Source organism: Rhea americana, unplaced genomic scaffold, assembly GCF_003343005.1.
Source record: "Rhea americana isolate MKP2758 unplaced genomic scaffold, rheAme1 scaffold_15, whole genome shotgun sequence".
NCBI lineage: Eukaryota > Metazoa > Chordata > Aves > Rheiformes > Rheidae > Rhea > Rhea americana.
The window spans coordinates 3,078,829-3,150,251 of NW_028185594.1; the positions used below are offsets into that span (position 1 = coordinate 3,078,829).

Here is a 71,423-nt window from a genome sequence, read left to right on the forward strand (position 1 = left end):
AAGGTGTAGGAGGGACACAGAGTTCTCMCAGTATCACTGTTTTCCCAGGCTCGCCCGAGTCTGTCATTTTGAGAGCTACGTGTTTCAACCCTCAGGAGAACACGAGCCAGAAACCAAAAAGGTTCTGTGCGAGATAATTTACGGCAGGCCGAATACCGTGAATGTACCRTTTGGTCCTGCAATAAATCCCCCCCGGTTAACGCAGCTTCCTAAAGTTACTGATAAAGAGCCCCGTGCTCCCCGAGACACTGAACGACCCGAGGGGACAGCGCGGAGCGCCAGTCCCCGCAGCGGGCACCGGAGCGGCGCGCTGCCGCCGCCGGCTGCTCGTTCACAGCGAGGAGGGGGACACGTGCGGTATGTAAAGGCTCCTCTCCCCGGTAACTGGCCTACCCCACTTAAACCAGTGACAGCTGGTACCTGTCACCCACACGGGGGGGGTGGGAGACCCTGAACCTGTCCTACCGTGCCACACGCCACCCCCAGTAAGTCTGTGTCCTCTCTTAATCCTGGCTTCCTGCCTCCTCTCTCTTCTACAGCAGCTCCAACTTGCCGTCCGTGTTCTCGTGGCTCTGAGTGTTTCAGGCCTTGCTCCCGTGTTCTCATTTCTCATTACCGGTGAGGGCTCCCCTTCAGGTCCTCCAAACAACACGCTCAGTCTTTCTCAGCGCCCCTGTTTACACCTCCAGGTAGCCACTTGCTCCTTCTCTCTTCTTCACGCACCAAACTTGTACCTCTTCTTTATGCTTAGTCTGCATGAGCAGCTCTCTGCCGCAAAGCATTTACTGCTCTGCATATATATATATATACACACACATATGTACATATATACACACTGTACATCTCTGCCCCCACTCTGTTATTTTGTGGAAGGCTCTTAGCATTTAAAAGATCACATAGCTCAGGAAGCTGATCGGCTCTTTAAAGCAACGATCGTTCTATACATGCAGGCCAAATGCAAGGAGCCGCCTTCCGCGCCGCGTACAGCAGAGCGTGAGGGGACCGAGCGCGCGACTACTCCACGCTGGCTCCCGGACCTGRCTCCTGCAGGTCCTTCGGGCCACTCGGCAAGTCCAGAGTAACCACGGTGCCTTGTGCAGCGGGTACGAAGTAGGATCCTCCTGCTCACCACAGCCTCCACCTGCCCGGGGGCAGCCGGGGTTGTTTCTGCAAGGTTGGGAGACCCTTGTCTTTGGGGCGCGCAGCACACCCCGCCACAGCACTTGCAGTCCGGGGCCAGATCTCAGAGCACACACGAGTCTGCAGTCCCTGCCCAGCTTAAAACTGAAGGTGCTTCTGGGCAGAGTCACGCTTTGACTGCACTGGACTTAGCACAAAGCTGGCACTGAGTAAACAGTTACATGAATAACAAAAACTGTTGGTTAGTTATCAGGCCTAGATAACACACGCAGGTTCCACACAGCACTCTCTTCTCCTCCATACATGAAAATACCATAATTCTTGTACTGTGTAGTTTCAGTAATGGATCATTCAGTAATCATTCATTAACTGAAACATGTCTAACAGCAGCACAGCATCTCAGCCCTGCATCTTCAGAAACTCTGAAGATATGATTAAAAAAACCCAAACCCTGAGCAATGTCAGAGTCCGGGAATCCCTTTGTTTTAAATGAAACCAAGGAGTGAGCATTTCAGGGAAACGCTCAGCTCGTTCTGAACGCCTGTTTAAATCAAATACAGATATGCTCTATTCTTTCTGCACAGCCACGCGCCTGCTCAGAGACAGGGGAAGGCACACTGCAACATAAGCATATGCACATCGCCACGTGAAACACCCCCCACCCAGGTCAGCGATCAGTTGGGTATCCCAGGGGATTAGGAGATATTTTAACAATGCTGCAGTTTGTTGGGAGAGAAAGAAGCGGAGGAATTGGAGAAGACATGGGGGATGGAAAAAGGAGAACAGATTTTTCATTATAAGGATGACATTTGCAAATACCATTCCCTTTGGGTGAGGTTACATTTAGGCTAGTCAGCTCAGACAACATTAAAACTGAGATGAGGCTTTATTTCTGAAGTGCTCCGCTTCTGAGGAACCTGAGCCACTCTCAGAGAAGCATGAATTAAGCCTCACAGTAGCAGCATGCATGAAGCAATGATTATTCCCCATTTAGTAGCTGGGGGACAGAAATGCAAAGAGGTCACGTGAGTGGTTCAAGGGTGTACAGGAAGTCTGTGGCACTGCACAGAAATAGACTCCAGACCTCTTGACTCCCAGCTTTGTGTTTTAACCACAAGCTCATCCTTCTTCCCTTAAATATTCAAGAACTTGAAAGCCACACAGCATCAACAAGTCAAAGACCTGAGCGATGCTTACCCTAGATTTTATAAGTATGCACCTAAAATAGTACACACATAGACAGGAAAAGACAATTATCTGCCGCGTTACACRGTAAGTGTAGTATAAATGGCAAATTTTTCCTCCTTGAAGTGCTGCTGGAATAGGACTCCCTGAGTTCATTCTGTTCTCTACTGTGAAAGGATTTTAGGAAACGGAGTGGGGAGAGGACACTGCTAGTACATGTTTCTCGACCTGCACCTTCCTTGCTTCAGTCCGTGAGACATTTACAGGAGGAACAATAAATATGCATGAGTGCTCTGCTCTTGGATGAGGATGAGGCTACAAGGAGAACACTGCAACTAGAGATGAGCTTTTTTATCCCTAGAAAAAGGCTCTCCAGGGTTTAGAAAATGCTGCTGAATTATTACAGAAAGCAACTACAAATAAGCCTGGGAAGATTTTTGTTGATTAGTGTGTTTGAAGGAAGGCAGGGCAGCACAGATCATCTTTGAAATATAATTCTGCAGTGTTGAATAGCAAAGGCTACTGCAAAGAGACACAAATTCCTAAAATCAGAAGAAAAATTGTTTGCATTTTCACTGGTTAATGCTTAAAATCTCTCTTCTGGGTTGAACCCACCAACTTAGAAAATCATACAAAGAAGGCAGTTTTAGATGGGTCTAACCTTCTTTCTTGACTAAGGAAAAAAAATTCCACTCGTTTTCCAGTGTTCAATCCCTGTGCAGGTGTGTGTGACACTGGCTATTTACTCTGGGTCTGAAATGAGTCCCGGTGCAGAGACCGGTATGTCCTCTGCTCTGAGGTACCTTTGAATTGCTACACACAGATGCATCTCCAGCACAGCTGGTCTGGTCTGAAAGCATTAGTCTCAGAAACAGGGAAAGACAGAAAACATTTGCCTCTCCTAAGTGGTCAGTCTTGGGTGAGGATTAGTAACAGTAAACTAAAAGAAGGAGAAAAAGGAGAGACCTCTTTGCTTTTCATTTGTTTTTGTTAGTTTTTAGTTCTAGTATTTAAAGCCTCTGTTTGGATGCTTATGTGTTCTGGGTCCTGACTTGTAGCCTCACAGTGTTACTTTAAAATACACATAACAGATTCCTTCAAGCTGCCCCGCTCCCTTGGTGGGCAGCCTTTCGCACCCACTAACTGAAGCAGCAAATTACACGAGACGACGTCATTTCGTAAGCGGTGCTCGAACTCGGAGAGCTGCAGAAGGCAGCTCCTGTCTGGCAGGTCCCTGGAGCGGGGAGAGCTGCTTCCCGTGCTGGGGTGCGGACAGACCCGTGTTTTGCCTCACCCCAAGGGCAAGGACAGGCGTGAGGGTCCACGCCAGGCGTACGATCTGGACGACAGCCTTCTCCTTCCCCAGGACGCCAGGGAAGCAGTCCCTGCCTTTGCCTGTGTGTCCAGGTGACAAGGGATGGACCCACAGAGGCGAAGGGAGGAGAATCGGCACGAGACCAGCTCCCAGAACAGCCACGGCCATGACCCATCTTCCCAGGGCTGCATTAGCACCCTTCATTAAGCCATTTCTTCTTATTACTACTGCGTTTATTTTGCTTCATTGGGGTTTTCCAGTTGGACAGGAACGCAGTGGTGGCTAAGGATTTGCTGGGGGCTGGGTTAGATTCATTTCCAAATCAGAACTAATTTATGCTAGGCAGACAGGCTACTGAGGGTAATTTATATAAAAAGGAAAATGCACAGCCAGCTATATTCAGATAGCAGCCAACAGACTTAAGACTCAGACATTACTGACTTCTGAAATTTTGGCCTTTTCCCAAAACCCAGTTCTGAGACCACAGTGTGTGTGATTTGAGGGGCGTACCCAAGTTGTGCTTACTCTGTGGGCTATGGTCAGAAAGTAATGCCTGTTGCTACTCATAGTTCATACCTTCAGGCTTGATGCTTTAGTTCAGCAAGCAGACAAACACGTACGCTTGGTCCCTTGCAGTTTAATGGCAACACAAATTACTGGATTTACTACTAAGGTCTTACAGGAAACTGATAAAAGTTATTCATAGAGAGATGTCACCTGCCCAGATAAAATAAATGTTGAGWTGAATCTTTGTACAAAACTCAACACAAACCCGAGACAAACTTTTTGTCACATGTTATCTGTTCTTAATTAGGGGAAATAAAGTACAGTTCAGCTTTTCTAAGCAGTGTGTATTTACCTCTGCCTCACAGATAAAATTATATGGCTCCACTATAGTGGATCAGGGTTTTACAAACCTGAACTGATAGTAAGAGAAACTAAAGGCCTACAAGCAGTGGCCTGCACCCACGGCGTTGAAGGGTGTGCACTTTTCTGCTGTGGGGCTGTGACCCACGTACCCGAAGCGCYGAACACCCAAAGAGACTCTCTTGCTGCACAGGTCTGCACTCACACCAGGTGAACGACGGTATCAGAGGGTGACACATCGATATACTCAGAGCTAGCATCCAATGGCGAGAAAAGGTCACACCGTATCTGATTCAAAACGGGTAGAAAGCAGTACCTTGAAGATCCCCGCTGCACCCAGCAGAAGACAGCCGAGCAAGTAAGTGGAAGACAACAGAATTCAGTCAGCCATTAATTCCTCTGTGAAGTATTGCTGCTGCCTGGTGTCGTCCAAAAAACACAGAGAGCAGAGTGACCACTTCATGTGGGATCCTTATCTTTTGCTTTAGCAACACAATCCCATTCTTTTGAGAGAGATATGATTAATTAACTTAGAAGGTAAAGGCCAGCAAACGACATTTCATTGTGTGTCACACATCCAGCAATCATTTTCATTGCACTAGTCACCCAGAAAAAGCTCTCCCTGAATATCGGGCCCATGGAATAATTGTTTCCAGAAGCTGCAGAATAGCTACACTACATCTACTACCTACAATTACCTTGGTGCATCCTATTACTTGCACTGTAATGATGCCTAGGTGAGGAGGCACACATTGTGGTCCTCTGGCTTGGCCAGCTCTAGATTTAGAAACATCCTTGCCCTGAGGAGCTTCAAAAAATTCAAGAAAACAGAGTGAAAAAGACCACTGCAGCCATGCCTAGAGAGCTGCTGGAGGGGAAGCCRAGGCAGATGGCACCTGCCTGGGCTTCACCTTTCTGGAAGACAGAGAAAGCACCAGAGCCATGAGCCAGGCCCGGTTCCCTGTCTGCTGCCACAAGCCCAACCCGATGCTGCGGCTGCCTGACAGTCACTTACAACCAAGCGACACAGCAGTGTTTTCCTCTGTTACCATGGCATTCTGGAAATGACTCCAAAACACTAGCTAGAAATTAAGTGGGTAAATCTCTTGAAGTTTGGTGGTTTGGATAAACATCTGCAGGGATCTGGATGGACTTGGGTACAGGCTGTCCTTGTTTTAGCACTCCTTTGCAAAAGAAGACACAAAAATTAGGAGAGACGCACCCCTCTTCTAGTAGCATATGCTAAGTCTAGAGGAAAGGATGTGAGGTGAGTGAGATCTACATCAAGAACAGGAGAGAGGGGAGGGGAGGGCTGAAGAAAGCGTCTCATGGGAGGGTATTTTGTACAGTACAGAAAGGTAGAAGGAATTAAGAAAGGGAGAGATGAATGGAGGAGATCAGAGAGAGAGAGGTGCTCTCTACACCACAAAGGAGAACTCCTCTTTCAAGGAGATCAGGATGTATAATATATCMTAGAAGACAACTGCAGTACCCTATGTATCATGTGTGATCATGCAATCTTGGGCATCTTCCCAGTGGGCCTCTTGGAGGACATCTCCACTCTCTAGAGCACTTGCTAACTCTGTGCMTATGGTCTTGCAGAAGATTAGGTTCTCCCAAAAGATATTATCAGCTCCCACAGGAACAGGGACCTCCCGGCAGCAATCTGAATACATTAGCAATCTCCAGTCTGGGCAAAATTTAGGAGTCCATTTAGRAGGCCTCTGAGGGTAGAAAGAAGCAGCATGAACCCTGCTAGAACATTAAATCATAAATAGCTGGAATTARCAGGCTTTCCCAAGGCTACTCTGATCTGTCTTCCTAAAGCTTCCTATCATGCATTACGTGAGAGTTTAAACCAGCCTCATAGGTTGAGACAGACTTTTTTTTCTGACTAAGCACTACATCTAATAAGACATAAACGGCTCAGGGAGCGCCCCCCTTTTCAGCGTAAAGTGCTGGTGGGAAGGAGCACTGGGGCTCGCTGCAGTGGAGGAGCAGCTGGCCAGCCGCTCTCTCGGGTAACAGGGCTGGCCGCAGCRGAGCGAGGCTAACGCGCTGCCAAAACGCCTTTCATCCGCCTGCTCCCATCTTGCGCTGTTGTGCGTATCTCCCAGCCTCAGCTGGGCCTGCAAGCAGAAACAAGCCAAAATACCACGGCAACAGCTGTTTTGCTGGATTTTATGGCACTGCTACCCAAGAGTACTGGAAATTTTCAAATAAGGCTTTTTCCCATAGGAGAAACTTCCAGATGYATGAGCCTGAGTGTGTGTGAACAAGGAACGTTTGGCTAGTAAGCTTTTCCTTTTGATGTCTGCCCCTTGCCATTTCATTATAATAAATACGTAATAACTCAYTGAATACCAGAGTAACTCAAAACCAGTGCGTGACTTGGTGGTAAAGATGTGTATAATTTCAGTGCAGGGCCACCATCAACCTTACTCAGCACACTGTAGCTGTCTTTTCTAGGCTTCCAGCCGTCCTTATTGCTCTCCTCTCACCTCCTTCCAACTGGGYGCTGCTCTTTGGCTACACAGTGCCCCGACCACCACTCGCTGCTCTAGCTCAGGCACTACCAGCGCAGAACCAAGAGGAAGGATGATTTCATTTAACTTTCAGTCCATCCCCCGAGTTTGTGCAATGTGGYGTTTGCCTTTTGCAGGACATCAGTGACTCATGTTTAGCCTATGATCCATGAAACTGTCCCAGACCAGTTTTCTTCCCCCTCACAGAGCCACTGTCTAACGCACCGATCCTCACTGCACGCTTGTGCTGCAGATTGCTCCTGCATAACTGCTGAACCTTGCACCTCACATTTTTGTACAAGACCAGTTCTACAGTTTGTTCAGTTTTCACAATACTAACCCTATTCTCCAACACGCTTGCAGTCCCTCCCAYGCCGGGCTGTGCGGAGGTTTAAAAAGCAGGGTCTCCACAGCATCCGCATGCCTAATGAAAATAACGCAGAGTGCCGGGCCAGGCCAGACCCTCAGGAACTCGGTTTGTCTCTCTGTTGTGGCAGTGAACTACTGAGCACGGCTTCCRATCAGTTTGATACCCACTTTTTAGTAGTTTCACCTGGCCCATATTTCTCTTGCTTGCTTACACAAAACTCTGCCAAAAGCCTTAAGAAAATCAAGATATATGGCATYTACTGCTTCTCCCTGCCAACATGATAAGTATTGCCTCATCATATTATGAAATTAGATGGTTTGACATGGCCTATTCTTCACAAAGACATGTTGTTTTCTTCTAGGTGCTTATTAATAATGTTTTGAATACTTTTTCTACATTTTTCTGGGAACTGAAATTAAGCCGATCTCTCTATAACACCTTGAGCCCTCTTTCTCCCCCTTTTAAAGACACATATCACATTTGCCCTCCTCCTTTTTTTGGTATCTCATGCCTTCTCCTTAATAAAACTACAACTGGTTCTGAAATTACATCAGCTAATAGTCCAATTAACTATCAATTCATCAAGCTGACCCGAAAACACTTGGCTTCTTTATGCCCTTTCTGACCCGTTCTATCCTGGTTCTAGGTGCAGATCCTACCGCCTTGCTGCAGTTGGCACTTGGGCTGGCTGCTTGCCTGCAGCTGACCCCTGAAGCCCCTCCGAGCCAAGAAGGGCGTACCACTGTCTCAGAAACATTTCCGCTCCTTGTTCAGTAATTAGCACTTTCCCTGGGATTTGTTTCACCCTGAGTGTACCCACAGAAATACTTCTTCTTACCCTTTAGGGACTTTGCTTACGTTACCTCATTTTTTTGCCCTTGCTTTTGTGCTTCAATCCTACATGCTAGTGCCGTGGTTKTATGTTCATCCTCAGTAATCTTCTAGTTTCTTAATACATTTCTTCTCCTTCATAACAGCACTTCCCTTACATGTGTGCAGAATGGGATCTTTCCTACCAATTCTCTGAATGCTTTGAAATACGTCTTCTTGAGGTTTGTTCCCCCTCTCCTCCCATTAATGACTGTAAACTCAATCAATGCATGGCAACTTCTATCTATATTCTTGTTTCCTTCCTACCAACCTCTAACCTGAAAATCAGCCTATAACCTGTTGTACACAGAAGATCACTACGACAGAAGAAAAACAGACTGTAAGAGTATAGAAGGCTCTACAGTAGAAAAATACCTTCACCTGACAGTGAGTCATGTTTTGATCAGTGAAATAAACTCTTTGTCATCAGAGCAGGCACCCCAATAAGCAACATATGCTGGGATGTGCAAAGAAGATTATACATTGCATTGGTGTTTATACAAATGCCGGAGAAAGGATGACTTCTCTTACAGCTGACGTGTTAGAGAAAGACTAGCCAGATTCAGCACCAAACTAGCTCTCTGTCAGTCCACCACCAGAATCTGAGACCATGAACTTTAGGGGTTTGCTGCCTTGAAAGCAAACCAAAACAGTCCCAGGCCAGTTGTATAGCTCCCCACAGCTGACTGAAGTGATCACGAGGTGCTTGATGCTTGAAAGCCATGAAGACCCCAGTCAGAGGTTTCTACTTTGTCCAAATGGTCTACAACCAAAACTCATGCTCCTGCTTTTAACTTATCATAGAAAGGATAGAAATCAGCCCTTCTTCACTTGCTGATCAGAAGATGAGAGGAAAGCAGGAAAAAGAAATCAGGTGATATTCACTGTGACGTCTGAAGCTCCTGAGTGTTCAGTTTTCAATGGGAGGCCATGTAAGCTGGGAAGCAGTTGCCCCTCTGAAAAATCAGACCCTAATCGCATTTTTTTAAATGATTTTAATCACAAGATTAGCATTTTACCTGCACAGCAAGGGGAGTTCCAGGCCTCCCTTTTCTTGAGCAATACTGTACAGACGTTTTCTGCCAGACTGCATTAGAGTGCAGATGCCTCTCAGGCTTCCTTATCTGTGTGTGGTATCTGATGCAAGGTGCACAGAGTGCTTCTTGAAAGTTTTCAAAAATTGGCAGCGTCTCCAGCTGCTAAAGTCTCCTGCGCTTCTAGTCCCATCAGGAGAATCAGGGTTTTCATAAATGCTACAGAGACAGATAATGATGTAGTTGATCTTGCTGGGAAACATACTACTGTCTCTCTGGATTTTCATCCACCCATTAAAGTGCATTTACCCAGGTATGAATCACAAATGCCAACTGCCCRCAATGCAGTAAGCACAACTGTATCCTTCTGAATTATATTCCATCTGAACACATCTACCACCTAATAGCAAAGATGTCTTTGAAAATGTACATGACAAACTAGAGAAGGCCTGTGTGTAAGCTTCTCTGGCGAGAGAGCGCACTTAGAAGGCATATGGCCTTTTTGGTTTCAAGAGCCAAACCTAAACATTTTTCAGGTTCTAAAATGTCTGGATTAGAAACTGCTCAAGCCTTTGACATGGGAGATGATACCCCTGGAAACTATTAGCATTCAGCCTGCGTTCACTTTACTTGAACAATACTGGTGCCAATGGAACAACTACAAGTGAAATAACAAATCAACAAGCTAATCTACATCCTTCCAGCATCATTTCCTAAAATGTGATGTAACCACATAAGCATACCACAGCTCATAACTTACATGTCTCACACAAAGCCTGAGCACCTGCAAACTTTAGCACGGGTAGACAGCTAAATTTTGCAGCTTCCTATCTACTCAAGGATGCAGTAAATATGAACAAGCATTGCCTTGCTTTCATGTTCTGTCTGGGACTAGGAGCAGGATAAGCTATGTACTAGAAGGAAAGAAAAAACATTTACAACATTTCTGGCCAGGATGGAATACAGTGGAAAACAAAGTGTCAAGAGAGAGTTTTCGCATGGCCTGCAGTCCAGGCTTACTAGCTTTAACAGGGTGAAATAGCTCAAATAATGCACCAGTGTGAAATCCTGACCCAATGAACTCCTCGGCAAACCTCCCACTGATTTAACTGGGGCCAGGATTTCAGCCTGGCCGAACTGTGCCCAAATGCTGACCCTTTTAAAAGCTAGCAAATGACATGGGCTGTTTTGTACATGTATTTGTACGTTTTCAGACAAACCAGAATGCTTTTGTGCAAGGAGGTATGTGTGGGGTCACTTTGCTATCAGGCGAAGGAGGCTCTGGCAGCCACTGTCCCCACTGCAGCTGAGAGAGGCAAGTCCCTGTGCGCCAAGGGGTGCCCTGCAGWGCAGGCAGACTCGCAGCTATGTAGGATGCTCTGCAGAGCTAAGGATACCGGTGCGAGAGTCCAGGACTCTCTAGATTCACTACTGTTATTCACAGTAAGGTGCAAGAGCTTAAAGGCTGATCCGTGACAGAAGAGGCTCCCCTGCTGTGTAGAACAACAGGGCCTTGCTCTGCTTGGAAGAGAGCAGCGAAGTTCAGGTTTTCTGGAACGCAGATAAAACCAGCCGCAGTGCCTGAGCCCCAGACGGTTTGCGGTCCCCAAGCCCACGCACGGCCACTGCTCTCCCCCACGGGACGAAAACAAATACTCGTTCCTGGCGCGGGCACAGCTGGCATTGGCCCCTTCTGCTCTGAAATCTGCTCTCCKGGCTTAAACTCGTGCCAGCCCCTGACGGCTTCAGCTGGTGAGTTACGCAGCGTACGGGCCCTCGGCCGGCGGCGGCCGCGTGCCGCGCGCCCGGAGCGCAGCTCTTCCCGCTTCCTGCCACTGCCTACCGCCCGGCTGCGGAGCCGATTCGAGCGTCTCCGGCTCTCGACACCTTTGCAGGTTCCCGCCTCTCCGCAATCGATGCTGGCTCAAGTGCTCCGGTATTAGCTTAGGTTCAACACAACACTCCTGTTAAGCGAAGGAAACGAAAGCAAGCCAGCAGAAGCTATCCCCAGCGACGAAGGGAAGAGCCGAGGGCGCTCGCTGAAATATCGAAGCAGTGATGCCAGATAAACCTCTTCACAGAACAGTCAAGTGCAAAGACTGAAAAAGGAGGGTGGCGTTTTTCTCCTAAAACAGGTCAGAAAGAGCTAGACATGCCTTCTCCTTTCCTGTAGTGCAGGACTACTAGAGACTATGCTTTTGCAAATAGTTGCCATAATATAATCAAAGATATTTAATTTCTTTTTACACGATTACCTCCCTCACACTGTTATCCCCTGCAGGCATTCAGAAAAAAGAGGAATCTATTTTTACTAGCTGTATTAGTGCAATGTTATTAATGCAATTTCCCCAGACCCAGAGCTGGATGAATTGTTTATGCTAATAAGTGATCCGTTTAATTTAGTCCATTTTTTCCTATCTGTGGCTCAACCATCAAATTGTCCCAGCTTGCATGTTTGTAGAAGCAATTGTAAACATTCACCAAGCAGATTATACAAACACATTTCAATTGATGAGTTGTTTACAGACCAATGTCTTTGAATATACCCGATTTATTTTTTTCCCTCAAGGGTGTGTGGCTGGTTGCCTAATTCACACATTATGTTCTCTGGCGGAGAAACTGAAACTTAAAACAGGAGGATACTGATGGAAGCACATCRGCTACTGAACAAATAGTGGTGCCCCTGTATGATAAGCTTCCAGTTTGTGTTAAAAACCATTTACAAAATGTTTAGGCCTCACAAATAAACTGCTAAACTAACAGTTTAAATAAATATGACCCCTGGAAACCTGGAGTGAGATCTAATCATGAATAGTCACGAATCACTTCCTTCTAATTCCATCAGCTTCCATTCTGCTGCTTACTAATTTGTCTTTTATCCTGCAGGCTTGCTCTGTGAAAACCCCCACTGGTCAGATATTACATGTAATACGAAACCCATATGCAACTAATTACGGGAATGTGACTAATACTAATGCTAACGGAGGGAAATTTGACTGAATAGGCAAAATACTATACAGAGTATTTGTTTTGTAAACAAGCATTTAAAAAATACTTACAATTATTGGAGGAAGATTCGATTAAAAGATTGTCTTTTTGATATGCCACATGGACACTTGGGAGACTTGTGAGACTATTTTGTAATAAAAAGTGTTTGCAAGTACTATCTTAAGAGGGAGAATTAGGGCTAATGGAATYAAATCTGCTGAAGCCAAAGAAAAATTACCCCAGAAAACTTTAAGTATCCAATGCATAAAAGTAAAAGCTTAGAAATTTAATCATGAACTCCAATTCTACCATAAAACCTTAATAGATTTTGGCTATGAAAAGCTACTTTAATTTTTATAAACTCTCAGCAAAAATCAAGTTTTGACGCTGTTTTTAAAGTGTCCAGGGCCTACCGAGATATTAAAATCAGATTTTATTTTACTATCATCTGAAAGATTATTCAGACAGCTGCAATAGGCATTAGGTAGCAACACATCTCGAGGGTCACAACTTTGTCTGTAGGGAAAGGTGGGATTATTGTGGTCGTATTACTGGAACAGCACCCGTGTGCGCGTGACACAGCAGCAGCGCCAGCGAAAGGCTGCCGCGCCGGCACCCCAACCCCAGCAGCTGCCTGCCGGCTCAGAGACGTTTCCTACGCAGCTCTAGTTCCTCCCTGCTTCTTGTGTGGGTGGGTTTTTGACCCGGCATAGGAGTTTCTTCCTCCTCTTCAAACTGGCAAGGATTCCTTCCCTCTGAAACCACCCAGGTCTTGGTAAGGCTCTATAAACAGCAAATTCCTGCTCAAAGGAACAGTTTAAAGGAACGGTGACGTGTTGAATTAGGGCAGGATTCCTCTTCTAAGAAAAAAAACATTATAAAATAAGTACTTATCACAATTCACACGAGTGAGCAGCTGCTTACCTACTGTGATTTGAGAAAGGACTCCTCCTGCTTTAGGCAGTTTTCACAGTTAACACTCAGGAATTTTGGTTCCTAGTTCCTATGTGGAAATATTTAAATCTCTTCCTAATATATCTATAGTGTTTTCATATTGCAGCCCAGCAAACATTCCCAAAGTGCTATGACTCAGTATTTTTTTTTTTTCAGTAGAAACACAATGAAAGGTCTGTTTCTCATAGTACTTTGGCAGAAAACAACTCTGTGGGCTGATGTTGGCAACACCAGAGTCTAAGAATAGGGCACTTTTCAGGCACAAAGTTGTTGAATTTGGACATAACCTAGGTTTGCCTAGACCTAAAGAAGCCACTGTCATCAGGGAAAGGAGTAATTTGGAAATGCTTACACTACAAGTTAGAGTTTGTTAATGTCTACCAAAATAATTATTTCCTGTGAGGGCTACTCAGAACGAAGTAATTGCAAAGAATATATTGCACTGTGTAGAGCTGGGGCGCCGGGCAGCCCCTCGGACGTTGCCTTAGGGCGGCAGTCACGGCACGCGGCGCTCGAGTCTAGTTTCAATTGTTCAAAAACGTGAGTAATGCTTCCTTCCACGCTTGTGCAAATCGGAAGAACAGTAAATGGATGGTGCTCCACAGTATATGTAATATGCTGATAAGACTACTGCTGTATTTATAAAATGCAACATTCGGATGAGACAGAAGTAACAAAACAACGAGGAAGTAAGAGCTAGGGCTCCCATCATCAGACACATTTTCAAAGGCTTGTAAGCCTAATCCTCTGAGCTGAGCCTAGGCTGTCCTGTCCCGCTGAACCCAATGGAGCAGGAGCGTTTTCTCTAGCTGAGGCTCTACCAAAAGTATAGGCTATGCATATTGTTCTCTACAAATTAATGCGATGCAGATTAATTCCCTTAAAACCCCAGCCACAGCATTCCCTTACTAAGGGAAAAATTTGCCAAGTGACTCACGGCCTGTCTACGCCGTCAGTTTGATTTGTTTCTTATTTCACTCCAGGGCCCTGGTTTCCTGATTATCCACAGTGCTCACGTGCTGCTTTTGGCTTCCCTCTGAAAGAAGTCAAWTATTTCCCTTCAAAAGGAACTGCTGGCACAGCTGGCAGGCTGGCCAACTCCAGGCCGATGATATTGGATGTATACCTCACAGGGTCGGACTCCTGCTCCCTGCAACAGTCTTTCAACACYATCCCAGACCACCACCCTCCCTCGCCTCCACCGGCCCTCGCGCCATGCTGCAGGACCTGTGACACTCCACTGTGCCGTCAAGAAAAGGGAGCACAGCCCCGACGGACTGAAATCTTGTTATTCAGGGTGCTTTGAAACAGAAGACCACACACAACAAGAAATTCTGCCTCAGGGTCACCTGGGCAGCACACAGGAGATCACTACCAAAAATGCTGTATAACATGTACGCAGCCAGCCAGCTCCAGACGGAGCCGTAAGCTCCTGAGATGGCCTTTACCAGGTGTCCTGGTTTTCTCTCTCACATGCTCCACCAAGACCTGTCTCATAATCTGAGGCACCATTTCCAAAGAGAAAGAAGTCAGAAAGGAAACACATGGGTTTGAGATGCTGCAGGCTGGGGAGAGATTTGGCCCCTCACCTTACACAGTGCGGGTGAGTACCTCAAGCCTGGGATCCTGACTTTCCCTTTCCGAGGACATGCTCTGCAGGACATGCAGCAGAGCTCTTCTGAACAGGCACTTGCAAAAATCAGACACTTATGGCCTTGCAGTCGAGAAACAGGAGATATTTAGGGATCTATGCAACTTTTCTGGACAAATCACAGACAATCAGATCTGGAAGGTGCTTTTTTTGCACAAAACTAAATTCTGAATTTGTGAGTTCAAGACCTCTATGCCCTAAGTACTTCRGAAGATGCTGAACCTTATTTAAAATCGCTTGTAGTATTCCTGCTGTGCTCATTGATACTTTTTGTTTTCATCAGGGTAAGAGGTATGTGCTGGGGAAAGAAATTCGCCCTCTTTTGAGAAAGAAGCATTCTGAAGTTGCTCATACTCAAGATGCCATTGCTTTGCTGCCATATCCTTCATGGGTCTACTGGCTATTTTCCAACTTTCCCCGTACCCCTCCTCTTAGGAAGAGCAGAAGATCCCCGGCCTGTCATTCACTGCAGAAACTAAATGGCTAGAGCAGGTCTCACTAGCTGCTTGGCATCTGCTCTAACACAACGGCTGAGAAGAGCTAAGGATTATTTTTCCATGCTGTGTTTGCTCTGTCAGTCCCCAGGGTCAGGTCCTCACTGATGCAAACTGGCACAATTCTGTCAACATCAACAGCAATACACGGGGGTCTCGCTTGCCTTTTCCACCCAAGAGAAATGAGGAGCAGGCAGTGCTGTTAACAGAGACGTTTTGTCACTTGTCAGAACAGAATTAACCTTCCCTCCAACCTTAATCTGAAAACTCTTTTATGTGGGAACATTTAGCATATATGTACTTACCTGCAATGCCTTATTTCAGGTGTTYCCACCTAAACACATGACCTCTAATGAAGCAACAGCCGTAAGTCATATTACAGGCAGGTGGTAGATGCASTTAATCATGTAGCTTTGAGCCATTCCCTCTCTACCCATTAATCCACCTCCTTTGAGACTTGTTCTAACACTCCAAACTAAGAATACGTGCAGCCAGAAGAAATGGTTACYGCTTTGAAACTTGGATGACATTTTAACTTAAAAAGAGCCAGGAATGTACATGTCTGAACTCCTGCCCTCCCCTTCCCCCCCCCCCCCCCAACAAATGCTAATTAACAGCTTCCAGCTATTGGCATTAAAAAATAATCAGCGTGTGAGGGAAATGTTTATTTCCTCAAATAGGGAAGACTTCCCTCAAGCTCTCTCTCAACATTATATGGGTTTGATAGCAGCACTTAGTCCTGGATTAATGACACATTTATGGGCTGCTATCTTGAGAGCTGGAAACAAAAATTTCACATCTTTCCAAAAAAGAAAACTTCCTTTCTGCTGTGACAAGCAATACTAAGCTCTGGCCCTGGAAGTATTCTACACGTCATACTTYAGTGTAACATTTTATGGTACAGAAAACCAACCTAAAATTCTTTCTGAAGGAATATTGATTTTTTCCTCTAACTGTGATGGTTGTACTTGTGTTATAAAGGCATCTGAATTCACAGAAGGAAGGGTCTGAAAAGACTCACAACACAATTAAAATTCATGGGTGCACACAGTAAATGGCAAAGTAGAATGGAGCTTGTCAGAAAGCAGATTAGGTCTTAGAAGCCAGATATCACAGGGCTGTTAGACATTTTTAGCTCTGCCACCAACCTGAGGTATGTCCTTGGGCATGGCTCTTCACCTTGCAGTGACCTCCACTGCCATCTGCAAAAAGRAGATAATCATATGTAACTTTCTCTGTGAAGTGTTTCAGACGACAAGTGCTACATCATAGCTCCGTAGGGTTAGTTTATTGGACAGAGTGGGTGATGAATAACACAGATAACATCCACTGTCTCCCTGGTTAGGAACAACGTGATTATTTGTTGAACACTTCTTATCACCCTGCTTATGCACCTCCACTGCAGCTAGTTAAGAGCACATTCTCCTTGTAATAAAGACTTGAAAGTCTCAACCTTTCATGAAGTATGGATAGCACTATTCATAATAAATTATTACTTGCAGCAGCAATGGAAGAATAAAGATGTTCCAAGCCTTGCAGTTGTGTGAATGAATGCATTTTACTCAAGCCCTTGAACAACATACAAATACAAGGAAAAAGCAGAATAAAGCCTACCCAGATTACTTGGACAAGTCTGTGTTACGATTCTTCATGGTGGGAAAGAGAGAGGAAGCGACAACTGTTATATATATTCTTTATGTGGATTTGCAAGATAGTCAAGGGACTGAAAAGTTAATTGTGTAATGGAAGTTAAATGGGAATCTTAGTGACCTACTGTCTTCCTGTGAGATGGAAGCTGTCAGGAAGAAGTGAGTGATAGCATATTGTTGCAAGTACTCCTCTAGCATGCAAGTACRTTTTTATTTGCTTGAGAACAGAGGTACATGCTAGGAATAATTAGGGCACTATGCAAGTTTCAGTGACTGAAGGAAGATTTCACTTATTTTAAAATTAGGTTCTAAACTATCCACTTTTCTGCTCATAAAATTTTTGGAATCTGTTGGACTTCAGTAGTTGCCTTCTTGATTCAGGATAYGTGGGTCAATACTCCATGATCTTCCTGATTCTTTAGCATAAAGGCAAAGCAGCAGCCTGGTTGGCATTTCTTGGGACTATTTTAAGGATACCCAGATAATTCTTTGAGAAACCATAGTAGATCATATCAGCATTTCTAAAAAATCAAGTCAGTGCTTGCTTTTCTAGAAGTTGCCATGAGATGCTGAGATTGAGTATCTAGATCGTTATTTTATCTACATTCTGTGACAGGTAAAAAATCCCAAGCGCATGWGGTAGATTCTTGGGTACTTTGACAATCCATTTACTAAATGCCCATTTACTTCTCCTGGACTGGGATTTCAGCCATTTTGTGGTGTCAGGAAACCTTCCCCTTCCCAAACATGGCCAAATTACATCTGCAGCTCTTTCAGTTCTCTCGCAGCTCTAGCTCCCCTGAAATGTTAATGCCAGTCTGGATTTCCATTGCTGTGACAGCGAGCACAGCCTGCCTGACAGACTACAGACAGACTCAACAGCTTGAAATCTGAATGGAAAATGGAGTAAGGATAGGAGTGTATGGTGCCTAAATTAATGTTGCAGCATAACACCATCAGGTAATGCTTGAGATATAAAAGGAGCGACACTTGCAGTGTCTGGGAAAATAATGAGAAATTAAGAGCGAGGGCATACCAGGGCATGTGTGTAGGCTTTGTTCCTGCATCAGCTTAGCTGTGGTTTGTCCCACGTGCAAGACTGCTTACTGAAAGCTATGCTATCTTCTTCCCCTAGCCTCACAATAACTTTGACACTAGAGAAAGATCATACATGTGAAGTGACCGAGTCAAGTGTCTAAGTGATAGGAAATGAACTGCAATTTGGAGAAGGAAAGGAGCCATACCCTTGCGAATACAACGATGACTTGTGCCCTTTCAAAACACAAGGAAAACAAGTGCAGATGAGGCAAGAGTTATCTGAAAAAAAAAAAAGCCCTCCTTTACTGCAGCGATCAAAGAGGGAAGCAGGAGGCAAAACAACATGACAAAAGAGTGTGAGACCCTGGAAAGGACAACACTGGGATTGCACAGCAAATAAATTATGCCTGTTTTTCTAGGGCCATAAGTTTATAAATTCTCAGTGGTTTCTCTTGTCTCTCCTCTCTTCCACCAGTCCAGTCGCTGTTTGCAAACCGTGCTGTGGTCTGACCCAGCCACGAGAAGGGCACGCGAGGAGCCACGAGGGGTGGAAGGGAGTAAACGGGCCCAGGCCGAACAGAGGAGAGGCCACGCCGTTTCCTCTTGTTTTCCTCGAAGTGGTAGTTCCTACAGCGGAGTCTCTTCCCACACAGCCGCAGCGACAACGACACGTTTCCCCAAGCAGGTTTCCAGCTAAACAGTGCTCCTTTGCCGAAACGCCACCGAACGGCACGGCGGCAGTGCTCTCCCCCCTTTCGACGCCGCCCAGTCCAGAGCGTATCAYGCTCCGCCAGCCCGGAGAGGGGGGAGAGCGGACTCCCTGCGCCCTTCCAGTCTGTATCCCCAGTACAGGAAAGATCTGCCGTCCAGGATACAGAAGCAAGTTCGATACCCGTTGTGCACACTCAGTTACCCGCGCCAGCAGACGCGACCACAGCGTTTTCTGTCCCCCAAAACAGGGCAGCTCAACAAAAAGATACTGGATTTTGCAACTGTGTGGGGAGCTTCTTACCTCAAGTTAAGGTGGGATCGTTTCACTGATAACTGCAGGAATGTGCATATGACTCAGAAAAGGTTTTAGTATTTTTATCTAGAAACCATAAAAGTGGGCTGGGAGAGAGAGACTCTGACTCTATGTTTCCTTAAGCATGAGAAAAACTCCAAGACTTTCAGGATATCAGGAAATTTCCACCTGCTACAAACCATAGGCATCTTGTTCAAATTCCTAGACGGCAAACAGACACATCAGCTAACGCTGCTCTTAGGTTACACAGATAATTTCTGACAAAACATGCCTTAAAGACCTCAGATGCTCAGGCAAAAGGAAGAACAGCTCATTTCTCTTCAACCCTTTCTACTACAGCCCAGTTTTCCTGGAAGTCTCCCTGGAAAGCACCTCTCTTTTTTTCTCTCAAACAAATCACGGAGTTACATACTAAAGGCACCTCTACAGTTATTTCTATGCTGGTGGCCAAAGTGAATAGTTAATAAGCAGAGTTCTCCACAGTTATAAATGCCATTAACCAGCTTCCACGATCTTGCTGTTTCTAGGGCCGAGGTGACATCAGGTTTGCAGGAAAAGACGGGAGAACATTCTTCCAGTGAGTCAGAGAGAGAAACGTTAAATAAAAAAGACCTCTAGTAAAAGCACTAACTGGGAAGGGCGCTTGCTGCACGCTGCCTTTAGCTAGATAAAAACTGGGTTACAGTTATGTTCATTTACAACTCAGGGTTTTTTTTAAAAAAGAAGGAAGGTATACTAGATCAGCTATTTCTTGCAATGTTTGGTCTGTGTTTAGGTGGCAAGCTGGCGCAGAAAGATGAACAAACCCAGGTCACCGACTGCCAAAAGGCACCGCTCTGGGGACTGGGAAGGCAGGCGAAAGCGAGCCAGCAGGCAGAAACATTTCTGGTTTTACGAGTAGGGAGAGATGGAGCGTCTCGAGCACAAAACTCACAGAAGGGGCCAAGTTAGGCCATCAGGAACTGGAAACTGCTGCTTGTTTCTGCTGGGAAGAGGGTACATTTGTACATGCTCTTGCTGAAGCAGCAGCCCTGCGTCTGTGGTAAAGCCCATTTCTGGCCATCGCAGGYGCAAGGCGCAAAGCCCCAGGCACCAGCGTGCACCCAGCACCACTGGGACAGCACTCCCTGTCTGCAGAGGTGGGCTCCCACTACCTGTCAGACGCTTCCGAGTTTTGCAGAGGCACAGAGGCTTCCTAATACTAGAGTCATAAAAAACCTTGAACTTCCTGTTCAAGCATTGCCATTGCAGCGGTTTCACTCGGCTGCGTACCATGCGCTGCGGAGGGGCGGGGGGGAGGAGGAGGAGGAGGAAGAGAGCAGCGGTGCGAGTGGCCGAGGGYGCAGCCAGGCCTCGCAGTGTGGCTGGTGGTGCGGAGCCCCGCGAGCCTCCGCGGCGCTGGCAGGGGGTGGGGACAAGGCCTGGGGCCCACCATCAGCACCATGCTCCTGGGGATCCTCGTGGTGCTCTGCTTCATCCCGGCCGCTCATGTAACAGGTAACTGGGAAAGACATTGAGCCTTTGCATCCTTTTCCCTCACTTTTGTCATTAGGTGGGAGAACGTCTAGCACAGTTTTAAGTTCATTTTGCACAGCTTATCCTGTGTTGGCATGTAAGGGGAGAGACAGAGCATGCTGGCAGGACTGCACATGGATCAATCTGATGCAGCTAAGAGGCTGGTTTTCTTCCAGCCCTAAGTATTCTTCCAAGACCCAAGAGCTACCTTTATAGCCTGACTTCTCTTTGGATGCATTTGGAAATTGCATGCACTTGTGGAGGAGGTTTTACTCCACATTCCCCCAGACTTCACAAGTTTTGACCAGCCGAGCATCTGTACGGCTACTGCTGCTCCTCCGGGTCTGCACAGTCGTGGTGGCAGCGCCTCTCTCAGGGCCCCCTCTCCTCCACCGCCGCGTCTCCAGCGCGGAGCTCCATCTCCCYGGCAGCCCGGCACGACACCACGGGCTGCGGAGCTGAACCCACCCGCAGGCTCACCGAACTAGCAAATAAAAGGAACAAAAGTAGAGCTGCTCACTGAGCTCAGATATGGGAGGATGGGAATTGCTAAGTGCCCGGTTTTTGCTTTCTTTAGCAACGTGTTAATATTCATCAAATACCCAGCTTTTTTTTCCCTGAAAACCTCTTCAGCAACAAAACTGTCTGTTTGTGATTTGGAAGTCCCGAGGTCTTAGTGAATCTTTCTGAATCTCCAGTTGTTCTGGCGGAGGGTATTTTGTCTTGGTGTTGTTCCCTGCTGACGCAGTGTTAGTATGTTCAGAATTAACACATCTTTCCAAAGGGGCCATCAAAACGCAAGGCAAGGCAACGGCTGATGGGTTTTGCTAGGATAATCTTGAGGCAGACAATTTTTCAATTTGCTGGCCTGTGAACGCTTGTTGTTGGGTCTTCTCCAAACATCCATGCTTTGTATTTCACAGGGAATATACAGAAAGAAACAAAAATCTGTTTTCCAGTGCAAAACTTTTCACACATGGAACATCTTTAGAGAGTTCTTTTCCTAACACAAGAGCTGTAATTGCTTCTATTTTTTCCTTGTTTATGCTTTATTTTTCTTTTCCTTAGTAAAGGCATTGCAATTTGCATGAAACCATGATCTACTTTCCTTTAAGCAATTGTGCACTTTTTCTTCCTTATCCTCTTCCCCATGTTTATAATTTGTGTTTGCAACATCATAATTATTTCCACAGCAGGCAACTGGGTTGACAGAGAAGACACTAACTCCAGGAGAGGATAAGTAGCAGCAGTGGGTGAACAGTTGAAAAAAATTTCCATGAGACATCAGCAGCTTCTAAACAACTCTTCTCAATTGCCAGAAGATAAAATATAGCATGTATTACTCAGACATAGGGGTTATGCCATGATTCGATAGACRTTTATACACTTGTTTTGAATTAAGCACTTGAGTTTCTCCAGTAGCTTCATTGAGACTGCTCAACTGCTTGAAGTTAAGACATAAGTTAGCATGCTTCTTAGGGCTCTCATCTTCCCGTGCCTCTTTTCCACCTTTTTTCGTTTTGGTCCCAAGATAAACGATCCTTAGTATGTGGCAAGCATTAAAGCAGTCCTGCAGGACTTCCTCAWGCCCCAAAGGCCGCAAGTACTCTGTTTTACCAAAGACACCTGACTTTGTCCTGATCTGCTGTTGAGAGACTGCACCGACGAGTGCTGCATATTCACTTTGAATGGTGGAACTGTAAAGCTGGAAGGAGTTTTTAAAAAAATCAGTTTCCTCATTCCTTTTTGCAGTACTGCCAATGTTTATGAAGCTTGCCCTCCCCCCCCTTTTTGTCTAAATAAGTACTTTGCTATGGTCTCTCCCAGAGGCAGCTAGATCGAGTTGCCTAGSCTGTGTATTTTGTGAATTAAGCAATGCAAGTGGGTTCCCACTGCCGCTTACCACAAATGACCTCATCTTTTTACTACCTGCATAACCTTCTGGCTTATGGCTCTGGGYGTTAAATCAACATCTAACACACTAAGGTTACCAGAATGCAGGAGACGCATGAGACAAGGTTAGCTGAGATGACATAATAAATTCTTGTTCAAAAAAAAAAACAAGCAAACAAAACCCTCCGCTTAAAGCGGGTTTCATTAAAGCAAAAGCATCACCTGTGTTTTCTGAAGCACTGTGCTTCCGGCAGCYCTTGCACCGAAGAAGGTGAGGTTAGCAAAGAGCAAGTCTGTCACGCTTAGAAGGGGCACATCTCTTCAGCTGCACATTATGCACCCAGCTGGCTGAGCTGAAACCAAAGGAACTAGGAAAGACCCTTGCACCTTGGGAAGAAAAGTAAATGCAACTGGATAGCACAGACCAGCAGCAGGAAAATGGAAGGGCTTTACGACATAGCTGTGCGTCTTTCTGTTTGCGGGCTAAGGTGCTCCTTCCACGTTCCCCGTAGCCCCCCAGGAACTTAAGCGAGCTCTTGCTCTACTGTGCTTATAGAGACCCCAATTTCGTCCAGCTTTCTTGTTTGGGCAAATAACTTCTTGAAGTCAATTGTCATGGAAAAGAAAAAAAAAAGGAGGAGTACGAAATATTTTTTCACAGAGTATTTTTTCCAATAGCTGATATGATTCATGGAAAGTTTTGGGAAAAATAATCAAAATAGTTATTTTCCATGCTTTGTTGTTTCTGTTTTGCTTTCCTGGAAAAAAGAAAGGAAAAGAATTTCAATGGAGTTTTGCTTGCATCAGGGGTCTATGATTAAATAGTCAGTGTTTTACTGATACTATGTATGGATGGCATTCTTTTCAAGATGCAAAAAAMCTTACATGTGATGATAAGATAGGTCCAACATGACAAGTAAAGCATAAAAAAGCTTAAAAAGCATTTAGAGATAGCATATACCTGTTACTTATAAAACCTAAGATCAAACCTAAGAAAGCTTGCAGCCTGCACACACTGACATCAATGCGTTTACATTTTTAGACTTCCCAGCTCTTTGAGACTGTAGACAATCATTTTTCATAACTGCCTTTTTCTTGGCTGGTTAAGGCCAAGTACCTCCCTACAGACATTTATTATTACGCAGCATGACTGAACACAGCTCAGGAAACAGCAATCACAACCCTATTTAGGGGAAAACATACACTAATGGAAACACATACTACATGTTTCAGAGTTTCACCATTTTAACCAACCCAGTGACATTTACGAGAAAAGCCATCTTTGTGAAGGCAAAAGAAGCTTCAGCTCGCGTTTGCCCAGAAGGTCACCGGCCTCTCGGAGCGCCTGGTGCAAGCCCTCTGCATTCCCCTGCGCTCAGGTCCTACTGCGAATATCCTCCAGTCCTGCCCGGATCACAGAGGAACTGAGGGATGGGTGGCCTTACTGCATTTCCCCCAAGAACTAAGGGACATCTTGGCACGATTGCCTTTCCACAGCTCACAGAAATCCAGGCCTGGAGGAGCAGGAGGACAGCAGGGCCTCGCTGGCACGCTCGTGGGCTCAGCCTGCTTTGCCCTTGCTGCCACTGCAGCCCAAGCGATGCACGGGGTGGCAATTCATTCCTACAAATTACAGGCAAAAGACCTCCCTCAGTCAATTTAGATTCGACATRCTAGAACCACCTTGTGAAAGAGGATTTCGGTGCTTAGCTTAAACCAGTCATGTAGGAAAAGTCTCCATTTAATAATACACAAATGAACTTTTCCCACTCTTTGAAGGCATCCTGCATCTCAGCATCAACATCCAGCCTGCACTGCACGGCAAACACACWGGGCCACAAACCCAAGTGACAGAAATAAGTTGAAGAAATGTTTTTTTTTTTTTTGGATGGGTGCATTAGAAGAGTCTGGTATCCAGTTATCAGCACAACATCCTGGCAGAGGCAAAAGTGGTCCAAAGATGTAGTTAAACAGTGGAGCTCAAGGCATGAAGCTATGTAATCCAGATTACAGAAATCCAGATTAGCCCACAGCAGCAAAAGGTGGGCAAAGTCACTAGCCTTTGTACAAGAAGTGGTCTCTCAGAGATGAGATTTTCAGAGTTATCTTTCCTCTGACTATGGTAAAAATCTCAGCAGRCTGTGCAGTAAGTCTTCATTTGCTTTTTGTATGTACTTGCAATGAAAAACGGGTATTTTGGCAAGCATTTTTCTGAAGTGCTAATGATTCTGTAAGTGTCTGTTTTGAATACCTATTTTGGTTGTACATGCTCTGAGAAAGAAAAGGAATCTTCTGAATGCAATTTAGCTCCTATGACCATAGGGGTTGTAGTGGCTGGCACTACTGCAGTAGAAACCCAAAGGATAACTCTGTCTGAGCTGAGATCTGTAGAACTGTGCTATGTTAAATACAGAACAATTTCACAGGAGACTTGCACATTCCCACCTTGGCCAAAGATTTATTTTCTGGTCAACAAAAATATGATCAAATATCAGGTCTTTAAAAGGTGGAATCTAAACCTCACCCCTTGCTGAAATGCCTTATAAGCCTATGCAAGAGGCTTTGTCGGAAAATGCTGATTCGATGAAACTGAAGTGTTTTGCTGAAATGTCTTCATTTTGATGAAAATCCACCACAGGCAGGCAGCTCCAACAGAAACCCGCCTTGTCTATTACTACTCCATCACCCACTTCTGGGATTCCAAGATCTGTAGCTCTTGCTGTTGGAAAGTCAGCAAATGYTTGCTCTGCATCAAAACAAAAACTTTCACAACATTTGGGTTCCCTGAAGCCACGGGAACTCAGCTGTGATGAGCTATGCTGTGACGAGACAGCAGAGCATTCCTCATCTCGTGCCTGCCTGCTCTCTCAAGACAACAGTGCTGGTAAACAAGACTTTGAGTGAGAAAATGAACAGCTTCAGTGGTTTCATGGGTTGGGCTGGTAACTGGAGAACCTGCTGGCCACAGGTTGTTTTTAGTGTCCACACCCCAGCAATAGTCCTGGCCAACCCATGCACCTCTTTGTGTTTACTTCACTCCCTGTCCCAGTCTTTTTCATTTTATGTCTTACAATTCCTATGCCAGTGTATACCCTAGCAGAGGGTTCCTGGGTCAATCTCCAAAGTTCCTGCTAAGMCAGCAGTGGCTCTTGAAAGAAATCTGGCTTGTTGTTTTGTCAAGCCTTTGGAGAGCTGAGTAGTAATGCCCTCTCACCAGCTTACAAAGACCTAAAGCTGCCAGGAATTGTTCAGCTACACAGGGGTAGGAGCGTGCAAGCTGGCTGGGGAGTTGCAATTCAGCAAAACCAGCAGCAAATCTTGATCAAGAAAGTTTCTAACACCCCAAATAGCCTTTCAGATAGAAGAATGGGAGCAAGAGCCCAGGATAGCCAGATGCAGTCCAGGGTTTCACTCCGGATGCGGAAAACCCACACTCCTGCCCATCTAATGTTTTGATTCAGAGCAAGGATTATACCTGCATCTCCCACATCCCAGGCGACAGCTGTAATCACCATGTATGTTCATTGTATTCACCTTCAACTCTCAAAATGAATGTTGTACAGTGTGAACCAGTTGCAACAAAAAAGAAAGAATAGCTTCACAGCGCCTTTAGATGCCCTTTGTGGCATTTGGAGCAGATGCCTTCTGGATCTATGTAAGCAATGTGTCAATTGTATGAATGTGTATGTTTTCTGTGGCTGATGTTTTATGCATCCGTTTCTGAAAGCAGCGTGCTGGACCAGATGGCTCAAGTGGTCTGTTCCAGTCGTATGTTCCTGCAGCCACCTAGAAGCCAAGTTTTTTACTTGTAATGTGGGATATAGGCTTAAGCCCTTGATCCAAGTCAAGCAGAGCATGGAACTGAATTTGGGTCACCTTCACCCCAAAGGAATGGCCTACTCAAGACATGGGGGTACTTCCTCTGCGTGCGCACGTGTGAACAGAGATTTTGCTGACAGACAGCCATTTAGTTCTAAATATTGTTAAACACTTGTTTTCTGGGTATTTTAGACCTAGCCTCCTTCCACTTCCATTTCCCTTATCAGCCTTTTCAAATTTTCCTTCATATAGATTAAGCTGAAGAGAGACAAGTTTTGCAGCAGGATTTCAGGAAGAGAGATGCCAATTGTCATTCTCTCAGCCACAGCAATTCCCAGGGACCAAGCCAGGGACACAGGCTGCTCAGACCTCATACAAGGATTGTGGCTGATAAATGAGTTAGGCTTTCATGAAGATTTATATGCTTTTGCACACACACACACACACAAAAGGACTGTCCTTCTGGCAAGTTCCTAGCTTAAGATCCAAAACCTCCTTTCTCTTACAGGTCACCATTTGACGAGTGGGGCCTCGGTTGTATAGGATGATTTTTCTTGGAAGAAGTGTCTTTCTGCATAGCCCTTGTAGTGTTTCATTGTTTGGCAGATGGTAGCAGAGTTCTATATGTCAGAAAACATTTCCTGTTTATGTACCAGATTGGTCAATCCAAACTGAATTATGTCTTCATGTGACATGTTTTTTTGCAGGCCATTCAAGTGCTAAGTGCCAGTTCAGTGTCAAATTAGTCATCCCCTGGGTCCTTTGGGAGATTAAGAATCTACTTCAGCTGCTAACTAGAGAAATGACTTTTTATTAAAGTGATAGCAGTTTATGCTTTTAGTGTTCGTTATCCAAGGTCCAAACTCTTGAAGAGTTTGCAGGTGGAATTTGCTGAACCACTTCATGTCTGTCCTTGGATTAAAAAGCAAGGGTATAAATAATATTCTTCTTTGACAGATAAACTAAGCATTAAATTCATTGTATTTCTACTCCATGGTATCCCCTGGGAACCTTCTTACTAAGGGAAGTATAGATGAGGGTGGCCTTACCTATATAGATGTACACACACACACAGACACAGAGTAGCCTTTTCAGTCTTGATGTTAAATCTTAGCCACACAGGCCTCTTTCTGTATTAGTGTTCTGATTCTGAAGAAAAACACTCTTGACCTCACAGGGTCCCCTAGTGACTATGCAATTATTTATATAAAGGGGAATTGCGGCAAGAAGAGCCCCTGTGAGAGGCTGCTTCTGCACCTCAGTTGTTACGTACCCCCTAGGAGGGAGCGTCAGCCAGGGAGACGTGGAGAAGAGCTGCACAGGAGCGTGCGTGGTTCTGAAGTCGCATACTGTATTTGATAAACAAGTGTTTTTTTTTTCTTTTCCCCACCTCCCAACCCCCACCTCTCTGTCCAGAAAACAAGATTTTAGTGGCTCAGCATCCTTTGCTCATTGTAGCTAACAAAACGGCGACTCTGGTCTGCAACTACACGTACAATGGGACGGGGAAGGAATTCCGAGCTTCGCTGCACAAGGGAACAGACAGTGCAGTTGAAGTCTGCTTTGTTTCATGGAACATGACCAAAGATAGCAGTAATTCAAATAAAGAATTCAACTGCAAGGGGATTCACAAGAAAGACAAAGTAATCTTCAATCTTTGGAATATGACTGCCAGCCAAACTGACATTTACTTCTGCAAAATTGAGGCCATGTATCCACCCCCATATGTCTACAATGAGAAGAGCAACGGGACCGTCATTCACGTGAAAGGTAAGCTGGGAAATCTCTGTAGGCCTACACACGTTCCCCACACGAAGGCTTGAGGCAGTGTGTTTCCTTCCTAGGAACAAAACAGATGGGTTGCCCATTAGGACTAAATTCCTGCTCCCTGGAGAAGACATCTCAAAATGGTGCATGATATGGTTGATAAACAGGATATGTCAGAGCAAAGAGTAAATAAGCAGAGGTTAAGGTCACTGCTTTCATGAACTTTAAGTTGTCTCTGTTCTCTTCCTTAAAGAGACACCCATCCAAATACAAGAGTCTCAGCCTGCAAGCTCTTACTGGATTATGGTGGCAGTGACTGGAGTTCTTGCTTTCTACAGTACGCTAATAACAGCAGTCTTCATTAACTACTGGGTAAGAAACCACTTTTCTCCTTTGCTCTTTGGCCCTCACATGTTTCTCAGACTACCTGTGCTGTATCTACCACAGTTCACTGATATCCCTCACTTTCAGGACAGCAGTGCTTCTTCACCCTGGCTACAAATGCACACCCATGCTCTGCCCGAGGCAAGCTGAAAGCCCAGATGCTCTCCAGGTGGGCTGTCAGGCCTCCGCGGTAGAGCTTTAAAGCAAACAGGAATATCAGAGCATTTGCCATGCCCTGCGCACCAGCAGTATTGGGACGCTGTCTGCGGCTCTTACAACTGTCCGTGTCAGGGAAGCCTATCACTACAAGCATCCCTGGCAAAACCCTTTGGGACTATTCTGACAGAGGGGGTTTACCTGCAGTAAAGCAGTCTTCAGGGACTGGGAATCAGCCCAAGACCATCCATATTAGTGCCCTGTGCCTTTCCAGCAATTCCCTCGTGTACCCACTATTCCTGGCAGCTTGCCTGCAAGAGAATAGGGGCACCGGGATCTCACTAGTCTCTCCTCTGGCCCTGTGTGTTAACCCCAAGAAGGCAGAGACATTCTAATGGCTCATTATTTTTGCTTTCTAATCTCTCTGGAGACCTGGCTGGCTCAGGTCCCATCCACTTCTGCCTGGTCCAACACGAGGCCTGCTGGAGAAACACAAGAGTGAGCTGTGATGCAGAGGCAGCAGAAGGCCACCTTTGCTCAATGAGTCTTAGGACCACAGTCTCCCAGAGCTTATTCTACACCATTTCCTTCACACGAGAAAGACTGGAACAATGAGTGTAGAGAAGAACTCTTCCTTGCACTCTGTCCTTCCCCTGTATCTCTGTGGTTAAGTGTCTGTTTTCAATACATTACAAGTTAGCCTATCTAAAGGGCCCGGTGTCCCTGACAGGTTAAGCACTGCATGGATACAGAAAGCCACTCTCTCTGCTAGCTGAAATTTCAGCTGATACCTGTTTCATCAAAATACACTTGTTCAATACATGCCTCTTTCTACTGGAAAGCAGGCTGGATCAGGAATCGCCGCATGAAAATGCTAAGACACGTTAGGTGGTTCTTCTTCGCGCCTCACAGTAGGGCTAAGAGGATTACAGGCGAGGGCTGCGGGTGTCACCGCGCTGTGCTACAGCGGCTCTGCCCTGGTGAGATGCTGTAGTTTCAAACCCATCACTCAGAATCTGAACCATTTCTCTCCACGCTTTGCATTTGGTCCCTAATGGCCACGCACTGTGCTGCTAAGATGTCTGCTCCTAGCAGGACTGACAAGGCTGCACTGTGATGTGCACTGTTTGCTGCAGCAGTTTTTACCTGATATTATTGCTGCAGCTGGTATTCTCCTGATAAGACATACTCTGAGCGTGGAGGTACTTGGATGCTGTTGAATGTAAATAAAGCTGCCTAGAAAAGATTACGGATGTTAAAAAAACACCCTAAAAATGATACTTGACAGCCACAGCAAGCCTGTTTCACTTGAGTTCCTGAAAGCAGCTAAAGACTTGTCTGTTTTCTTACAGTCTGCCTTCCCTGGAGAAAAACTGCTTTCCTTTCCAAAAGTAGCAGTCTTTCATCCTGGAACAGCCTAGCATTCACTCATGCTAGTAAAATGTATTTCTCTCTTGCAAAATTAACTCTTTAAATTTAATAGGTGAATTAAAAATTTTATATTATGGAGAAAAGCACATGCAATTAAAGCTTTTCTTTCTAATATAATTTACACGCACCAACTACACTATATAAGTTTAGTAATATGTAACCTACACATAACATCTTGTGTGTATATACACATGCACACACACATATATATTTTAATACAAAAAAGCTTAGGGAATCTCACAGCGACTAACTGCCCCACTCTGCAGGCACAACATGATTCAGCCATCAGTTCTTCTAACGCAAACCAATTCCACAACATCGGACATGGGAACACTTTGCTCAGCAGCTGATGAAGGAGCGCTCTGAAGGAGCACGCTGACCTTACGCACAGCCTGCTGGAGTCCCCAGCCCAAAGGCTGCCGTGGCCACGGGCTCCCTCTGATTGCGGACAAACGACTTCACCTGCCTTCCGCCTCTGCTGCTCTTATTTGCAGAAGTGGTGATGCTCTTCTGTCTCACAGGGACATTATAAGGCAGGAATTCAACAGTGGAAATGAGTTTTTTGAGGCCCAGATAATGAGACCGACAAAAGATTAGCATCAGCTCTGCTTCTTTTGCCTCTTGAAGAGGTGCTCCTAGCAGCAGATACGTTGTATATTCCCGCAGTAAGGGGTAGGAAACCATGACGTACACGACTTGAGCTGATTTTGTTCTGCTTGAGTTAAGCAAATTCCTTTTTTCCTCCTAATAAATGAGGACGATCTTCACTGCCCAGATGGTTCTGCTTGTGCTGAGTCATCCCACGGCTGAGAACTGGTGGGGAGAGCAAGCAGTCCGTGCCCCCGTCCGCAGCATCCATTTACCTCTAGAGCTAACGCTAAATCTCTCAGCAGACAAGCTGGAGCCTTGTGCTCAGGTTGGGCAGATTCATAGACTATTTCATGAGAACACGTGCTCTAAGTCTGTGAATGCATTTAAACCTGAGGCTTCCTTATAAACAGGCCTGCTTCCCTGAGCCAGGGCCCAGGGCTAGAAATGTCAGCAGTGAATATAGCTGATGGCTGGTGGGACTATTTATTAATTCAAAAGAAGGAAAAATTTATCAAATCCATTATTAATTTTTCTCAGATCTTATTAATACTCAAAAACTCTCTGTGCAAAGGATCGCCCCCCGCCTCCTTTTTCTCCTTTATTTTTAAGTGTGCACCCCAGACAGGACAGACCAATTGCAGAAATATTTTCACACTTTTCTTCCCCTTTCTCCCGCAGCAAAAAAGCAAGGAGAAAATGTATCATCAGAGTGACTACATGAACATGACTCCCCGCCATCCACCTTACCAAAAGAACAAGGGTTACCCATCCTACGCACCCACGCGAGACTACACTGCGTACCGCTCCTGGCAGCCGTGATCCCCACTGTCCGAGCAACCAGCACCCCGGGGTGCTCCTCGTCAGTCACGTGTGCTTGGACGTGGAAGGACAACCAATCATTTTTCCATCATGTTTGTTGACATCAATCATGGATACCTACATCATGGCAAATATTGGCTAAAGTTTGACGGTACGCACAGAGGAAAAAAAAGCAAACATGAAAAATGCAAAATTTAAACATGGATTGTTTTCCATGATGGCTGAAAGTGAGCAGTGACTTGTGTTAAAGGTTGCGAGTGGTAAGACAGAAAGAAGGCATCAGACCTCCCAGCTGGTCTCCTCTTAACGCTTGTGATTTTGCTCAGCTGTTGGGGGGACCAGAACTTCTGACCTTTCCCAATAACTGTTGCCTCAGATTTAAACCTTAATTTCTTTTCCTGTATGTCTAATCCTCAGAAATGCAACCCACATTGCTGTTAAATATGTCAAAATGCAAAAAAATACAATCCCCTTCCCCCCCCCGAGCAGGGCACAGTTTGATGTTCAAAACACGCGTTCCAAAAAAGAGAGGGAAAAGTCAGCCAGAAGGTGTCCAGGCTAGGACACAAATGGGCTGTCTGGGCAAATCAAGACTGATGGAAAACCACTAACCCTTCAACATGTGAGTCCTTAGGTTGGTCACTTTGTACATCTTCGTAAAATGATTTGAGGCCATGATCAAACAACTCCACAGAATGAGAAAGCAATTAACCAGAAGACAAAAGCAAGACAAGCCGGAGAGGAGAAAGATCTGTTGTCATCACGAAAAGCCCCTTTTGCATTACGTTCGCCTACACCAAGGGAGCGCAAAGCCTGCAGTGAAGTCATATGGGAAGCATTACAACACATGGAGGTCAGATTTTGAGGAGAGCTTTACTTTTATGTTGAATTTTTATTTCTACCCAAAGGTACTCGCTTAGCTGAGTCCTCCTGAAAATCTGTCCACTTCTGATACCAAGGTTGTACCAGAGCTCTTCTGAAAATCTCGGGCCAGTTATGAGCGAATAAAGATCACTTGAAAACTGTCCCCTCAGCACCCAATTTTTGGGGAGTGAGAAGGTCCTCAGTTCCTACCACGGTTAACAGCGCTCAGCCTTTTGCAGGGCCTGCTCTGGGCATGTTGGGGAACTCTGGGCTAGCTGGAGATGACTTTGTTACCTAAAGATGTTTTCAGGGATGCTCCGTGCAGGATGGGGTCTTCAGCAGAACTTACTTCATTCCTTTAATTAAGCATGTTTACGTTAGCAAGGAATCCTAAACTGTGATTGGGGTTGTCTTAACATAAAATCTTTTTTTCATACTGAGAAGAGGAAATATTTTTTAGAGACTACTGAACAAACAATTAAATGAAAATAAATCCATGTTTCCACCTTGAAATAAAAATCAAGATCATTCGACACTCACTTTACTCCAAAACTGGCTAACCTTTCAACCCTTCTACCTTAGAGAGGAAATGACAAAAATTGAGATGAGGAAGGGTGGCAACACTCTGCCGTGGCTTTTTAACCYGAGTACAAATGTTGGCACTTGGAGGTTTTATCTGAGTTTGCTGGCCAGCCCCAAGCCCTTCGTAGTGAGTCACGCCAAGGCGCGCCGCGACGGTGTGGGCTCGCCGCCGGGCGCCCTCCTCGCCCCGCAGGCGCGCGAGCCCCTTGCCTGCCAGGTGCCGCAGGGAGCCGGGCCGCCGCCGTGTCGGGTCGCGCAGGCTCCTCTCGCCGCCCGGGGCACGGGCCCCGGCGGGCTCTCGCGGTGCCGCGCTCTCGCGCGGGGAGAAGCCTCATCTCCTCACACAAACGCGCAGCGAAAGCGGGCATAAACCAGGGTCAGCGTTCCTCGTTTAAACTGCATATATATATATATATATCTTCAGAAATGATAAATGTATCTATTTCAGGATGTCTCTATTCCTTAGAGTTTTATTATACTTTTTGTAATCTCCTTTTAAAATTATTAAATAGCTACAGTAAATTAAATCTTGAATAAATGCTTTGGGCCTGAGGCTACTCAGAGGAAAGTATTACTTTCTAAAGTAAATGTTGGTATAATTTGTTTTCCTTCCCCTAGTACTGCTGTAACTTCTATATTTAAAACACACTGATAGCTCCCAGAACATGATACTGGAAGGGAAGTCCTGGAACAACTATCAATTAATTTGCCTGACCAGAAAAACAAACAAAACAAAACAAAACAAGAAAACATCCTTCCTAAACATAAAATGAAAGGAATGAGGAGAACTGGGAGAGGAGAGGCCCCAGCACTATGCGCACGTGGACATCACCATTATATCAAAGCACTGGAGGGACACGAATCACAYGCCAGTAAGCAGCTCTTACCCACCACTGCAAGGGGCAGAAGAGAGAGTCTGCAGCAAAGCCRGCAAGTTGAGCCCGGAGACCAGCTCTGCAAACGCGGATTAGCATCTATGACAAACCGAGCGATTCTAATTTATTGCAGCTGGTCTCAGGCAATGCGTAACATGTGAGGACAGCACGGCCCTGCCTTTGGAGTCCATATGCTGTTTATGGGATGATGTAAAGAAAATCCTCCCCCAGCTGCTGCTCAGAAGGTGGAAACTGGCCCTCATGGAAGGCAGAGAGAGATGAACAGGGTTTTCTGCCTCGGAGACAGGCCGTAGTTCAAGAGCWGACATCACCCTGCTGAGCAGTAATTTAACTTTTCATTCTCTTACCCCCCTCATTTGGATTTCAGTGTTAGATGAGCACCTGAGCTGCGATCGCCGTGTCTGGATGGCAGCCATCGCGCGCTGCAAGGGGCCGGTCAAGCGCCGTGCAGCTCCAGTGCCCTGCGTGTGATCCCCTGCCTGGCACGTCTGGGCCGCAGCACAAGCGGAGGGCCAGGCCCCTCCACGTCTCGCGACTGAGCTCCCAGGAGACTGCTGCCGAGAAGGTCGCCTGTGCTGCCTCCGCAAGTATCCTGAACTTTCACAACAGGAGCTGCCAGGTTTACTAWAGCCAAAAATCTTGGACATCCCTTCTGATCTTCTTCCTTTACTTTGCATATAATCTCTAATGCTTTCATTTCTACGCCAGCCTCAGCCGCTCAGGAACCCACCCAGTTTGTTAACTGTCTCTAACGCTGTTGTGTCAGCTTCCATGTGTACCTGTAGGTAGCGATTTGCTTTACAAAGACTGTCTTGTATGCCACATTCYTCTTCAGTTTGGGGTATCAAGTCACCATAGGAGGCTGGAGCCATGTGGYGGTTTGAGATGTACCTGTTTTCTGTTTGAAGCATCTGGGCTCTTTCATCCCTTTGATTTCTCCCATCCTCTTCAAATTTTCAGTCATGCCAAACAGCCATGTGGGAATCCCACGCACCACGTGCTTCTCACGGTGCAGGTAATTTCCGTACATCTCATTTCCTGTGCCTAGCAGGCTTTCGACCATTGCCAAGCCATCATGCCTGTATTTGCCCTTAGAGCAGAAGCAATGGCGGCTCCTGACAATATGCTTGCCATCGACAACGTGGTACAAAAACCTTGAGTTTTAGGAGCATGCAAGCAAGTGCTTCAGTGGTAAAGATCAAATCTTTCCGCTTTCTGCAAGGCTTTTGCTTTTGMGACTGGAAAATAGTTTATTAGAGATGAATCACAGGCCACGGCGAGAGTTGTTAGTTACTCACACTAACCAGAGGACAGGTTAGGGTAACGAGTACAAAACCTGCTTTGTGAAGGTCCAGTTGGGAGTGGGAAAGCACGGAAAACAGCCCTGGGCAGTAACCTGAGGCCAAAGTCAGTGTCTGTAAGTGGCCGTGAGGGGGAAACAGTACCAGCTGCTTATCTTGATGCAAACGGCTTGTTCTTCACAAGCAGGTGCTTTTGTTGGAGCATCACATTACAGTTGGTTACTCCTGCAGCCCCAAGGGCATGCAGACAGCCTGGTGCGGCCAATTTGGCTGCCAGAGCACTAGGAGGCTGCCAATTTCGTGCAAGCCCATTTCAAAGAGACAAGAAGTTGAATGGTCTCAAATTCATGCCTTTTTTTTTTCTTTTTCTTTTTCTTTTTTTTTTTTTTAATTGGCTCTCCAGGCTCAGGGCACTGGTTCTTACTTTTTCTCCTTTTTTTTGATAAAAATGAAACATCACTTTCTTTTCAGAGCTCATAAACGTAACCAGTAGCATCTCAGTTTTGGGGAGCTGGCTCCGTCTGATTGATCTGACTGTTGAGTGAGCAGTGGGTTTCCAATGCCACACTTTTCCTAGCCATTATAGCATTAGGTGGCCACATCACTCCTTTTCCTTACTGGCTTTTTATTCCTTCAAGGGAACTAACTATTCTGGATCATGTTGAAATGTTCTCCTGGCCTGGAACAACTCTAGTTTTTCAGTCAGGAAAGATTGCTCTACAACCAACAAAAGCAAAGGAGCAAACAAATGCTTTGTAACAGGACAGTCGGTTATGGAAAGAGACACAGAGGTTTCATTTTGGTGGGAGGCTCAAATGGCCTTTTACAAAATCCTTTCACTCTGAAGTAAAGAAGCTTAAGAAATTACATTCTAAAGTACCTTAAAAGAAAAGAGATSAACTTGTAAAATTAAGAAATCAGAGGCAGGAAATACCAGAAGAAAGATTTCCCATGCAGTCTCTCTTCTGCCCCCTTGTGTGAACAAAACAGTTCTTTAATTACATTTCTTCTCTGCCCGAGGGAACTTTGCCTTCTAACCTTAGCGTATGTGTACTGGGAGGTGCTGCCTGCTCCCCGGCAGCAGGGGCTGCACCGCAGCACAGGCCGCGGGCGCTGCCGGAGCGGGGGCGCCCGGCCGCGCTGGAGGTGCGGGGCCGGAGGGCCGGCYCCAGCCCCTCGCGCCCACCACCTGTCAGACTAGCTTCGCCCTCAGGAACCCGCGGCTGGGTGAGCACGCACTGAACTACGCCTGTGTTCACGCAGGGTAGCTGAGTGGATTAGGAGCTGCAAATTGCATCAGTTTACAGAAAGGGAGGGAAGGGGGTGAAGGTTGAGACAACTTGAGACAACGCGCACAGGCCAGTCGCTGAAGGATGATAGCTAAGTTAATGCCTGACAGCTCTGTCAGTGCCCCACTGAATTAGATCACTCTGCTGTGAGTCAGAATGAACTAATTTTCCTGCTACGCTGGCTGCCTGCGACAGCCCTAGGGCTACTTTAATCTTCAAACACCAGTGGTCAAGATGAGAGCTGAATTTTTTTGCTCATCAAAGCGATGAAGTATGCTGCCTGCATTTCTTCGGCGGCTCCTCAGCCTTCCCCAGTCAAGTGAAAGCAGCTGGAGAGAGGACACGGCTTCTCTCTTTGAGTTCATCAGCTCGCGTTGCACAGGAACGCAGCCACAGTCCAGGGCAGAAGGTCAACTTTGGGAGCGTTATCCCATCCAGCTCTTTTTCTCAGCAGCATGCTGAAATAATGCCATTTTTTTAGCAAAAACAAAACAAAAAAGAGGCTGCGAAGATACAAAAATGGACACCAACAGAATAACCTCCCTCTCTACCACACACACATACAGTTGACACTAATTTCAAGTCCATCCCAATGAAAGAGCAATCCACCACTAAGGATGGGAGCAGTAAAAGGAGTTAATGGAGAAACCACTCCAAAACCACTCCAGTGAAACTCTGGAACAGTCCCTCAGGGAATGGAGAGGAACCAACCAGCTGCAGCACACACAACACAAAGCACATCTATCTCTGCCTCTCCGTGCCCACATGCTAGGAATAAGAGCATTAAAAACACACTGGCCCTGCTTGCCTCAAGAAGTACTTTTTGCTCCGTGGGCTGCTACGCATCCACGAGAAACCAGCTGCGTTGACAGTGAAAGCCGTGGCTTCAGGTCCTGCGAGCAGCTTGGGCACTGCCGTGCTGAGCTCTGCCCAGCGCCCTGAGCGGCAGGAAGGCAGCACAGTACATCCTCCAAGGAGGTGGCCACGCAGCCGCTTCGACAGCCTTTCCTCGTCCCTGTGTTCCCAGCACTGGCTCCCAGGGAACTCCTGAGACCAAACCAGCAAATTACATCTAAAGGGCAATGGGCAGACAAACCACACCAGGCTGGAAAGGCAGGAGGAGCTGAAAGGCAGGCTGCAGGAGAAGTGGAGTTCAGTGACTCCAGGGCTGGTCTCCRGCAGCTAGACGAATGCATTGGCTTGGTCCACAGCTCCAGTGAATTTCCTCCAAAAAAAGCAGGCCCCTGGAAGGATGACGACTCTGTGGTTATTTCCTGAGATGATTTAAGTCAAAATAAGCATGCATACGCACTTAAATCAGAAAAGATTTTAAAAATACAGTTTTTGTTGCCTCTTCTCYTTTCTTATTTAAAGGATTTCTTACTTACAAATTCCACATTTCACCTGCAGTGTAAGTTTTAAAAATCAGAATATTCCTTTCTCAATTAATATTTTTTATTAAGGAGTTCCTGCTGTAGTTCTGCGATCTGATTTCAAACTGCTGAGGCAGGGAGGCAAAATGAGACAGAGGATACAAGCAGAAGATAAATCTCCTGCAGCTCAGCACTGCATGGCAGTGCCCACACACTGTGAAAGAAAGCAAGCACGAAAGTAAGTTCAAAGAGTCCATAGGTTACATGAGCAACCTGGGCTGTGGGGAAATGTCAGTTAGAAACGAGCAGCAGAAAACAGCTCTGTTTTCCTACTGTTGTGGCTTTGCTTGGTGACGATGACACACAAAGATTAAGTGTAACAGCATGAACTCCAGTTGTTTATCTCCCTTATTATCATCACCAGTAAGTGAAGGAGATGTGTGGGTGTCACCTGCAAAAAAAAAGAAGTTGCATTTCTGAGAGAAAAACATCTGCAGCAAAGATCAGAGAAGGCAAATGGTCTTGTTTAATTCATGCATATCCAATTTCCTTGCCGTCACTGATCTGCAGCACTGAATTTAGTCTCCTGGATTTTGCGTGCTTTACTGTGCTTAGAGGGAGCAAGAGAGAAGGAGACAGAGGGTCTTGAGCGATATCAAGTGCCTCCATTGATTACAGATCATCAAGGTCATTTGCGAAGCACTAAGATAGCCTGGCTCCTGAGGCATGGAATTTGATTTTCCCTCCCCTGTCCTCCTGTCTGCTGAGCTGTGGGGATTTGCAGCAAGAAAAGCTTTCTGCCTTCCGTGCAGTCAGTCTGCAGAGAGCGTTCTCTTCAGGCTGCCCTTGAGGGATGCCAGCAGAAAGTGGAAGCAGCRGGTCACCACCAGCAGCACGAGTGCTAGTGAGATGTGTAGATGTAAAAACGTGGTTCTTCGCTGTTTGCACATTTGTGTCTGTGACAGTGAATCTCTGCACACACAGTTAAATACCACTTGCCATACACATGGTACGAGAAATTACTGTTTTAAGAATGATTTAAGGARAAGAGATCTACTGCACAGCAATTGCTGAGGGACACTTTGCATACAGACACACAAACAATGGCATGCATGTAGGTGCAAGCTTCTGTCTTTTTTCCTCCCTCATTATTTTTATATGTAAAAATGAAAAAAACAATGAGCACAGTGTCCTGGATTGCACTTCAGGCACAGTATGCTTATTGGGTCTAAGATATCTCTAGATTAATGACATTTAACTTGGCTGTGTGGTAACTTGCCTGGGTCAACTCATCAGCCTCTGAGATAGAAGAAGTATTAGAAAATTGAAAAACAGTAAGTTCATAGTATCTGTATTTAAAAAAGAGTATTTTCCTCCACCTCCAAATTTGCCGTAATTTGCTTTAGTCCTGGATTTGAGGTACATTCTAAGAGTCTTCCTTTTACCACTAAGCACGSAGAAAACATGGATGCCCATCCCCTTTCAGCTGCAGATCAGGGAGGTGAATTCCCTGTGGTTCTGCTACGGCTGTTCTCATCATCGAGTAAGAGAGGATGCAGCGCTCTTGCCGTCCCCCAGCTGCAGCCTARGCAAACCAAGGACCTGACGAATACTTCTTGCCCAAGTGCAAAATACRAAATTTGCCTTCCTCCTTAACCAGACCTTTTTACAAAAATTAAACTCACTTGTCCTTGATAGGTGCCATAAAGAATGCTTGCTCAATAATTATTAATTTCTTGTTCTTGCAAAGGCTCCTATATATGTGTCCTCGTACTGAGGGGAGGAATCCAACTGATGTTGGTATGATTAGTTATGTGAGAAAGTTACACATCAGAGCACTTTGGTGTGGGAGTGTCTTCTCTCTCATAAATGTTGTGCTGCAATCTTGGTCAACAAACTGATGAGCAACACTTTGGGCTAGAGAATGGCACAATAAAACCCTCAGAAAGAAAGACCTGTGAATCCTGAAGCACTGATTAACTGTGCTGCACCCGGCYGAATGGCGTGAGCACCAGCAGCTTAAGTGCCACTTCCAGGTTGGTTAGGAGTGACCGCATGCTGTAATACTGCCAGGTTCAGCATCTCAGATGCATACAGACTGTGATGAGAGAGCAAAATACTAAAGGATCCAAGGCAGAGAAGAAAATACAGAGGAGCAACAGGTTTACCTTGCTAAAGGCAAAACGTTTGCACTGGGAACAGGAAACGAAGAGACTAGTGCAAAGGATGTTGTGGGTGTTGGAAGAGCAGGAACTGCATGTGCCTGGGTGACTCATGGCCACTGTGACTGCTTCCTCATGCTGAAGTGTCCTTCCTCCCGCAGCCGGAGCCAGGGGGGCTCATCCTGCCTGGCCTCGCCACGCTCTGGCTCTGTGAGGGTATCATCAGGAAAGCGCTTGGGCTGGCACTGTGCCACGCTATAAGCTGTCTGTGCTGCACAGAAGTGATAGGTCAGTCTCTGCTCAAGGAGCTTAAAAGTAGAAATGAAGAAGTAAGGAGAGGCATGGTCCTCACGCACAGCAGGGAGCGCAGCAGCTGTGAGGCTGGAAAGCAGACCGGAGGCCTCCTTGCACAGTCTGTAACCTTGGTCCGCTGCACCATGCTAAGTGCACGTGTGCATCTCGTGTGGGACTCCACAGCCCCAAGCAACAGCAGGAACTAATGGCTCGAGCCAGAAAAGTCCAGGCTGGTCACAGCTGCAGTTTCACTTCTACACTTCTGCCAGCTCAGACCTTCAAGCTGGTCTTCCCAGATGCAACCTACAGAGCACAACGGCTGCCTTAACTGTCCACGTTTCTCTTATCCTCCCCCATCTTGTATTATAGGTACAAAACTGCCACTGAGATTAGGACAGAGCCTTCTGTATGTGTGTCTGTGTTCTCTGCACAGAGCCTTCTACTCCTCCAGTGAAAAAAAAACCTAAGCCCTGCCTGCTCACTCACAGTTTTTTTTTTTTAATTTATGAGTTTTCCTGTGATCACAGAGGTGCCCATCCCCCATAGACTTTGTATAATCCAAGGTATCCCCTACCACTTACGGATGGCAATGGTGCAAAAWGGGAGCCATTACAAACTTTGTCCAACACACGCAGCACAAAGCTTAAATGGACCAATGTCCCCTTTRGTACCACAAAATGAAGCATCATAAAACTAATTTATATTCCTGGAGCTACTTCTTGTGGTTTAATGGATGAGATCCATAGGCTTATAGCAAAATGGGTCTTCCTCCTATTCCTTAAGACAGCCTTTGGTTACTAGAAGAAGAAGCTGGAAAACGCAAACATTTAGAAAGGCGACAGCACATCTGCTGCTGTCGGACTGTAGAAGTAACAGGTCATGGCAGTACACTGTGTTATGGGGGCATGACAATGTGGATGCAGCAGAAAATCAAACATCTGACTCAAAATGCATCTATGCCATCAAGGCTGAAGCCTTGTTAAGATCATCTGTCCCTACTGCTCTTCAGGGAGGATCAGAAATACACCTTGTAACACAGTAAGGAGGCAAGCAGAGGTGGTGAGTCTGGCTTGGGAGTGGGTGGTTGTCATGGGCTCACATTTCATATTCCTCATGAAGATTGCCAGGGTACAGACAGCGTATCCAGGACATACATTCCCTCTATAAACTTGCTTTGCATACCAAGAGTTGGCATGGAATTTACTCATGCATAAGCGGCAAGCATATTCTTGCATAGCAAGAATAAAGACATGGCCGAGCAAAATATTAAAAAATATACATGCTGTGTGTGTTAACCTACAACCTACCTGCTACTCTCTAGCACAGACTGAAGTCTATTCCTTCCTGTATTCCTGCAGGTGCCCTAAAGCTCTTTGAATCTCTGAGTAGCTGAGAAGCCAGCCTAAGACACCTTCTGTCTATGTAACTTAACAATTTGGTAGTTCTCAAGATGAACTGGGCTCAGATGTCATTAGGAAGACTTAGAAGAAAAGCTATTTGAATGCATCAATTAGTTCTCTTGCAAACTAGATCTTACTCTCCCCCCTCATCCTGGGGGACACCAAACTCTGAGGCTTTTCACATGCATTTTGCATCAGAACAGAAGCGCACAGACCTATGGTCCATCTGGCAATGGTATCCTGTTTCCRACAAGCCTAGCTGCTCCAGAGGAAGACGTAAAGCCTTCATGATGCACTAGCTTGCCTTGAAAGAAACATGTTTCTCTCATTAACTAGTGATCATCTCATGGCCTCTAACAGGAGCTGTGAGAAATAATCCTTATGATTTCCATTTTTCCAGAACTACAATCACTGTGATCACAAATATACATTTGCATTATAGTAATAATCAAACCCCACATTTTTCCACACTGTACAAGCTGAAAAGTGATATTCCATGCTCTGAAGAGCTTAAAGGGTAAAAGGAGAACAGATGAAAGCCGATTGACTGGGAAATGAAACACAAAGGAAATGTAAGGAATTATAATGTGATTGGCATGTGTGGCTGTTTTCTTTTAAATTGGGTGTACAACCAAGCAAAAAGGAATGAAAAGGGAATATACTGTTACTGCCTCCTGAGCTTAACCGTCTGCTTTCAGCCAAGCACCAATTTAATAYTGGACAACAGGAAGATATTCTGTATCTCTCAGTTACATATGAGTGAACTGTCAGGAGTGACTGTGTGGGGTTTACACTGGTGCAAGAGAGTGAAATTTGGAACTAGACCCATCTGTTTTTTTCACAACAGTGCATATAACCTGCCTTAGCCAGCAACCTGCGGATATGTGTTTCAAGTTTCTGGCTAACTGGCTGGACAGTCGCTCTCTTCCCAGGTTATTGACACTTTATTAACTTACTCTCTGCTCCCATGTATCATTCCTGGGGTGTTTTGGTAGGAAGCTGTCAGAAATGTGTGAGGAAAGTTTTTTTTTCATTAAAGTTTGTGAAACGTGCAGCAAGCTTCAGCACATTCACCTATGGATTGGAGTTTCCTAAACCAGTTTCTAGGCTAAAAATGAATGTACCAGAATTAAGTTGCTGCTAGATATAACAGGTGCTGAGAAAAGAGGGGTAAATGCTAAAAGGAAAACCAGTCAGTTCAAAGATGATCGAAACCTGATTCTGTTCCCTGCTTCCAGCGACAGAGCAAAGTGCACGAGGAGGTACACGGAAGACTGCAGAGAGATCAGTCAAAAAACTGCTGAAAGGAAGAGTTGATCCCATGTTCCTCTCTTCACAAGCTACATTGCGTTTACCTGCTGCAGGGTGACTCGGGGGCAGAACYGGCCTCTCTATTTTATGCCTCACCCTGACCTTGATTGCGGCACTGTAGCGGCTTCATTCATTCATTGCACCAGTCCCCTGTTATTGCAGACTGTGAAGGGGGAGTAGCAAACCTAATGGCATTATGTACTGCTGTAGTCTCCAAGCCATGTTGTTATCCATTATCTCCAAGCAGAGACTGTTCAGGAGAGGGGTTTGCTGCTCRATTAACTTCTTCCTGCAACAAGGAAGCCTTGGCAATTCGATCTTGTTAATTTAGATTTCGACACTGACGCTCTGTTATCGGAAACATTTTCTTTCAAAGGAACCCTGCCTTCCTTGATTAACACAAATTTGTCATCTACAGCCCATTGTTTTCCAGGTGCTGACTGTGCTTGCAAATATTTGCCAACAGGATAGCAAGCCTGGCTACAGTGATGCTGCGTGAAAGCAGAAGGCATGGTGCCCTCTTGGCAAAATTGGCACATGCTGGTATTTGTTTAGCAAATGCTGAACCTCACTGATGACACTAACTGCAATGAGAAATGCCTCTTTATATTAGAGCTGGGTTCTCATTCTCCAGGGAATTATTACAGCAACTCATAAGGTGGTTTGAAGGACCARTACAGAATACGGAGCACAGAGGCTGTCCCGTGGTTATCGTGTCCTCATAGCAGAGCCCTCATGACATGGCTTGATGGCTCCTGGACACAGAGAGGACAGCCATCGGAAGAAGAGTTCCCTCATAAACTCTGAAGAAACTAAACCATCCACTTGGCAACAGCCCATGCCCTAAGAACAGAAAACGTCTCGCTGCRAAGAGTGGCACACACAAGGAACAACTGCACCTCCAGAACAAGCTTCAGCTACAAAAGAAGCAGAAGAAGGAAAAATAGTAGCTTTTCACGGGATCAGATACTCCTGAAGCAACAAAAACATGAGCCAATACGGGATCCATATTCCCCAGAGACAAGAACCTGAGAGTGATTTAAATGAGTCAGGAATTCCTCAGCAACCAGACTTAGAAGCAGAGACCAATTCAAGCACTCTAAGGCTGAACTGTGCATGCCACCTAAATAATGAATTAAGTTTTTGGGACATGGACTCTTTTAAAAGCCCTTGAGTTCTCCATCTACATTGAGGGAGCCCTTGCCTCAAGCCAAAATGTTGGATCATCTTATCTTTTCCCTGCTGAATAAAGCAAATCATTTCGCAAAGTGCTTGCAGATGCTCTTATTTAAAAGTATTTCAGCAGACAGCTTCAACCTATTTCATCTTAATGGAGAGCCTGACTCTTGACCTTTTATTTCTTTGACGTGGCAAGGAGGATGGCGAGAAAGGAGGGATATTCATCTTGGTTACAGAGAAGTGGAAGTTTCTCCATTATCTCTAAGCTAAAATGTCAACCTTTACCTGTATAACAGCTGTTCCCTTTTCTAGTTTATTGTTTTAGGTTATGAATGAGTAAGTCAGCAATGTAGAGCAGCTCCAATGCTGCACAAAAAAAAAAAAAAAGAGATCTTTTTACTGGTGTGTATGTATACATAGCGTGATGTACTTGTAAACTGTAATGAATTATGCGATTAGAAACTCTGACAAAAAAGGCAGCCTGCAGTGTGCAAATAAGACCCTGTGCAGAATCYGTCCGTCAGCAAAGCAATCAGAAGGATGGACTTCTTAAAACGGCAGTGGTTGTCATTTCTGTGTGACACTCAGCTGGCTCTGATTTCCTCAGATAATACTCATGTATTGTGTATGTATAGATGATCACTGTGTAGCCCACTACATTTTCAGTAGTGACTGCTGGTCTAATTACGAGCTGAGGCATCGAATGGGTGTGAAAAGAGTAAAGGCTCACTTCCCACACAGATACAGCGGGGCAGAAGGACTTGCTTGTGTGTTTTTTGTTTCCTGTAAATGCGTTTCTCAAAAGGTTTGTGGGCATGTATCTCCCTCCTCTGGTGCACAATAAAGTAACACCCTGGTGAAGGAAATGAAAGATTTGTTGTCGCAAAAGATGACAACTGGGAAAGAATCCTCAGTGAAGGAGCAAAAATCATTAATAAATCCATATCAGAGATAATGTATTCCCTTTTCACTATACTATTATCATACAATACCAGTATTATAATTCTCTTTGACAGCTGGGCACCCTGTATGTATGAACATTTTACCCTGGAAATAGCTCAGCCCCTAACCTGATGTCAGGTCTCCATGACCTCCTCTGCTGACAGCGTGCTGTGTTGTGTCRGACGGCTGCTTTGCTCCTGTCAGAGGGGTCCTGTTTCTTACCAGGACTACGTGGAGCCCCATTACTCCACTTGCCCGTTCACTTTGCTTATTCACACAAATGTCATTTTTTGAAGTTTTTAGTTCATGTAGTTAAAAACATTTAAGCATACAGAAATTTCATTAGAAAATACCTGTAATTTGGTAATATTATGCAGATCTACACTTGACACTTACTATAGTGAGTCCACACTGATGGACCTACGACAGAGAGCCTAAAGAAATGAGGTTCATCTCACCTCACTTCAGCCATCTCCAGTATACAAGATGATTTCTTTCCCCTGATTTGAAAGGGACCCTGGAAAACCASCTTAGGTGCACGCACCTATACTGGCTAACATGCTGCCACAGGAAGTCTGCTCAGACGAGTCTTCCCATTGCCTATGGCCTTTTATCTAACCTATTCTTGGTTCGCCCTTCTGTATGGGCTGGCTATTCCACCAGAAATCTCAAGGGAATAAATCCACTTTCATGGCCTAGTCCACAGCACCAGCTGGAAAGCAAAAGTGGCCAGTGAGCAGAGAAATATTGCTGCTGACATCTGTTAGTAAAAGAACAGGTATTTACTTGTAGGTAGGCAGAAAACCTGCTTCCTCCTCCTCCTCGAGCACCATGGTGACCTCCAGCCCCACGGGTTAGAAGAGTGGGGCCTTTCGGTTATTACCAAGGAGGCCCCAAGGGAGCGCTTCTGTCTGCTGTCACCCGCACATGAGGACTGGCCAAGTGCTCGCAGGACGAAGAGTCATCTGCTTCAAGTCTGGAGTGAATTTTGCCTAAGCCAAATTAGATCCATTCAATACRGACTTCTTTCTCCCTTCTCTCAGTTAAGGGAGCTGTCTTCAAAGGAGGAAGTCCTTCCCCTTGCCCTCCTCCTCAGCCCCCGGATAAATCCAACAGCTTCAAAAGAAACTGCTATTTTAAGAACAGAAACGTCTCACTCCCTTTTATGATTTGATTTTTAAATGATTCTGACACTGGTTTGTCCACGTGCCAGACCAACAAGAGACAAAAGGAATAAACACATCACTGCAGCGCTGAGGGGCGGCATTAGCCCAAACGCGCTGCCGAGCAGGCAAGGCAAGTCAGCACCTTCAGTACGATCACCTACGGGAAACTCCATCTTGTAACCACAGCGGCACRTCCCCTCTGCTGCAACGTGTGTGTGCTTCTTTAGCACGATGCTTGACTACACTGAGCAGCCAGTGTTGTGAGCGCGTGCACAACATACGACAGGCAATTCTTTTAAAAACTCAAGACATTAAAATGCTCTTTCTGGAGAAACAGATTCGGTCCCAATTGCCCGTGGCCACTTACAAACCTACAAGGAACATGGCCAGAGGCTGCTGTGCTGTAAAGGCTGGTACCTGGACACCTTCCCCCGACCTCGGTGGCAGAGGGTCCTGATTCACACTGCTGACCGTCCCGGGGCCCTGCTGCCTGGCTCTGTCCTGCTGACATGGCCAGTTAATAGCACAACCTTATCTACGACTCTTAAGTCCTTGCTAGCTAAGTCCAAGTGTTTTCTCTAATCAGTTGAAGAAAAGTCTGGGAAAACGGGTTCCTCCTGTGGTCTTCCTTGAAGGTTATCAGTGTCTGGCTTGAACAAAGCAAGGCCATGAGCCCGCAACAAGAAGAGCCTGGCACCTGGTCTTCATGTGGACTGGTGTGGTTAAGCTCAAGGYTTAAAAAAGACCGCGCAGAGAAAGATGGACATAACTCATGAGGGCTTCATGTAAGCTCTTGGAGAAGAACTGTGTGGGCCCGGGCACTTGCTAAGAGCAACACAGAGTTAAAAGGTTTATTAGGTCCAGAGCTTCGCAAAAGCAGACAGCTGCTAAAGAGCTATTCAGCTCAAATGGCTTCAAAACCTCCCTGTCTTGATACTGCGACTACATAGGTACCCGTCTAAGCTGCAGAACAACTCATACGTGGTAATTTGGGGGTGGCAGGGTTACACCATTCATCTAAATGCAGCCACCCTCTAATAGCTACAACACTCAAGTGACACTGAAGCRTTGCCTCAAGTAATCTTGTCTCACGGTGGGAAAGGCACAAGCAAGAGCTATATTTATGCTTTCAATTTTTATTTGGTTRCACAGAAATTCAGCTTCTTCCCTTGACCACAGGGGGATTCTAATCAAAACGTTAACCATTTCAGGTAAAAATGTTATTCATCCAGTACTCACAAGTTATTTGGATTCATGGTTTGACTTATCCATGATGGAAAAAGAGATGCAAACAGGAATATTTGGATGATGACTCAGCAGTGTTCAGAGTGGGGATTTTTGCTTCGGCTAGTTGCTAATTATGTGTGGATGTGTGTGTAAAAGCCAGACACACTGGGTTTTGTGATAAACCCGTGAACTCTTGCATGTAAAAGTCAAGTAACATGATAAATGATAGAAGACTAGAAATTGATATACACTTGATACATGGTTTTTGGTTAAAAATATATATACCCATAACCTCAACAAAACCCCTCAAAATAATAAAACAAACTAAGCTTCTGTAAATGGGCAAACTTTGAGATATAGAGATGAAGAAATAGAAGGAAAGAAGTGATTAAACAACTAAAAGGAGCATCTAATAATAAGAGAGCAAATGARGAAATAATAGACTATGTTCCTGAAATTTAACCATCACCAACGCCTTACTTGCCTTCAGAATAAAACAGGAACCACCATCATTTAAAACAGATTACTGTGTGTGCCCAACACCAAGGAATTAATCGGGTTTACTAACTGCAACTGACAGAACTGTGCAAGGCAGCGTGATTTAACATGGCTGAATTCACTTAAAAAAAAAATCTGCAAGTCATTTCCCTCCCTTCRGACTTGCAGCCTTCAGTGCTGTCCTCGGACTAACGAACGTGGCTCACGCTCGCGTAGCCCCGTCCCATCCTGCCCTTGCGTGGGCCCAGGGCTTGGCGCTGCGACCCGTGTTTACGGTAAAGGGAAGGGAAAGGTGCAGCACCGGAGGGGGAAAACAGGGGCTACGGAGGGGTGACAGGCAGAGGGAGGGGGTCCTTCCGGGAGACCGTAAATTGGTTTATGCCAATTCAAATGACAAAGAACTACARGCCCAAATGCGGTGCACCCCAATTCCCATTATTTCCTTGCTTCCTGCTAACGCAGCCTTGTCAGCAAACTCCAGCTCATATCCTGAGCCCTTCCAMGCTCTTATTCATCCAGACCCCGCAAAAGCGCCAAGACTCTGGACAYAGCGCCACAGATGTCCTTCTTCACAGTAAATTTAGCCAAGGGGAAGGCTGGTGGCCACATCTCAGGCCAGGGAGACGACCAAACGCTCTCTATTGCCAGCTCTGTCACTGCCTTCCTGAGTGATCCAAAGAGCCTCGATTTTCCTCCAGCAAATTAGGGTGCTGCGGGTGCCACATGAGCTGCAGTGCTGGGTGCCTGCTGCTGCCAGGCAGATGCAGGGGACAGCCCCCCCTCCCCGAGCCCCCTGCTCCCCAGTGGCCACGGCAGTTTTGCRAGCAGTGGAGGGGAGCCGTGCCCCACGCCTCGATGGGCGGTGAAAGCCTCAGCAGGACGCCCCTTCCTCGGGGCCACGGCATCAYGCCGGTGCTGGCCCGCCACGGGGCTGCCGCGATGAACCCTCAGCTAACCAGGTCGCCTCCTGCCCCTCCTTGCGCTCAGAGAAGCTAGTGAAATGCCCTTTCAAAGTAGCTGTCTCTGCAAACCTTGCAGCATCCTCCGTCCCCGAGGGGACGCGCGTAGTCAAGCAGCGCAGCCCGGCTCTCCTCTCGCTCTCGCTCATCGCAGCGGGGACGCCCCGCGCTCCGGGAGAGGCGGCGGAGCGTGGCCGGGGAAGGTGGCAGCTCACCGTACCTGACTCAGCRTGTCTCTCCGCCTGCTGATCCTTCCGGATCGAAATGCCCCCCCCGCCTTTAGCAGCGCACAGGGAGCTGGCGAGCAGCTCCCCAAAGATTTTGGGATCTGCTTCCCCTCATTTTTAGCGCACACCTAACTGCATTGCTGCAAGAAGCAGAGGCAGAGGCCGCCCATGCGGGGTGGAAGCCGGGCATCTTTTCTGGCAGATTACCTACTTCGGTGTGCTGCCATGCAGAAAGGGCAGTGTCTTCACCTTTCAGGGCTGGCAAACCCCTATTCAATGCGGGCAGGTTTTAAGTTGAGCGTAAGAAAGTAAAATGTGGGAAAAAGAGTGTGGAGGTGCCTCTTCCGCTGAGATCCCATCGAGCCTCTCCCCAGGGTCCCGAGGAATTTGATGCGTTTCCGAAAGTAACAAACGCTCTTGCTAGAAGCAGCTTCCTCAGGCTGAATATCAGCAGTCTCCCAGGCTTCATTTGGACAGTTCCCACATGTGAGGATGTGGGGAGGGGATGAAAGGAAGATCTGGAGCCTGTTCACTGGTTTCTTCTCTCTATGGATGCAAAATGAGGGCTTGAGGCTCCAGAAAGTTCACTACAGCTCTCATAGCTGTCAGTTCACTCTGCAGTGCTCGCTTCTCTCAGACAGTAACACAGCCCTAGGGCAAAAAAACCTGGGAGAAGTTTTGCATGATCTAATGAACTGGTTTAAACTTGTATTTCCTGGCTTGACCCTGTGCAAGACAAAGCATGACCCCCTCCTAGGGAAGCAGGAGCTGTGCCCCATGTTCCCCTTAAGCTCCAAAACTTTTGAGTTCTCCCCTCACGTTGGTATGCAGTGATGCTTCCTCAGGCCTCCTAAGAGATGGCTTGTAGTTGTTACRACAGCGATACTGAGCATTGCATGGTGAGAGTTAACTGCTTCCCAGCAGGASGACTGAGTTCTGCACGGATGCGTCCTTCAAAGCAATCCCGCCTGCCTTGCACTCCAGCTGGACAAGTCATCTACAGGACAAGTCGTCTACAGGTAGGAGGGCCCCCGGCACCGCTCAGCGCTTCCCGTGGAGGCTGCGGATGGCGGGTTGAGCGCTGTGGCGATGTGTAGTGTAAACCTGAATCACTTCCAGTGGATTCAGTGCAGAGTTCACACCAGAGTAACTGCAAGGCCGCTTCGCCCAGCAGTAGCCTGGTGTGCTCACTGAAGAAAGGTACTCTACCGACCAGGCAGCGAGGAATGAACGTGAAGGATGGGGTTTGCTCAAGCTCTGGCCTGGCGCCCAGTGACATTAATTGTCACCTGGAGAAGTGCGCGGGCCGGCGGCGAGCAGCACGGGCAGCGAGGCACGGGCGTGCTCCCTCTCGAGGGCGCACGGCGGGCAGACCCAGCTGCGCTGCCGAGCCGGCCAGCGGCCAACGCAACGAGCCCCGGTGCTGCAGGGGGTACGAGAGGAAGGACTCGCCTCGCCTTTGTTTCACTGTTACCCTCGGTATTTTCTCATCCCTGCCACGGTCTCACACTGGCGGTTCTGAGAATATAGATGCCAAATGACATTTGCCTGTGGTAGAGTTATTTAAAATGACGCTTGTTAGAAACCCACAGCTCTCAAACAGGAGAGGGGGAGGGCTTGCGAGAAATGGATTCTTTAGGAAGGTCTGGCAGATGCTTTTCTAAGAATACACAGCACGGTAACAGGCAACGTGCTCGCCGAAGGTGAAAGGTGTAAGTGTATATACTGGATTGCCAGCTCCAGGGGGAGGTCTGATGAGAATGTATCACTGTGTACTCAACTCCATTTTTATTTGGTCCTAACTTAATTTTTCTTTGTCATCCATTTATAGCAGAGTCTTTAAGTAATTAACTATACTTAAATATTTTGCAGGGAAGCTGAATGTAGAAAAATCCAGAAACACCTCCCCGCCTTTATTTTCCCTCCTGTATGGGGCTGGCAAGCCATAGTGACCAGCAACCGCCTATCTCTCCTGCTACAATAGCAATCACAGCCCTATTTACAATGATCACATACAAAGATGACAAAACCTTGACCTAAGGCAATGGTGAGGACAACCAGATAATAAACGTGATGCATATCCGTGTGGGTGTATGAAAGGGGGAGGGAAGGGAAAAGCTAGCGAGGCTTTTAAGATTTGAGGCACACTCTTAAATGTACGTGGTACGCTCTTCCTAGAAGGGGGGGACCTCGTGAGTTATTTATAAAGCCTCAGGGTGCCAAACCCCAGAGTTATAGCAACATCTGCTCAGGGAGCTTGTAAAAACAAAGTCCCCTTTGCACCATTTTCCTGGGGMTAAATCGTGCTTTAGACTGTATGACTTGTGTCTGTTAGTACTCTGAATGTGCCCACGAAGGCTCCTGGGAACGGAGGCAAACTGGCCCTTACCATCTGTGTCTTTAAACTCTCTTACCCTCCAAAGCAGGGTGGCYGCATCCAGGCTACCCAACTGGAGCAGTTACTGCAAAGTCCTGAGTGCAGCTCGGTGCGGACCCTGCAGTATCTGCCACCCCACGCTCGCATGTAGCCGGGTTGCTCACGTCTCCCTCGCTCCTACGCCTGTGACTGATCCAGAAGGTTTTAGCATATAAATAGAGAGAGCTGCAGTGAAATTCTGGGCACCCAGGAGTCCCCTTCCCTGAGCCCCTCTCTCGAGGGCTCCCAGGTATGCCCAGATGTGCTGTATCCTTTCGACAGCTCAGCCCAGYCACATCCACTTACCCTGGCTGGCTGGCTGGGGAGGGATCTGTGGGGCTCTGCCTCTGAAGGACATTCCCTTGCCCAAACTCAGTATCACTGATATTTCCCACAGCAGTCATTCAGGCAGCCTCCTCTTCAGCTTTTCTATCGCAGCAAACGTGGCATCTTCTTAGACTTCAGTACTGCAGTCACTGCTTGGGGCCTCTGAGGGCAAAGCCRAGCAAATCGCGCCGCCCAGCCAGGCACGGCGCAGCAGTAAACTTCGATTTCACAGATGCAGTCCCTTCTTTCTTCCCCGAGCCCCCACCGCTGGCCCGGCCGAGCCCTGGCAGAGCGGGCGCGCGCCAAGCGGTCGGGCTCGCGGCGGCCAGCCGAGCGCTCCCCTGGCAGCGGTCGCTGCCGGCTGCTGGACGAGGCTGCTGTCACGCCAGGAGCGGCACGGCAGTGCCTGCACCGCACGCTCGCCCGCCCTGTAACAGCCGAGGTGGCCACGCTGTCGGCAGAGAGTGCTGCTCTCTGAGGAAACCTCATCCCGGAGGCTGCCCACTGCCGGAGCACACCAGAGCTGCCCTCAGCCTGCAGCTAAAAGGCACAAGGATAACTTCCTGCCGTGTCTCCACCCAAAGTGAAGTTAACTACGAAACGTCGGCGATTTCCCACGGAGCCACGTCGGCTGACCGGGCTTCGCAGCGCCCGAGAGGAGCACGCGGGCTCCGAGGAGGAGAGGCCGTGAGCTCAGCCCTCGCCTTGGCAGCTCTGCCAGGACCGCAGCTCTGCGCGGCGCGGGCGCCAAACAAGTCATCTGCCCTCGATCAAAAACCCCTTGGTATCTGCCCTCCTTTCCCTGCTAAGTGGATGACAGTCCCTTCAGGCAGGTTCTCTTACAGAAAACCTCCAGCTGGCAAGGGGGAAAAGCGGCCAGCAGCTAYGCAAAAAGCTAGGAGCACGTGCTGGAGTTTAGAAAGCAAATCCCCAAAACAACGCAGGGAAAACGGCGCTGGGGGCGGGAAGCGCGGGGCAAAGGGGGTCGCTGCGCGCACCGCGCGCCCGCCACCACCCTAGCGCCGAGCCGAAGGGGGGACTCTGCCCCGAGCGCCCAGCGCCGGSCGGGCCGGGAAAACACAGAGTATCGTCTTGAGAGCAGAGGAAAAAGAGAGAAGACTGACGGCGGCGGTGGGAAACGAGCCGAAAACCATAGCCGAGGCCCAAAGTCTGAATAATCAGGTGAACGAGGAGGGTGCTGGTGCGCGAGCGAGAGGCACTGAGTCACCCTGCAAGCTTCCACCCTGAAGGGCTCTGCACCTATTTCCCCGAAGGCGATCAGTTTTGCATAATTCAGAACTTTTGTGAAAGGTGTTCATTGGAACACGATGAATATTTAATTTTTGTTGTTGTTTCGCTGGCAAATTTGGAAAGTTAGGAGGACTCATTTCAATCAGCCTGAAAGGAAAAAAGATTAATTTTTTTTGTGAATTGAAAAGTAAAACAAATAATGATTTGGAGGGTTCAGATGAGACATCGGTTCCTAAAAAATTTTAAAGCTTCATTTTGATGGTGGCTATTTCAATATATTTTGAATATTTGAAAATAAAGGGGATTTTTGAAAGAAAATTTGCTTTGAACAAGAAAAATCAAAGCTTTGAATTTGGAAAATGTTGCAAAGAACTAAAAGAACTATTTTGTCGGAAACTTTGAAGGTTTTTTTTTTCTTGAAATTAAAGAATACGACAGTACTATTTCACCAGAAAGTTCTTCACAAGAGAGAGCGACTGAATGGAGAGAGGAACAGGAACGGAGGGAGCCGGGTCCTGCCTAGCCCCTCCAGCCCGAAGGCCTTACTACGGAGTTACTGGCTGCTCTTCCGGCAGGAGCCAGCCCCGAGCAGCCGGGAGCAGCGGCCGCAGCGCGGTCGGCCCGTGCCGAGCGACGGCCCGGCGGCGGCAGCGCCCGTCGCGAGGCCGCGGCAGAGCGCGGCGCTGCCGCCGCCGGGTCCGCAGAGCGGCGAGGACGCGGCCTCCGGCTTTACACTTTTTCTCTCACGAGACATCGGTTGGTTGCTGACGTTTGAGCGTCACAAAAAGTGGGTTAATGCAATGGCCATTTAAATGAGCAGACGTAGCACGAAACCTTAGGAAGTGAAACTTTCTCAAGAAAGCTCTGCCCATCCGCAGCTCCTCCTGCTGTACAGGGTTTCCTTCACAATTTTCTCTTTCTACCCGGTAGCGGCTCTAGGCAGAACAATGGCAAGCGTGTAATTCTGACAACGCCTAACGTATCTTTGTCTTCTCTGCAAAAGAACTGATGATTTGGAAATGAAAAATGCTGTTTGTGGGGGCTGGAAAAAAAGCTTTAGGAAAAGATACACATGCATTGTCTCAAAAATTCCCCCCTTTCCCTCARCATTTCATTAAAATTATAAAATTCAAAAACACTTCCCTCAGTGTAGCGTAGGACTTGATTTTCATTGGACCCCATCCAACACATTTGTTTTCTTTGCACRCACCAGATATAATCTCACTGTTACCTGAAAGAAAATTTCCCCAAGTGTTGTGTTACCCATAAGCCATCCTCCCTTTTCTCCCCTCGTACTGATTTTGCAGCCCTGCTTCATAATCTCTTTCGCCGCTAGGAACACACAGGCTTTGCAAACTCCTTYGCTTCTCCCCTTCCTCCCCAGCACAGACCGCAGCCAAACCACCCGCTGTGATGCTTCCCGGTGTCCGCTAGCCCTGCGGCCCAGACATGAGGAACTCTCTGGGAAGCTGGATCTCAGTGTTAAGAYGCAGGATTTCCTAGCTGGGTTTGCAGGCACTGCTGGTGGGGGGCAGCAGGAGCTGGGAGGAAGCACGCCGGCGGGATGCTCGCTGCAGTCAGGGGTCTTACAGCAGGGACTAACCAGCGCCCCGCTCTAGTGACCAGGAGGGTAAGTCAGCCACCCTGGCGTTCAGCTCTTACAGGTGAGGTTGTCTAAGAGCACGAGAGAGACAGAGCTTGTCGGGAGCAGCCACCTCCCAGCAAGCAGGTACAGTAAGAGCGAGCTGCTGCGAGAGGCAGAAGCTTGTCAGCTTTTTCAAACTGTCAGTTTGGGTGGCTAAAGCCTCAACCTCCCCTTGCAAATGTGGCCTCTCTGGCATCTCGATTTTTCAGTTCCACACTCAGCCCTGGTGTGGACTTTGGGAAAGGGGAATTGCTAAGTCCTAGAGATGCTGTTTCAAGTATTTCGCAAACCAAGGAAGACAAGGGGAGTTCAAGTCACCACTGCTGCCAAGATAAGGCTTTGTACATGAGATCAGATTCTGTGGTGAAGAGTGGGCTGCACAACAAATCCTGCGCTGATAATTTTCTGGAAGGAATAGGAGCTGCTTTTAGTTTGCTGACTCACATGATGCCAGCCACAAACCCAGTACTTAGCTGCAGCATCCCACCTGCAGAGGGGTCTGGGTTACAGGATGACGGGTTTTTTGTGCAACTGCTACACTGTAAAAACAAGAGGGTTCTTGCAAAGCCTGGGATTTATTATACAACCCTCTGCCTGAAATTCTTTATCTCTGTTTTCTAGGGCCTTCAGCCTATGATTTACAAAATATATTATAATACAAACTCGCAAGCCACGCACACATTACTGTGAACTTCTGGTAACATGTGATGGTCCATGGACCAAAGGCAAACAGATCAAGAATATCACTTCCATACATCAAGACACAATCCCCACAGATCTYAGATGTAATTCCTAGGAACAACTCTCTGATAGGCAGCAACACAACAACCTAAAATGAATCCACTATTCATTCCATGGTTGTTGTGGATAAAACTGCAATGGAAGAGGCAAGGAGAGGGTGGAGGAAGCAGAAAAGTGAGGAGAGGTACAGCAAGGAGCGATTCTGAAGCTCTGGGAAGGTGGTTCCCTCMCTGCTGTGTTTCCAGACCTCCTTGCTCTGGGAAGCAAATTTTGAAGAGCAGCATTGCAGTGCAGGCAGGTGGTGAATAACCTGGATTCTGCTAAAACGTGCTTTTGCCCATAAGTGGTTTCTGGGCAGGTTTTGTCTGGGAATATGCCTCATTCATAGCCTAACATTCACATCTGAAAGCACTGAAAAGCTACACACAGCCCTTCACTAATCCAGCCGCTCAGATTTCTCCCTAAAATATCATTTTCCCTCTCAGCATTCTCATTTCCTTAATTCCATCTCATCAAAAGCCCTCTGAGATTTCCATGCTGAAGGTGTTTTCCTTAGAAACTCCATGCTTTGCATCTTCTGCTCCCAAACTCAGTGTGCCCCTGAGAAGAGAGAGATACCCGTGCTGCAGCTCTGACGTCTGGTCACCGTACAGGCAAGCCAGACTGATGGCAAATATGGCTGAACGTGACAAAATACATTTAAAAGCTTTTGCCCATGATCCCAGTTCACCTTTTGATTGCTGAAACACTCTCCTCCCTGGCCTTGACAAACCTTGGCTCACTGCTGTGCATTAAAAATGTTACAGTGAACTCTCACTTTGAACACCTTGCCATTCTCCCTGTGTCTCTCCGCTGGCTGCTCTGTTTTATTACTACGTTTCCGTCCTTCACTTCATTTTCCAGCCCATCCCATCCTACCTATGACTTCTGTTTGCTCTTCCGAAATGGCCTCCAGACTTGGACGAACAAAGCTGACCTTCATCACCCATTTGTCGTCATATCAGAGGAGTGCTTGGAGGGGTCCGCGCCGTTCCACGGCCGCCCGGGAGCATGCCGCGCTTTGTCAGGTCTCCCGCCTTTCAAACGGTCGGAGTCTACGCACGCCCGCAGAGTTGAGCGCTCTCTCCTATATGTAAACTTCTGTCAGCCCTTTGCTTAATAAATGTTAAACGTCAACATTTGATTCGAGCTTTTCCAAGAGTCCTGCTTTAATCTTGTGATCTTAAATGCCAGTAGTAATTTTTTAGACTTCAATTAATAACTAGGGACTTAACTAGCCCTATTTAGCCCTCTTTCTCAGCCCTACAGACTTCTGTTTTGATCTCTTTCCCCATGGTCCTCGATCCTATATTTTAACTGGTTAAGTTTTTGGAGCATGGGAAGGGGCAACGCATTCCCACTTTAAATAGACTGGGGTCCTGGTTCCTACTGGGGCATGTATGTACTATTGCAAATAACATGTAGCAAACCAGCCAGATAAGGGATACAATGCAGACCTTCAATGCTAACTGGGTACTGTCAGCCAGGGAAACTGGGAGGCAAGTTTCCCTTTGTGTTAGACAACTTGAATACCCTGAATTTCAGGAAAGACTGTCACATATAATTAACTTTACAGGACTGTGGCTTCAATATCAGCAGGGGTAATGAAGCCTGGACTCTGAAAAGGACCAGCAAACATAGCATAAAGGCAAAAACCTCCCTCTCACACATCCACCTGTGCCTCAAATCCTTCTGGGCAATCTGCTGGTCCACACTTCTTTGAAGTGCCCCAGGAGAACAACCCCATGACCCCGAGAAGGGCCGAAAGGAGAATTCCTCGGTTAGTCAGAGGCCGCCTCCGCCTCCACTCATCTTCTTCGCTGAGGCTAGACCGAGGGCACGGTCTTAGGACTAGAAAGCAGCACTTGTCGATCCAGGCTAGCGGCTGACAGAAAGGCCACATTTCTCAGAGACTTCATAAGCAGCGGTTTGGTGATGTGAATTGTGGTTCCTGCAGGAGCCAGGACTGATCCACCAAACTTGGTCATATCTAGGGCTCTAMTTAAATTGATCGGTTTTAGTCCTTTAATGGTAATGAAACAGTATTTTTTCCAGCCACTGTGTTATTTCCTTTTCTCTTTACCTATTGTTTTGTAGAAAAGATTTTTTTCTTCAGCCATACCACTTAGAGGTCTGGATTTTTTTCAAATCACAAGGCATTTCAAAACCCCAATAGGTTTGTGGCAAACTAACATCGTAAAAACGTGAATTGTTTAACATAATAAGACATGATCTCATATTCTGAGTTTAACAAAATATCCTGAAACCAGATACTTATGCAAATGTTAACTTCTCTTCTCCCCATTACATCTTAAGCAATTCACCAAGCAATTTTTTTAAAGTTCCTGTCACAGAAGAAGAAAAAAAAACATGGTCAGAATGAGGCAATTTTTCTTTAAAGCGTGAAATTAAATTTGTGAATACTAATAACATTTTGCAATGGCAATTGTGAGAGAGTGTCAGCAGGAGAGTTTGCCCTAACAATTATTCAATGAARAAAAGCAATTCAAATCACTGAAATGTGAGAGACTAACCCAAAACGACAGAGATCTACATAAGAAACCCAGTTTAACTTACTAGCGTTATGACTAATCACGTAATGTGGTCCAGTGTTCAGCATAAATTGCATGTTCCTCTGTGCTAGGTTCACAGAGGCCATGAAACCAGGATAGAYCCCAAGCTCATTCTTCAGTTTGAGACACTGAAGTTCAGCTGCGCAAGGCCCTCAGTCCCCTCCACTCTCTGATACTGTTAGCGATGGCAGCACAAGTGTCGTGTAAAGGTTTCCTGTGACCTGGGGATTTACATAACCCCTAGGAAAAGGGTACTACAATAGGTGAAGGTAGAGTGTGTGCTTTAAAAGAAAGATCTACCTTTACACTGAGTGTTTGGACATGGCAAGYGCAAAGCCAAGGCTGTTGGAGACAGCTTGAGGAATAAGTTGTGAAAGACCTTCTGAATCCCAAAGTCAAAGGAAGGTCTCTTCCATGACCTGTTCTCTTGCCCTGGCCCTAGGCCCAGTGCCAGGTTCCAGTTATGGGGAAAGCGGGGGGAAGAAGGCAAGTTCACAAGATGAGAAAGTTAGGGCAGGAAGATTCTGGACTACACAGGTGAGAAGAAGCAGTAACTGAGCAGGATAGGTCCGGTGGCTGTAGCCTGCAAAGCATGTGTGCAGCATATTGGGAAAGTGGACCAAGCAGAAGACCAGAGAGTCTTCATCTGCTGAAGGATAGTTACCAGCGAGGCACAGCAGAGATCAAAACCCTCCCAGGCGTTGGTTTGGATCTCATTGGGGTGGAGAACTCATTCCATCACCAGTACCATTAGGTTGTTGCATGCCATGACTGAGCAGGGAAGGGTGGGAGCAGTGATCTTTGCCGGAATAAGATCTTTATCCTACTACATTAGTAATCTGGCACCTACACACTCTAACACAAGGTCCAAAGTTTGATTAGCAAGGAGAGAGGGTGCCACAGGAAGGCAATCCGTATCCTTTGGGGGGCAATGCTTTGGGCTCACCTCAGGCTGCCCTAGCTACAAGGAGAGAGAGGACTTCAGGAGAATCCACAGGGAGACACACTAGGCTTTAGGTAGAAGAGTAGTCATCACAACATGAGGCTTTTAAGGAGAAACAAGGATAAAAAGGGGGAGTGGTAGATCTGAAAGGGAATCCTGAAAATGACCCAGCCAGGAAACAGGGTGGATAACATTGGACACACAGTGTTTGCCAGAGCAGTCTCCATTCTGTGGTACCTCTCAATCTAACTATATAAGATACTGGGGGAACTGGGGCAGAGAGTACTGAGTTGTATATGGCAATCCTATGCAAATATTTAATGGTTATTTGCACCATCAATATGCAGTCTCAATCAATTATGAWGAGATGACTTTATGGTTGATGAGGCTTGAATGCATCATTTGTTTCACTGCATACAAAACCCAAGCCAAAAGTATATACAGGACAGATAATTTGGTTACTATTCTACATACAAATGTGTCAAGCATAGGCTAGTAATTTCAAGCTGTAAATCTCATTGATATTCTGGTATATGATGTCGCAATAACATTTATTCAATATTAAATTTAATATTAAAATTGATTTAAGCTTGTCTAACCAGTAATACAATTTGGCCCCGACTTGTTATTTGGATGTAGTTTTTGTTTTCCCATAGTTTTGTTTTTATTTATCTCCAGTTCTGTTTTGAATGCTGGCTATGAATCTGTCATTACGGAAAACTGTTGCATCATTGAAAAAGGAAGTATTAAATTTATTTATATAATTATGTATTTATGTGATTTCAAAATCAAATATTTATCCTATATCTTTGGACTGGGCTGCTTCCATTTAAGAATGAATGCTGTTAGTTTTCCTAGGTCACACTTCAAAAGTAGACCTATATGCATAAATGATGGTACACCTTCTAAAGGAACTTGTCAAAAGAGGAAAAAAAGTAAACGATGACCTTCAGTATAACTTTGTATTTATAAAATTCTTTAACTGGTGATTCATAGATGTGACATCCCATCACTTGAAACAGCAAGACAGTTTTCAGGCCTTACATGATTTTTAAGAGGCCAATGGGTGAAAACTGTTTCACGGAGATTTGAAATGATGAAGGTGCTGTAAGCAGAAATAGTAATAATYAAAGCTCCTGCAATGTTTTTCATCTGTTGAGCTCAAGACACTTAGACAGAAAAGTCTGTAGGTAGGAAAAGTATTATACAGATGTTTAAGTCATTAGCTATAAACCTAGATAGGCATTTTTTTTTTATTTGGAAACAGGAAAAACTAAAGAAGCTGGGTTATGATTTAGGTTGCATTGCTGACCTGAAAAGACGAGGCTTTGCAATTGTAATAAGTGTTTTGAAGGGGACAGCAGTTTTGAAACATCAAAAGCACTAACATGAAAACTTGCCAAGAAACTGGGGGTGGAAGGAAGTCCTCCATAAAAAGGTAAGCTTGCACTGATTCATTGTGTTGTATTAGGCAGAAATATAGYTGCCTATGTGTTGTCCTAATAGGAAATACCTGATGATTCTAACATATTAAATGTTATGAATATGAAAGGTGGCAGCAGCAAAGGGCCTGAACTGCTCTATTGGATGATTACCTTTCCTTCTCCAATTCTTAAAGCAGAATTGATGCCAGTTTCAGATTGAATATATATTTTCCATCTGCTGAATAGTTGTTTTTGTTCATGCTGTTTGAGGTTAACATTGCACGTACTAATCAAACCCACTACTTCCTTTCTCGTAAAACCAAAACAAAGCTTCATATTACTTTCAGGTACAGCATCTGGGATCAAAGCTATATATATACACACTGATTCTGTGTGGGTTCAAACATTTCGAAGATTYGGTATCCTGAAAGGTGTCGCCTTTTTTTCCAGTCCTTCTGAGAGTTCCAGTTTGGCTTAAAGTCTGAAGGCATCCGCCACCTTCAACTCTTTCAGCATCTGTCCCAGCGCAGGAATGCTCTCAGTATTGGTCACCGTGGGCTTTCTCTGCACAGCCACTGCCATTGCCGAAGGTGGGTAGATGAAGCAGGCAAGGTAGCTGGGGGTGTCTACATTTTCTCAGTTTCACCTCTTTGCAGGACAGGGACTGGATACAGCAGGGAGAGAGATGTGACATGGGACATCTCCATAGCACAGTCTGGAAACAGAGTCTTGGGGCACTGTGAGGGATCTGGAAAACCAGAGASTTTAGAGCAGCAGCATCTCTAGAGAGGCTGGGCAGGATTCAGAGAAGCTCAAGGAGGAAAAAAGATTTTGTCAAATCAGGCCTTGCGAGAAGCTGATAATGTGGAGATAGAGGTTGGAGCGGATAGATAGATTCTGTTCCCCTCTCTCCCAAATTCTTGCACTGCAGAACTAGAGATAAGTCCTGTATAAATATGCACTGATACCAAAGCCCTGTATAAATATGCACTGATACYAAATGGAATTGAACAAATAATACTGAATCTTAACAGTTTATTAAAGCAAAAGTCACTGCCTTCCCATGGTACAGTGGCATAGAGCACAGCAGCTGCAAATAGCAGCTAGTGATGTACATGCTAGTGTTCCCTAAAGATTTGTAATGATATTTTTGCAGTATGTTTATCAGGCTCTGCTGTGTTGCTATATTGTGGCTTAGAATTTCTTAGTACTTGTCTGGGAATTGCTAGTTAAAAATAAGGAGCAAAAAGATCAGAAACAAACATGCAAACAGATTTTCCATTCAGTTTTATTGTTACCTTAATGCTCCTGTTACATGTTCCATACAGGATGTCAAGCTGTTTATTTCTGTATGTCAGCATGCTCATTTCTGCCAGGTGGAAATTGTTTTTTAAACAGTTTTGCCTTTTAGTTTTCCCTTCAGTTTTTAAAAWTTCTAATTTGAAAATTCAGAATTTCAGCTTTACATCTGAAGTCTATTTTTTTGCTTTCTTATAAGTATGTTAAAAAGTTGTTGGCTTTTTTTTTTCATCTTGCACTGAAGCATGCAGGCTATTCCTCCAATTGCTGGGTGAAGCTACCTACTATTTACCCCAAAAATGACTGCTGAGATTTATAATAGCATTCACTGTAATGAAAGCACTTCTTCAGCATTTTTCAGTATATTATTGCAGTCTCGATGTGAATTGAGGTCTTGGGAGGTTTTCTGGAAGGATTTAGTAGCATTTCTAGGAATTACCTATGGATGATGGGAGATGGTAGGTATAGATTTCAAGTAGAAGTTTACACATGACTGCAGATCATTCCTTTGACAGCTCATTTGCCATCATGCTCTGTACTCCCCTGCAGTAATGGAAGTGACTCAGCCAGCGATGGTGCTGGCCAACAGACAAGGAGTTGCCAGCTTGGTCTGCAAATACAAGCACATTGGGAATGCAAAGGAAATTCGAGTGACTCTGCTTAAACAGACGGGCGACCAGTTCACTGAGATTTGTGCCTCAACCTACACCACGGAGTTTAAAATGTTCAGTGTGGAGGAGGTCATTCAGTGCCATGTTAGCCCTAGTCGAAACAACGTGACCCTCACTCTCACAGGCCTGCAAGCTAATGATACTGGTCTTTATATCTGCAAGATGGAGCGGATGTACCCTCCACCTTATTTTATGAACACAGGAAATGGGACCCATCTCTACGTTATTGGTAAGCCAAGCTGCTTTACACTACTGTGCTATGCCCAGATCAAGGGAGCTGTTACTATGCCTCAAAGATATCCAAAGTCCTGTCTGTAAAGAGTGAGGCTGAACACTGATTCAAACTTTGAGAATCATGACTAGCTCTTATTCCTTTAGGATCTCTCTGTAGTCACCTAAAGCAGGTACATTTATAGGCTTGGGATGCATTTATAGTTGTATGGATGCTTGACAGCGTACACATACCATGTACTGCGTATGTATGTTCAGGCAGTTACACATATAAGTAGAGAAACAGCAAAGTTGTATGCTCTCCTACAGATAAAGCCCATTTTCCCCAGAGGCTGAGCGGTCAAGGACTTGGAGCTCAATCCTGGTAGTATCCTAAGAAAGCACATTCTAGAGAAGAGCGGCACAGAGGCTGGTTCACGGGACGTAGAGGCTTTCTTACAAGACTAACGTACAATATGATTTCTGTGATATGTTTTAGATCCAGAACCTTGTCCGGACACTGACATATATCTCTGGGTATTAGGAGCAACCGCCTCAGGATTCTTTCTTTACAGCATCATCATCTCAGCCGTTGTCGTGGGCAGAGCGGTAAGTCCCATCGAATCAGCCCCATCCCATTTATTCCCCTTTGCTCATGACAAGGAGAAAGAAATAAGAACACAGAGGGCTGTTGGGACCAAATCCCTAGGGACGGTCTAGTTGTTTCAGAGTGGGGTAATGCAGTGCTGTTACTATCATGCAAAACAAGAGATCTTGCTGGACCTACCATTAAACTTGTGCTTGGCTCGTTTGTGTTGCCAGAGCACCAGAAAGCAGTCAGCTCACACCAGCTGGACTACCTTCGGTTTAGGTTTGGGTGGTGAGAACAGGCAGGAATCTTCAGTCAGAGCTTCTTAGACCAAAGGCAACAGTCCTCACCTTGTACTCTGATTTCACATGACTGATCCRCACAAAAACCCAGGATTTGGTTTTTCCTTGCCTCACCACTCACCTCTGTGCCAAGTGAACTTACAGAGTCCTCCCCTTGTGACAAGGCAGAATTGTAACTTCCAGCATTTTAACCTCTTCCCTCAGCCAGAAATAGCTGCACACAGATAGAGGCATACAAAATGTAAGCCTGGGCTGTGCCCTTCARTGGGGGTCTGGAGTGCTCACCATCTGTTAGAAATAACCCAGATACCGAAGCTTAGAACCAAACGCTATCCATGCCCCATGCTTTTCCATCCATCCTTGTCTCGAGGAGCTAAATGAAACTGGCAGCTGTGAATACTCACGGTTTTGAGCCAACACTGCACTCTGCAGCAAAAGCACCTTCAAAGTGTTAGTTAATGGCAGGACTCTATCTTATCCCAGGTGGCCCCTGTAATTCCTCATTCTCCCTCCAACAGTCCCAATGGCTCTTATACAAAGACAGGGAAAGGTGACTAAAACACCTCCTACTCAGTAAAGGCAGCAGGACACTCAGCACTTTTCTTTAAAATGTGCCARTCACTTGTTATGCTGTGATCCCTTGCTTATTTTACTTTCTTCCTATATTTTATAGATACAGAGAAGACAAAGGCTCACTACTGGGGTTTATGTGAAAATGCCTTCTGAAAAGACAGAGAAAAAAGTGATTCCATTCCACATCACCATTAACTGAAACAAGGAGAGAGGGAGCTCATTTCCTAGCTGGGGTGGAGAGTCTGATAACTGACTTAAGCTAAAGAAATAAAATTAATTTTCTTATTACAAAGGCATATGGGAAGGAGAGAGACTATTCTTTGTAATTTCTACGGTTTGGAGGAGAATAAATAGTTTATGCATTAATATTTCAAGATTAACCCTGTCACATAAAAATGGCTACATTAGGCCATTGATTCTTTGAGTTGTATTGTACCAATATGTAGTCTATATATATATACACATATATATATGTATAGCATTAAGACCTATTGCTGTTACAGTTGAACATATTATTGTCAAATTTCACCTTGTCTGCTGATCAAGTGAAATCCAAACACTATTGAGACAGAGGCTCAGGTGTCATCGCAAGGCTAATCCTACAGAGTTGGGGACAGAGGCGGAAGAGCACACTAATGTACAATGTTGACGTGTTCCCGTGCATTGCTATTTATTGGTTCCACTTCCTGCATCAGTGCTCTGGTTTCCTCAGAAGCATCACCCTAGGCTGGCACCGATGACACTGCGGCTCTAAAAGCCTGATCTCAGCTCCTTTCACTGGCATCGTGTCCCAGCAGCGCTGCGCTGGAGTTAACTGAAGATATCTGAGCCAGTGCTGACAGCACTGCTGGAGCGAAAGGCTGCCCAGCAGGAGCCCTATTAGGCCATTGCTGGGAGCATGTTCCAGCTCTGCTGGGGCCTTGTGTTTTACAAATGCTAAATTAGCATCTATCCAAAAGGCAAAAGTCTGTTGCTGTGTTTAACTGAGTCTATTTTCCATGAAAATACTGACGGTGTATAATCTTGTTTATTAGTTATGTACCATTCAATAAAAACCTTGAAGCTTTGCCCAAATTCAAGCTCATTTCTTATTCACTGTTCTCAGAAGAGACAGGAAGTGGCTACGTGTTAGAAAGCAGTGATGACAAGGTGAACCTTTACCCTCTGACCCTGCCTTTTGCCCTCGGAGGGAGCCAGCCTGCTCATGCCAACAGCTGCTTTTGCAGCTCTCCTCCTCCGAGGCTACCACTAAAACCACTCGAGTTTTCCACTCGTCCAGTTAGAGCTGCCATGATGTGGTTCAGAGAYGCTTCCAGTTGCCTTTTCACTTCCAGCAAAGTTACTTACTTGCGGAAGGTAATTGTAACAAATTCGGCTGCATCTCCTGTACATGTTTATACCAAAAGCTAGTCCTAGTTTCAAATCCTGTTTTCTTTGCACYTCTTTGACACTCTCACTCACTAAACGGTAGCTGACACACAAAGCTCCTGGAACTTAAAACAACATGAACTTTCTCAGCTACTACCTACTGTTTTGGCTCTTTGCTGTCAAAATTTCAGCTTGCAGCCAAAAACTTGGCAGCACCTATCACTCTCACAGCTGCGAATACATCTTCACGGCCCCAGATCCCAACCCTTGTGCAGCTCCCCACAGCACGTTCCTGTGGGGGCATCAGCCTCCAGGACATCAAATCTCGTGGCTCTTTCGGTTAGCTTTCCCCATCTCCGCCTGCTCGTCTGGCACCAGCTCCTGCTGTACAAACATTCACTGTCTCCGTTTGTCAGCAGCTAAACTGTTTGCAGGTGCTAGCTCTGCTTTCTCACTGTTGACCTACATTAGTACTGCACGAAGTAAAAGCAGCACCTGATGACATATCCTTTTTCTGCAGTGGCTTTTTTATTCTGATACAGTCTGGGATTTTCCCCTCAATTTTCCACTAACTTGGCGTTTTAGGGATAAAAAAAAAATGAGTAAAGATCACACACCCGACTTCACTGCAAAATGACTGCCTATTCAACCGCAGCTTGCTGAGGAAATGTGTTCCCAGGCTGGCAAAAATGGATTTGGCCCACACATCCGCCTGATGAGCTGTAATGTCTGCTGATAAATTTACCTTGGAAAAGTACGAATAAGTATTTGGGCAATTTTTTTCCAGCACAGCATGTAGTAGCTCAGATATGCTGAATCTTGTGTATATTCCAAGTCACCTTAATTTCTGGCAGGTAAGATCAGGCTGGTTAGGCCTTCTGCATCTGCCTGGACTAATCACGCTCAGTACACTAGCACTTCCTTGAGACATACAGCCTGTGGTGATCTTTTCATTTCTAACTTATTGCAGTCTCTTCTAGCAAGTGGGGTCAGTGGAGCATTTCTTTCTAACAGACTGCAGGCTGCTAAACTACCTGAGTAGCACAGATTATGGGAGACCAAAGCAGAAATGATCATCTCATCTGTGGCAATAGCAATATTTTGTGTTTGCTTCTTTTAYATTTAAATAATTCCTGGCAAGTTGTTTATTAATTATTCTATTGGAAATGCCTTTGCCCAAATTCTCTGGCTGTTCTAAATCTGTCTGTTGTCAGTGGCTTTCCACCCAACCTCTTTTCCCCTTGTCCTTATTTCTTGTAGTGCTGAATGTTCTCTGGCTTTCCTTAAATCTGTTCCAGTATTCCTTAAGATAAATATTGCATAAGTAATTATTACACAGTACATCGCAATAATATGAATTACGTAGTAATACAACACAAGTAAAATATTACATAGTAATTATTGTTGTTCTAAGCTGGGCTCCCCTTTTGAGTTTTTGAGCAGGGTAACAGGTGCACTTAGATCAGCTGATGTGGCAATGAAGACCAAAGTGAGATTTCAGTTCAGATTTTACTGACAACGATACTCATAAAATTTGTATCTGACGCTACAGGGGTGAGTGCAGCCTAAGTGCCTGCAGAGATATCTATGCCGATCTCCATGGGTCCATACACGAGCTATCGCTGAAGAGAGCGGAGCTCGGACCTCAGGAAATTTCCATTCCCCTGATGCCTTGTGAAGCCCTCCAGGACCTTGAGCTCTGTGCTTTTCCCTGATGCTCGGAGAGCATCTTACCATGATCATCCCACAAAAAATCCTGGCAAATACAAGTTGGACACAACTTTCTGTCAAACCACAGCAGTACTAATATATGAAAGATGCGCACTATAGGTCAGTGYACTTCCTAGAAAGTGAAGAGGACATCATGACTCTTTTTTTAGGAAGAATGTGAAAAGCAGAGGCTAAAGGAATTGGTCTCAGAGCTCTACTCATTAGAACAAGGAGTTTAAAAACATAACCAAATATCTTACCTGGACAGCCAAATAATGAGACCACGCTGCTTGGGAGGTGCAGGAAGAGTCTCTTTCCAGGTGCCTTTTACCCAGCCAGGAGACACGTCAGCCTGTTTCAGAAAGAGACAGTGAGGTTCTGGCTGCATCTGAGTGGGCTTCCACGGGTACACTTGTTTGCATGCACACACACACACAGATTCTACTTTCTTTGCTCTTTTATCTGATCAAACTTTATCTGTGCCATTTTTAATTATCAGAGTTGTGGCTGGTACAGACAACCATTTGAYAAGAGCCTCCCATCTGCAACCCTGTGAGCAGGCAATAAATGGTCCATCATTTTAGCTTTAGAGTTAGTCCTGTGAAATAGATTCCCCATTCTTGAGAAACATGTGAATTTGAGCTTACTACTAAGTCAGGCCCTGAGGTCTGTAGGGAAAATCTGGTTATCCTGTTTCCTGCTGATCCCTACTAATTAGGGGAAAAAAAAAAATGAAGCACTAGGCTATGCAACAGCACGCTTTTGTTGACCCGCTTCTATCGTCACTACCAACCTGACCTTTGCTCAAATTCACCCAGGGCTAATTTCTTGTTCTTCAGTAACCAACAGTTCACTTGGCCACATAACTCCTGACTAATTTGATACAATTTCTGATGAGTGTACCAACTCTAAGCCTTGCAGCTCCAAAAAGCGTGAGTGTGTGCGTGAGGGGGTAAGGTGAGAGCTGGAGGGGATGCAGAGTTGAAGGTAAGACTGGCTTCTTCCTTTTGCTGGACAAAAGCTACTTTGAGGGAGCATGTCCTGAAAAAATCCCAAACATCAGTCTTTCCYGCAATAGGAACAGTCCACACCACGACTAAAGAGCCCTACCTCTAGAACGGGGTGCACGAATAGGAATCAGGTGATGCAGCCAGGAGTTATATCATGAAATCCAAACCAGAGAAGGCTGGTGTGTAACAGATGGCTTTATGCATTACCAGAAACAATTTATTCTTGGCATTTGTAAACTGCATGCTTGCTTGAACAAATAAATATGTATTTTGAGCTAGTTACTATCACACCTAGACTGCAGGGCCTCTGCATTACCTTGGGACTATAACATAAATTTAGAGTGCAGGCTTCCAGCTAGGGGAGAGGCGAACTTCAGAATTTTTTAGAGCTACACAGAAAGAGGAAGGAATCATAAATTCACAGCACCACACTCTGCTGCTCCAGCAGGTGCCTGAGCATCACCTGGGCATAATTATTCCTCTACTGCTACACACAGATAAGCAGTATTTACATGACTTTGTTGTCATTTTGTGCAAAAGTTTGTTGTGACTGATTAAAGAATAGTCTTTAAGGGTACTTTTACACTGTGTATCACAGAGGAAAGGTGAGGAACTATGTGGTTTGTGAACAAATTAACAATTACTGGTAGAAGATCTTAGTAGCTGTAATGGAGGAAGAGAGGGGGTTGTAAAAATCTTCCCTAAAATCAGTAAAATCAGTTTGCTAAAGTGACAAAGCGAGGAAGAGCTTGGGTAGGTGACAAAACTTCATTGGGAATCATTAATAATTCCTACTAACGTAAGCTGGCAGATATTACCCTGAAGTAAGAGATCTTTAGCTCTTCAATATTTRCCTATTTTCTCCTTCTTTTACTTTTAAAATGGAGATTTCTTTGCAGGTCTATAGTCAGCTATCTTAACCACACTCACGGTTTTAAACCTGAATGAATGTTTTTCAGTGGTTATGAAGTTACAGTTGAAGAAAGGAGTTCTCAGTTTCTTTGACAGTTTCTCTCTTTAATTCTCTTCTGGCAGTTGTTTTGAAAAAGTAACACTTTAATATGTTCAATTCGATCTGCTTCATTTTCTGCCCTGGCATGGGGCGTGCCCAGACAGCATCACTTCTTTTCTGTTCAAAGCTCCAAATGACACAAATGAGGTCCCAGACTTTCTGAGTTGCTTTTTTTTTCACAGGAGCAGCAACAGGCAAGCTTCTTGCAGCAGAAGTGGTAAGACAGAGGCATTTTTCAATATAAATATATTACAAATTGAAAGTAAATATATAAGATTGCAGTCAAAATTAGGATTAAAGAATCTAGATTAATTCTGTTCTAGCAGAATATTTATATTCATTCAATTTCCTTGCAAACAAATGCTATATAGTACTTCTTTATTCATTGATAAAATTGATAAGAAAGCAAATCTTTCTTACTAGCTATAAAGTCAGTTCAGTAATGAAATACTCGCTGCTCAAAATGGCAAATAATGTTATATTAAATAACTGATAGCTGTTTATTCTCATTACAAACAGTTTACACATAGGGCAGTCATTCAAGGTATTTTTTTTTTTAATCAGCGACACTAACTCCATGCAACTGCAGTTGCACAGAGTTATCCTGCCAGAGTGAAGGAAAACCGTGCCAGAATCCTGAAAGGGCATGTTTCAGGCAACCAGTATTGATGTTGACTAAAAAAATGCTTTTTGAGTTCTTCTTTTGTTGTTGGATTCCTTCTGGGTTATATCTTTTTTCCATCCAGGAGCAAGATTATTTTTAAGGAAAACAGATTTTTTCACCTAATTACATGATTCCAGTAGGAGGAACTTTAACAAAGACACCTCCTATAACTGAATGTGTGATTAAAACCGGGGGAGCTTGAAACACTGGGTGACCTCTGGTTGGATCCCGCCGTGCCGTGGGTGGGGTTTACAGGCGTCGCACGGCCTCGTGCTGCAGCAGCTCCTGGCGAAAGCTGGAACAAGCCGCGCGATGCTTTGCTCTTCCTGGGGCTCGCACAGGCAGTAAGTGAGCCCGGCTGTGTGTGAAACGGGCCACCAGCTATTTGCTTAGGTGGGCCCGGGCCCTGCTTTCAGAGCCCCTCCTTGGGGCTTCCTTGGGCTGGCGGTGAACGGGCCAGCAAAAGGGCTGTTCCCTTCTGTGCCAGCTAGCAAGTCTCCAGGGCAAGCGGGAGGGGAACAGCACGCACCGACCTGCAGGGTACTTAGCGCTGTGCGCGTGCATCACCAGAAGCTCTAAGAAGTATCTCAGCCTCCTCCTTCCCTGTGAAAATGGTCACTGAACGTTGCTCTCGGCTGGCCCTTGGCCGCACGGCCGAGGCCTCTCTTGGTGTGCGGGTGTTRGGGGAAAGCGCAGGTGTCTGAAGTTCTGTAACAGCTCCGACAAAACTGTTTCTTTTTGTGCTTTTTAAGAATCTGTCTTCTTACCTGCTTGACAGTCCCCAGTTTCTGCCACTGGCATCCCTCCTCCATTTGAGCCAGAATGAATACACCAAGCAGGTGATGAAGAATAGGCCTTCTCTTTGCCTGTGGTAAAAACAGCTTTAGGTTATATTAYAGAAACACAACACCTGCTCTAATTTACTTTATCATACAGATTGAAAACTTAGATGCAATAAGCTGGACAAAACATAGAAATATTGGGGGAAATAAAACAAGAACCAAAAAAACCAAAGCCCTGCATCTGAAACTCTTATAAAATGTGGTATGTTAGTAGTGCTTAATCAAGATCAGAAAGCAAAACAGTTCATTTCTCTGTAAGTTATCAAATCCTTCTGGTAAGTGACACTCTGGAAACATTCGATAGCTTCATAACTGGCTGACTTAATGCTTTACATGCAGGAAAGATGGCTAGAACAGCAGTAATCAGCAGAATAAGTTGGTTTCGTAGTTGAGCTTTGGTGAGGTGTTACATCGTGTGGGTAGCATCTATAATAGCTCTCTCACTTTTAATTCTGTAGCAAAGATGACTGTCTGCTTCACAAATTAATAATATTTTCCTTGCTCATATAACAGCAAACTAATTCATTATATTATTTTATGACTATTTGACTACTCTTCTCTTTAAAATAGTCTCTTATTTAGACGGAACGTCTTTTAAGCCTTTTTCTCTCTTAGCCTGCATGCAATAATATAATGTAATTGCACTAATTTTATTAATCGGTGCC

The 71,423-nt window shown here is 45.7% G+C and overlaps 2 protein-coding genes across 2 annotated transcripts; both read left to right on the forward strand.

Moving 5' to 3' along the window:
* The first annotated feature begins 20,528 nt into the window (after positions 1 to 20,528).
* CD28 (CD28 molecule) lies at positions 20,529 to 31,622 on the forward strand. Its single transcript, XM_085299305.1, has 4 exons — positions 20,529 to 20,601; positions 27,748 to 28,101; positions 28,352 to 28,470; positions 31,339 to 31,622. The coding sequence occupies exons 1-4, from the start codon at positions 20,547 to 20,549 to the stop codon at positions 31,477 to 31,479; spliced, it is 669 nt and encodes a 222-aa protein (XP_085155431.1). The 5' UTR covers positions 20,529 to 20,546; the 3' UTR covers positions 31,480 to 31,622.
* Positions 31,623 to 61,040: 29,418 nt separating this feature from the next.
* CTLA4 (cytotoxic T-lymphocyte associated protein 4) lies at positions 61,041 to 64,352 on the forward strand. The gene is made up of 4 exons (XM_085299306.1): positions 61,041 to 61,098; positions 62,357 to 62,707; positions 63,188 to 63,297; positions 64,253 to 64,352. Exons 1-4 carry the CDS (start codon positions 61,041 to 61,043, stop codon positions 64,349 to 64,351), a joined length of 618 nt encoding a protein of 205 aa, XP_085155432.1. The 3' UTR covers position 64,352.
* Positions 64,353 to 71,423: the final 7,071 nt, after the last annotated feature.

Bases quoted from the DNA above. Each gene is read 5' to 3' on its own strand.
- CD28 (XM_085299305.1), top strand. From the start codon at position 20,547: ATGCTCCTGGGGATCCTCGTGGTGCTCTGCTTCATCCCGGCCGCTCAT. The intron at 28,102-28,351 runs GTAAGCTGGGAA...TCTTCCTTAAAG, and splicing joins GACCGTCATTCACGTGAAAG to AGACACCCATCCAAATACAA. The intron at 28,471-31,338 runs GTAAGAAACCAC...TTTCTCCCGCAG, and splicing joins CAGTCTTCATTAACTACTGG to CAAAAAAGCAAGGAGAAAAT.
- CTLA4 (XM_085299306.1), top strand. From the start codon at position 61,041: ATGCTCTCAGTATTGGTCACCGTGGGCTTTCTCTGCACAGCCACTGCC. The intron at 61,099-62,356 runs GTGGGTAGATGA...ACTCCCCTGCAG, and splicing joins AGCCACTGCCATTGCCGAAG to TAATGGAAGTGACTCAGCCA. The intron at 63,298-64,252 runs GTAAGTCCCATC...TATATTTTATAG, and splicing joins CCGTTGTCGTGGGCAGAGCG to ATACAGAGAAGACAAAGGCT.